Source organism: Thalassophryne amazonica, chromosome 4 (genome assembly GCF_902500255.1).
Source record: "Thalassophryne amazonica chromosome 4, fThaAma1.1, whole genome shotgun sequence".
In the NCBI taxonomy this organism is placed as follows: Eukaryota; Metazoa; Chordata; class Actinopteri; order Batrachoidiformes; family Batrachoididae; genus Thalassophryne; species Thalassophryne amazonica.
Window position 1 is genome coordinate 32,019,101 of NC_047106.1, and position 60,948 is coordinate 32,080,048.

Here is a 60,948-nt window from a genome sequence, read left to right on the forward strand (position 1 = left end):
AAAGAACTAGATTGCGAGTACAAGAGGCTGAAATGGGCTTCTTTAGGAGGGTGGCTGGTGTCTCCCTTAGAGACAGGATGAGACGTTCAGTCATCTGTGGGGAGCTTGGAGTAGAGTCATTGCTACTTCTCGTTGAAAGCAGCTGGCTGAGGTGGTTCGGGCATCTGGTAAGGATGCCTCCTGGGCGCCTCCCTAGGGAGGTGTTCCGGGCACGTCCATCTGGGAGGAGACCCCGGGGAAGACCTAGGACTAGGTGGAGAGATTATATCTCCACACTGGCCTGGGAACGCCTCGGGATCCCCCAGTCTGAGGTGATGTGGCACAGGAAAGGGAAGTCTGGGGTCCCCTGCTGGAGCTGTTGCCCCCACGACCCAAACCCGGAAAAGCTATTGAAGATGAATGAATGAAATATAATTTGCTGTTATAGCGTTAAAATCACCAGGATGCTGTTGACACAGTTTTGGTGGAAACTTTCTTCATAGGTTCCTGCAATGTGACTGACTTTATTGTATATTTGAGGCTACACAGCACTGTGGAAAATGTTTGTGCTCCCTTGAGCATTTACACATTTAAATTTTTTTTGCCTAACAATTTTTTTTATATATATATATAATTCTTTACAATAAAATCTCCATAATTATGTCCTTTAAACTCAGTGAAAATAAATATCTACAATATAATTTAAATTAAAATAAGTTGAAGAACAATACCAAAGCCAAAACAGTGACTTAGCATAACAACAAAATCATCACTTTTATAGCCAGTTTTCTTTTGACAAGTTGGGGTATGGATACTTGAACACTTTCAAGTCACTAAATGTTTTGGCCTTCACTTACATCACCTGTTAATAAATACAAATATTTTGGTGCTATGCGGTCATTCTGTTGAGTGCTTGTGCAAGAAGTAGGCTAGTGAGGGAAGCCACCAAGACACCCGGTTTCTGTGTTTGAGATTGGATACCTCACCAGTCACAGGTTCACGGTGGAAGGAAACAGATGGATTTTCACGAGAAAACTGATCAAGTCTCGACTTGAGTCTCCCATCTGCTGTGTGGAAAATAGTACATGAAATTTCAGGTCTTCTTTGGATGATGAACCTGGTTACAGCAGGATGAATATGTTAGTTTAAATGAGTCAACACCCCCGAGTCACACTAACTGTCAGAATGCTCGTAGCACGGGCCGGGGCGGAGGATTAGCAGCAATCTTCCATTCCAGCTTATTAATTAATCAAAAACCCAGACAGAGCTTTAATTCATTTGAAAGCTTGTCTCTTAGTCTTGTCCATCCAAATTGGAAGTCCCAAAAACCAGTTTTATTTGTTATTATCTATCGTCCACCTGGTCGTTACTGTGAGTTTCTCTGTGAATTTTCAGACCTTTTGTCTGAATAAGTGCTTAGCTCAGATAAGATAATTATAGTGGGCGATTTTAACATCCACACAGATGCTGAGAATGACAGCCTCAACACTGCATTTAATCTATTATTAGACTCTATTGGCTTTGCTCAAAAAGTAAATGAGTCCACCCACCACTTTAATCATATCTTAGATCTTGTTCTGACTTATGGTATGGAAATAGAAGACTTAACAGTATCCCTGAAAACTCCCTTCTGTCTGATCATTTCTTAATAACATTTACATTTACTCTGATGGACTACCCAGCAGTGGGGAATAAGTTTCATTACACTAGAAGTCTTTCAGAAAACGCTGTAACTAGGTTAAGGATATGATTCCTTCTTTATGTTCTCTAATGCCATATACCAACACAGTGCAGAGTAGCTACCTAAACTCTGTAAGGGAGATAGAGTATCTCGTCAATAGTTTTACATCCTCATTGAAGACAACTTTGGATGCTGTAGCTCCTCTGAAAAAGAGAGCTTTAAATCAGAAGTGTCTGACTCCGTGGTATAACTCACAAACTCGTAGCTTAAAGCAGATACCCGTAAGTTGGAGAGGAATGGCTGTCTCACTAATTTAGAAGATCTTCACTTAGCCTGGAAAAGAGTCTGTTGCTCTATAAAAAAGCCCTCCGTAAAGCTAGGACATCTTTCTACTCATCACTAATTGAAGAAAATAAGAACAACCCCAGGTTTCTTTTCAGCACTGTAGCCAGGCTGACAAGAGTCAGAGCTCTATTGAGCTGAGTATTCCATTAACTTTAACTAGTAATGACTTCATGACTTTCTTTGCTAACAAAATTTTAACTATTAGAGAAAAAAATTACTCATAACCATCCCAAAGACGTATCGTTATCTTTGGCTGCTTTCAGTGATGCCGGTATTTGGTTAGACTCTTTCTCTCCGATTGTTCTGTCTGAGTTATTTTCATTAGTTACTTCATCCAAACCATCAACATGTTTATTAGACCCCATTCCTACCAGGCTGCTCAAGGAAGCCCTACCATTATTTAATGCTTCGATCTTAAATATGATCAATCTATCTTTGTTAGTGGCTATGTACCACAGGCTTTTAAGGTGGCAGTAATTAAACCATTACTTAAAAAGCCATCACTTGACCCAGCTATCTTAGCTAATTATAGGCCAATCTCCAACCTTCCTTTTCTCTCAAAAATTCTTGAAAGGGTAGTTGTAAAACAGCTAACTGATCATCTGCAGAGGAATGGTCTATTTGAAGAGTTTCAGTCAGGTTTTAGAATTCATCATAGTACAGAAACAGCATTAGTGAAGGTTACAAATGATCTTCTTATGGCCTCGGACAGTGGACTCATCTCTGTGCTTGTTCTGTTAGACCCTCAGTGCTGCTTTTGATACTGTTGACCATAAAATTTTATTACAGAGATTAGAGCATGCCATAGGTATTAAAGGCACTGCGCTGCGGTGGTTTGAATCATATTTGTCTAATAGATTACAATTTGTTCATGTAAATGGGGATCTTCTTCACAGGACTAAAGTTAATTATGGAGTTCCACAAGGTTCTGTGCTAGGACCAATTTTATTCACTTATACATGCTTCCCTTAGGCAGTATTATTAGACGGTATTGCTTAAATTTTCATTGTTACGCAGATGATACCCAGCTTTATCTATCCATGAAGCCAGAGGACACACACCAATTAGCTAAACTGCAGGATTGTCTTACAGACATAAAGACATGGATGACCTCTAATTTCCTGCTTTTAACTCAGATAAAACTGAAGTTATTGTACTTGGCCCCACAAATCTTAGAAACATGGTGTCCTAACCATATCCTTACTCTGGATGGCATTACCCTGACCTCTAGTAATACTATGAGAAATCTTGTAGTCATTTTTGATCAGGATATGTCATCAAAAGCGGCATATTAAACAAATATGTAGGACTGCTTTTTGCATTTACGCCATATCTCTAAAATCAGAAAGGTCAGACTGCAGGCTTACTTGTAGTTCCTAGGGTTTGTAAGAGGAGAAGGGGAGGCAGAGCCTTCAGCTTCAGGCGCCTCTCCTGTGGAACCAGCTCCCAATTCAGATCAGGGAGACAGACAACCCTCTCTACTTTTAAGATTAGGCTTAAAACTTTCCTTTTTGCTAAAGCTTATAGTGAGGGCTGGTATCAGGTGACCCTGAACCATCCTTAGTTATGCTGCTATAGACGTAGACTGCTGGGGGGTTCCCATGATGCACTGTTTCTTTCTCTTTTTGCTCTGTATGCACCACTCTGCATTTAATCATTAGTGATCGATCTCTGCTCCCCTCCACAGCATGTCTTTTTCTGGTTCTCCTCCCTCAGGCCCCAACCAGTCCCACAGAAGACTGCCCCTCCCTGAGCCTGGTTCTGCTGGAGGTTCTTCCTGTTAAAGGGAGTTTTCCTTCCCACTGTAGCCAAGTGCTTGCTCACTAGGGGGTCGTTTTAACCGTTGGGGTTTTACATAATTATTGTATGGCCTTGCCTTACAATATAAAGCGCCTTGGGGCAACTGTTTGTTGTGATTTGGCGCTATATAAAAAAATTGATTGATTATTGACTGCTTCCTCTATGGAGAAACGTTTACATTTATGTTGTGTAAATGTTTAACTGAACTTTATAAAATGCAGGAACAGATGATGATTTAAGATATTTTAAGCTGAAAACAGAAATGCCGATATTTGATAATCAGCCCTCCCAATACTCCCATGTTAAGAAATTACTGTCAAGCCTCAAGTTGTGTTCACGTTAACCTTGTATGGCCTTGCCTTACAATATAAGTGCCTTGGGGCAACTGTTTGTTGTGATTTGGCGCTATATAAAAAAATTGATTGATTGATTGAATATCCTTGTAGTTCCAACTCCACTATGAGGTGTGTAACTGATAATAGAACAGGCCGCGGCTGCGTGACTGTACAAGCCCCCCAGTCACAGCCACTGAAGCCTGTAACTCCTCCAGGTTTACCGTACACTTCCATGTGTTTTGTATTTTAATAATAAGTCCACAAGGAGATTTTCAATGACTTGGTGAGCTGGAAATGATACTGTGCTCTCTGAAGAAAACTGGCTGTCTGGCTGTATACGGGTGTTACTGTTTTGGCTTTGATTTTATTATTTTTACATTCGTGGAATGTTGACATTTGACACTTTGTATAAAAATTTCCATGATTAGTATTCCCTTTAAATTCAAAGATGCTGGATTCTTTAATTTGTCATTTTTAAAAATGAAATTAGAACGTGTAAAAGCTTGTGGGGGCACAAACTTTCCGACAGCAGTGTAATAATGTGTCACTGTGATAATTTCCCACAGAAACGATGTCTGTATCATCAAATACCTCACCTGGTCTTCTGCTTCAGTTTACCCTTCTCCCACCTGGTTTCATCAAATAAAACCAACATTTCATTCATCTGTTTTTATTTATTTTTGTGTGGCCAACATTCATATATTTAAATGTGACAGTTTTACCGTAAAGTGATATAATGATGGGCACTGAAAATACAACACATTAAATAATGTTTTGATGTCAGTTTACACACCAGTACAGTAGAATTGGTAATGAAACGGACAGACTGATCGGTTGTCTCTCACATTTGGAAATAATTTTCCAATAATTCTGTCTGTATATTGCACGTGGCAACACACAGATAGAGGGAGGCCATTATTCATGTTCTAATTTGACTTTTTGAGTTTTTGTTGGCTTTCAGTATAAAATGTTCTGAAAATGCAGGAATAATCAAAAACTATTATTCTGACTTTTTGCACTGTAATAAGACAATGCAACAAAAGATTAACAAACACTTTTACCAAATTTTAGGTGGGATTTGGCTTTTGTGAGACTTTTAATAAAAACAGGATTTGGATGTTTATGCTTTGAAATGGTTTTTAATCAGAGATGGTGTCTGTGTGGAAGCGGGTCGAGGCTCCCTGCTACTTTATAGGGTGGGGTCATGTGACATCTGAGCAGTATCTATGTGTGTGCGTGCATGCGTACGGTGCGCTCAGACTGACGTTTGTCTCGTCTCTCCTCACAGCTACGGCAGATGCAGGAGATGCTGAAGAAGTTCCAGGACAAAATGCACACACACAACGAATCTTATTAACGAAGGACACCACAGGACCACCCACCCTGTGTCCGCGGGGGACAGACGGGAATCTTTTCTTTTACTGTAGAACTTTGACCAAACCAGGAGTCCACGTCTGCATCAGTGTGTTCCACGTGGATCAGACGGTAAGATGGATCAGACGTTGATACCACTGCAGGAAACATCAGGCTCCAGTCATCTGATTTTTCTTTCCTAAATAATCCAAAAACAAAAAACTGGCAGATGTATCGGCTACGGGATGAGATTTGGTTCAAAAATATATTTAACTTATTTTTTTGTGTATTTACTGGTAGCTTAAAAACATACACAGAAAATGTTTGAACTGTGAGGCAATCGTTAATGAAAAATGATTGTCAGGATAGAAACGCAAACCACAATCTGTAGTTGGAAAAATGAATTTGAAATTGATTGATTGTGGCTTAAACTTGATTTAAATTTTATTTGCTACCAAAGAACTTTTTTTAGTGCTTTTGTTTGGAAACAAATACTCTTCCACAGAGCTGTACCTCATTCATGATTCTGGCTTGATTTTCATAAAATTGTGGGATGAGAAATTCAAAAAAATCCAAGTTGAAAATTACAAAAAATGTGAATGCCTACATCCTTGTGGACCTGGCTGTACGTGCTGCAATCTAAAGAACAAAGTAATTATTTCAACGATATTTTAATAATCGAGCATATAGTTATTGTACAGATCAATGTCAGTCTTCAATAAGGTCTTATAAGATGATGGGCTTGAGCGTTTTAAGGTTAAACTTGAAGATAATGTAGGTTTGGTAACTGATGAATTTGAAGTCATTCTTTTCTGTCACCGTGGGTTCAGTGTATTAGCAGCATGATAGCTGGGTTTGTTTTTTCACTCGTCTGAGTGAATATTATTTCCAACGTTATTTCTCTCCTGGTTACCTCTTTCAGGACAAATTTTTCCTTTACAACCGTTTTTTTTTTATTATTATCTCTGTAGATCGGCAAACTTATATACTGTAATTTCATTTTATGTCTGATGGTTTTGGATTTATTTAATGACACACGAGTGCAGTGATCGTCATGGAGCTGTTGGATGTTTTCTGTCTTCAGGGAAGGTTTTGTTTTACTTTTATATATCCATGTTTGTTTGTGATGCCAACTACGCATTAGTCTTATCCACCACTAAATGATCACTAATTTTAAAAACACGAGGCTGTTGCTGTTTGCAAAAGCAGCTTACTTTCGAGGTGTTTCGGTGATTTATCGACGTCATTCTGACGCCTGCAGATGATTTACATTCTGACTCTTTTTGACGCTTTGCATAAGCAAAGGCAGAGTGTATTTATTTTTTTGTGTGTGTTGTTTGGGTTGCTCAGGATTTAGATCATGAGGTTACTCGAGGGCAGATGTGGAGTGCCATTCCTGTTGGAAAACTTGAGGCCAGTTGGTTTTATTTTGGTTGTCATCACTTTAAGTAGGGGATTAATCTCATAAGACAATGGCAAAATGTATTTATCTTTCATTTCCTATTTCCTTCCTGTGAATTTTGTATTAACACAAGGAATATTTTTTTAACATGAGGAAAAATGATCACAATAATTGAATTTATATTCTTTCACCTTTTGTTTTTTTAAATAGAAATTTCGGTTACTGCCATGTTGTTTGGGTTTTTTTTTGGTGGGGGGGGGGGTTAAAAGTTACATTCCTCCTTAAAACATGTCAGGCATTATATTTCTTAATTTGTTTTATATGAAATTTGTCTTATTTTGCTTTCGGAGTATATTTATGTAATAAAATTATAAATTAAATGTTAATGGAGAGGACGTAATGTACAAATTCCCATTGTAATAAAAGAATTTCTCCATTAAACATTGAATTTTGTGATTCTGGGAAAGGTTAACGTGAACACAACTTGATGGCTTGACAGTAATTTCTTAACATGGGAGTATTGGGGGGGCTGATTATCAAATATCGGCATTTCTGATTTTCAGCTTAAAAATATCTTAAATCATCATCTGTTCCTGCATTTTATAAAGTTCAGTTAAACATTTACACAACATAAAATGTAAACGTTTCTCCATAGAGGAAGCAGTCAATCAATCAATCAATTTTTTTATATAGCGCCAAATCACAACAAACAGTTGCCCCAAGGCGCTTTATATTGTAAGGCAAGGCCATACAATAATTATGTAAAACCCCAACGGTAAAAACGACCCCCTGTGAGCAAGCACTTGGCTACAGTGGGAAGGAAAAACTCCCTTTTAACAGGAAGAAAACCTCCAGCAGAACCAGGCTCAGGGAGGGGCAGTCTTCTGCTGGGACTGGTTGGGGCTGAGGGAGAGAACCAGGAAAAAGACATGCTGTGAAGGGGAGCAGAGATCGATCACTAATGATTAAATGCAGAGTGGTGCATACAGAGCAAAAAGAGAAAGAAACAGTGCATCATGGGAACCCCCCAGCAGTCTACGTCTATAGCAGCATAACTAAGGGATGGTTCAGGGTCACCTGATCCAGCCCTAACTATAAGCTTTAGCAAAAAGGAAAGTTTTAAGCCTAATCTTAAAAGTAGAGAGGGTGTCTGTCTCCCTGATCTGAATTGGGAGCTGGTTCCACAGGAGAGGAGCCTGAAAGCTGAAGGCTCTGCCTCCCATTCTACTCTTACAAACCCTAGGAACTACAAGTTAGCCTGCAGTCTGAGAGCGAAGCGCTCTATTGGGGTGATATGGTACTACGAGGTCCCTAAGATAAGATGGGACCTGATTATTCAAAACCTTATAAGTAAGAAGAAGAATTTTAAATTCTATTCTAGAATTAACAGGAAGCCAATGAAGAGAGGCCAATATGGGTGAGATATGCTCTCTCCTTCTAGTCCCCGTCAGTACTCTAGCTGCAGCATTTTGAATTAACTGAAGGCTTTTTAGGGAACTTTTAGGACAACCTGATAATAATGAATTACAATAGTCCAGCCTAGAGGAAATAAATGCATGAATTAGTTTTTCAGCATCACTCTGAGACAAGACCTTTCTGATTTTAGAGATATTGCGTAAATGCAAAAAAGCAGTCCTACATATTTGTTTAATATGCACTTTGAATGACATATCCTGATCAAAAATGACTCCAAGATTTCTCACAGTATTACTAGAGGTCAGGGTAATGCCATCCAGAGTAAGGATCTGGTTAGACACCATGTTTCTAAGATTTGTGGGGCCAAGTACAATAACTTCAGTTTTATCTGAGTTTAAAAGCAGGAAATTAGAGGTCATCCATGTCTATGTCTATGTAAGACAATCCTGCAGTTTAGCTAATTGGTGTGTGTCCTCTGGCTTCATGGATAGATAAAGCTGGGTATCATCTGTGTAACAATGAAAATTTAAGCAATACCGTCTAAATAATACTGCCTAAGGGAAGCATGTATAAAGTGAATAAAATTGGTCCTAGCACAGAACCTTGTGGAACTCCATAATTAACTTTAGTCTGTGAAGAAGATTCCCCATTTACATGAACAAATTGTAATCTATTAGACAAATATGATTCAAACCACCGCAGCGCAGTGCCTTTAATACCTATGGCATGCTCTAATCTCTGTAATAAAATTTTATGGTCAACAGTATCAAAAGCAGCACTGAGGTCTAACAGAACAAGCACAGAGATGAGTCCACTGTCCGAGGCCATAAGAAGATCATTTGTAACCTTCACTAATGCTGTTTCTGTACTAATGCTGAATTCTAAAACCTGACTGAAACTCTTCAAATAGACCATTCCTCTGCAGATGATCAGTTAGCTGTTTTACAACTACCCTTTCAAGAATTTTGAGAGAAAAGGAAGGTTGGAGATTGGCCTATAATTAGCTAAGATAGCTGGGTCAAGTGATGGCTTTTTAAGTAATGGTTTAATTACTGCCACCTTACAAGCCTGTGGTACATAGCCAACTAACAAAGATAGATTGATCATATTTAAGATCGAAGCATTAAATAATGGTAGGGCTTCCTTGAGCAGCCTGGTAGGAATGGGGGTCTAATAAACATGTTGATGGTTTGGATGAAGTAACTAATGAAAATAACTCAGACAGAACAATCTGAGAGAAAGAGTCTAACCAAATACCGGCATCACTGAAAGCAGCCAAAGATAACGATACGTCTTTGGGATGGTTATGAGTAATTTTTTCTCTAATAGTTAAAATTTTGTTAGCAAAGAAAGTCATGAAGTCATTACTAGTTAAAGTTAATGGAATACTCAGCTCAATAGAGCTCTGACTCTTTGTCAGCCTGGCTACAGTGCTGAAAAGAAACCTGGGGTTGTTCTTATTTTCTTCAATTAGTGATGAGTAGAAAGATGTCCTAGCTTTACGGAGGGCTTTTTAATAGAGCAACAGACTCTTTTTCCAGGCTAAGTGAAGATCTTCTAAATTAGTGAGACGCCATTTCCTCTCCAACTTACGGGTTATGCTGCTTTAAGCTACGAGTTTGTGAGTTATACCACGGAGTCAGACACTTCTGATTTAAAGCTCTCTCTTTCAGAGGAGCTACAGCATCCAAAGTTGTCTTCAATGAGGATGTAAAACTATTGACGAGATACTCTATCTCCCTTACAGAGTTTAGGTAGCTACTCTGCACTGTGTTGGTATATGGCATTAGAGAACATAAAGAAGGAATCATATCCTTAAAACCTAGTTACAGCGCTTTCTGAAAGACTTCTAGTGTAATGAAACTTATTCCCCACTGCTGGGTAGTCCATCAGAGTAAATGTAAATGTTATTAAGAAATGATCAGACAGAAGGGAGTTTTCAGGGAATACTGTTAAGTCTTCTATTTCCATACCATAAGTCAGAACAAGATCTAAGATATGATTAAAGTGGTGGGTGGACTCATTTACTTTTTGAGCAAAGCCAATAGAGTCTAATAATAGATTAAATGCAGTGTTGAGGCTGTCATTCTCAGCATCTGTGTGGATGTTAAAATCGCCCACTATAATTATCTTATCTGAGCTAAGCACTAAGTCAGACAAAAGGTCTGAAAATTCACAGAGAAACTCACAGTACCGACCAGGTGGACGATAGATAATAAAAATAAAACTGTTTTTTTGGGACTTCCAATTTGGATGGACAAGACTAAGAGACAAGCTTTCAAATGAATTAAAGCTCTGTCTGGGTTTTTGATAATTAATAAGCTGGAATGGAAGATTGCTGCTAATCCTCTGCCCCGGCCCGTGCTACGAGCATTCTGACAGTTAGTGTGACTCGGGGGTGTTGACTCATTTAAACTAACATATTCATCCTGCTGTAACCAGGTTTCTGTTAGGCAGAATAAATCAATTGTGATCAATTATTATATCATTTACCAACAGGGACTTAGAAGAGAGAGACCTAATGTTTAATAGACCACATTTAACTGTTTTAGTCTGTGGTGCAGTTGAAGGTGCTATATTATTTTTTCTTTTTGAATTTTTATGCTTAAATAGATTTTTGCTGGTTATTGGTAGTCTGGGAGCAGGCACCGTCTCTACGGGGATGGGGTAATGAGGGGATGGCAGGGGGAGAGAAGCTGCAGAGAGGTAACTTCAGAACTCAGTTGTACGAATGGAGGAACAGGTGTTTTCCCAAATCAGAGTCACATTTTGGGAGGGAAAACTCTTCATCACCTTGGTCGATGGCCCTGTAGCTGATCCCGGATCAGAAAGCTACAGAAGGATTTATTAGATAAAAGGAGGAAGAAACGTGTGCATACATAGTTACTTTGATCACATTGTTTATTTGATTTTAAATGGCTGAACTTCTGATGTGCTAAAAACAGGTTATTGCACAAATCAATACATTTGGATTAAATTAGAAGGCAGCGTGTTGCTGTTACAGCAAAAGCACCGTTAAACTGCAGGGACGATGACAAATTATACAAACTAAACTTCACAGTGCATCCAAAAAAAAGGGGGGGGGGGGGTTAATAACACTGTGTGACTTAATTCCAACCAGAAACCTTCAACAATCCACTGCCAAATTTATTTTTCACTTGGGCAACTGACAATCCTGTTTGGGAAAAATAAAAACATTTATATATATATATATATATATATATAAATAAAATCAGAGTCATAGCAGGCAAACATACTGTGCAAGTCTTTGGCACCCTAGTGTTTCTGTAAAAATATAGATTTTTTTTTTTTCCCCCCTCCCATATCATTCTAACTCCATTTTCCAAATGTGTGTTTTTTTTTATGCATGATTTCACAAAAACAACAAATGGTATATAATCAGTGACTGATCAACATGGTAAAATCATAGATACTATTCAAAACATAAAATACTTTGTAGCCAAGCCTTTGGCACAGTACGTTTTCCATGTGATTCCATCATGTTCACATTCTAAAACCTTCAGAACATCTTTTAGTGTTTAATGTGGCGTTCAAAGTAAATGCTCTTAATGCGTAAAATTCTTTCATTTGCTAACATTATCACAACCACATTTAAAGGTTATTTCCATCCTCGAGTGTTGAACTTTTGACACGGCTACAGGAAGTTTGAGTGACATCACTGTTCCAGCCTGCAGTACACAGAGTAGACAGCTGAGATAACTGCAGGACAGTGATTTTACTGGACCGCCACACAGACTTTGGTCTGTGCACGCCTGCCTGTTGTCTTCTTAAATCACACTTGACCGGTCGTCATTTCAGAACATGCAAGTTTTCAGTTTCAGGAATGTTCGGTTGTGACCGCTGCAGTGCTTCTGAGCAACACGGATCACTGAGGTGTTCACAGCTGCTCGGCTGTCTCCCTGTAGGCCTTCTGATGTGGTGCCTGTGACGCTACCTGCTGTGCAGACATGATGATGTCCTTGGCTGCGGCAGCGGCGCTCAGGCCAGCTTCAGGGTGCTGATGGGGAAGGAGGGCATGGTCACCATGGTGACAGGATTGAGAATTGTCTGTCCCACCAGCTGAGGGTGGTGGGTCACCATTTGGGCACCCACAGTCGCCTGCTTGCCAATGATGGCGGCGCCTTGCTGGGCAGGCGTGGTGCCGTTCACATGGGCGTGGTTGAGGGTGTGTGCGATGTGACCCACCACACTCGGCTGGGTGACGGCCACCGACTGCGGGTAGAGAGCGGGGAGGTGCTGACTCAGGTGAGCCACTGGGTGCACGGTGATGTGTCCGATGGGCTGGTGGGCAGGGCCCAAGTGGACAGAGCTGGCTGTGGTGGAGGGGGCGAGGTGGGCGACATGTTTGGGACCTCCTGGCTGCATGACGTGATTGACAGCTTGGATAACTGAAGCATGGGACACTGAAGCGCGGGCGATAACAGTCGGATGCAGGCTGGGCGTGGTCACTATTTGCTTATGGGCAGTCAGTAATGCTGGACTGGGGGTGGGGAGCGTGGGGTGTTATGGGGGGGGGCGGGGCTGCACGATTTGATGCTGGCTGTGAAAGAGTCATGGGCAGGTTTTGGAGCTTTGGGGCTCGGTGCTGGAATGAGATGTGCTGTGTGATGAACGAGGCAGCGGGGGCAGTTGACGGGGTCGTGACCTGAGCAGGTGCTGCAGTCTTGATCTGGTCATGTTTCATGTTGGGAGGAACCGCGGTTAAGGCATTTGGCACTCTGGGCACAGTGTCCTCATCCAGGTCATCGTCCATGGTGTCTTCACCACAACAAGCACGACCATCATGGCCACGAGTACCGTGGCACAGAGGAAGCGTCTGAGGGTGACGACTGTCTCCACGCCCCGCTTTGTTTTCCTGTGGTGGTTAGGGAGCAGTCGGATTCAGGTTCAGAGTCCAGTTTTCCGCAGGGCAGAAGTGTGGAATTTGATTTGTCCTTTCCCGTCAGTCCCACCAGGCCCAAGAGTCCTTGGGGTCTGTTTGACCCTTACGAGAACACTGAGGTAACTCCAGGGTCCATCCAAGAAATCCAGAGAAGACTCTCAGACAGCTCTGTGGTTTTATTTAGATTTCACGCCTGTGTTAATTTGCTGAGACTGAGATTGATATTTAGGGAGTGGACTACTTTGAGGATTTAAATAAATAATCTGACTTTGGGTGGTCTCTGTTGTTTGGATACAATTCATGCTCTGTAATGGTAGTGTTGGTTTTTGGTGTCATTTCGCTGCCAAAAGTGAGGAAATCTTGCGCTGTGTGAATGGCGTAATGTTTTACGGTGATTGTTTTAATGTATGTTTTTAGGACCAGGACAAGGAATATGTTGGTTTTGCAACTCTGCCAAATCAGGTCCATCGCAAATCTGTCAAGAAGGGATTTGACTTCACACTCATGGTGGCAGGTAAATATCATCTCAGCCTTGTAATGAAACCTCATCAGGGAACTCCCTGATGAGGTTTCATTACAAGTTGTTAACCTTCATCTTGTTATTCTGTGTTTGCAGGAGAATCTGGCCTGGGAAAGTCCACGCTGGTCAACAGCCTTTTTCTCACAGATCTTTATAAAGACAGAAAACTGCTCAATGCTGAAGGTACTAAAGTCTCCACTTGAAGCTGAGACTGTTTCATCAGTCTCTCACCCATCACTCTTCTTCATCTGTTTCCATCAGGCCATCTTGTTGTTTGTTTGTTTCCATTTTTCTTCTTTTTAAAATCGTTTCCTTTCTTCTTCAATATTATCTTCTTCTCACTTCCTCGTCTCTTTTAAATTGTTCTCTTAATCCCATTATTGTCTCTTCCTTGTTGTTCTTCTCTTTCTATGCTCCTCCCTTGATTTTTCTTTCTCCCTTCTTTGTCCTGTTTCTTTAATATTCTCTCCTGTTCGTCTCTCCTTCTCATTCTTTCTCTGGTTTTTCATCTTGTTCCTTTTGTTTCTTCTTCATTATCATTGTTCTTATTCTCTCGCCTACTGTTCTCTTGTTGTTCATCTCTCCTTTCTTTTTGTCTCCTTTTTTTCTCCAGAGCGAATCACTCAAACAGTAGAAATCACTAAGCACACTGTGGACATCGAGGAGAAAGGTGTCAAACTGAAGCTCACCATCGTGGACACTCCCGGCTTTGGGGATGCCGTGAACAACACTGAGTGGTGCGTGTCGCGGCCTGACCAGCTCTATAACCCGATTTGACTGTCAGCTCAGCTGGGCTACAGCGTGCATCGCTTCAGAGCCTGATTGTGTGTTTGTGCGTTTGTTTTTGTGCTGTAGCTGGAAGCCGGTGGCAGACTACATTGACCAGCAGTTCGAGCAGTATTTCAGAGACGAGAGCGGCCTCAACCGCAAGAACATCCAGGACAACAGAGTACACTGTTGCCTCTATTTCATCTCACCCTTCGGTCATGGGTATGACAGAACTGCAGCGCTCTTCTACACTCTGTGTGTGGTGTGTGTGTGTGTGTGGTGGGTGTGTGTGTGTGTGTGTGTGTGTGTGTGTGTGTGTGTGTGTGTGTGTGTGTGTGTGTGTGTGGTGTGTGTGTGTGTGTGTGTGTGTGTGTCATGCTTCTCACTATTTTTATTATTACACGTGATGTCTGTGTTTGTATCAGATGGCCAGTGAAGACAAACACGAGTTTATCATCACGTTCATGTCTCATAAAAAGATACTGTGGCAGCATAAGTATTTATATCCGGAAGAAAGTCACGTACAGCCAACAAATTATTGTAGAACAGGTGCAAAATATTCGGACAGTGTTTCTATAGGGCAGCGCAGTCCCGCTTGGGGGCGGGTGCTAAAGAAGTAAAATATGATGTAATTTCTCTTCTTTCGGGGTACAAACCACGGCATTTTCAATGGGTTTTGGTCAAATTACATGCAAACAAAGTGAAAAGTCAAGTCCGAAGCACGGCGAGGCTGTTTTGCAGGCGACAGAATGGAGCTACTCTGGTTAGCTGTGTAGGCTAACATTTACCAACACGACGTCTCCCACCTCCTCGCCTTTTCTTCTCCACCGAGAACCCCAAAAAAATAAACTTTTCGCGACTGCTTCAGTGATTGCAGCCAAAAACAAAACTGTACACCATTTATCCGTGTGAACTTATGCTGTATATATATATTCAGTGGAGGTCCCCGTAAGTGATCAAATCCCGCGATATCACAGAGGGTTCAAACGAGACTATGGTCTCCTATGATTGTCATTTGGCCTCGGGGACACACCACAGTAGGGGTGAAATTCAGTGGAGGGCACAGTTCCGCTAATCCGCTAACTGCTAATTATCGAAGATAATGTTTTCATTATCGGATTAGCTTTTCTGATAACTTTGAAAACTGTCATCGAATAAATTATCTTCTGATAAGTTTTGGTCAGAATTTTTAGACCGCTAACATATTTTGCACACATGATAAACAAAGCTTAACAGTTACAACGTTTATGAAGTCTAAAATCAGTTGTGTACCTACCTGTTAAATGTTTTATAGTAGGTGTGCAGTTTTATCCTCTGCAACCAAAGGAAAGCTGGTCACAGAAAAGAAAAAAGCTCATTTATTTTGACCCCATACTGATACACTGGCAATATCACCAAAGTCATCCAGAGGCATACAGTTTTAACTTATGGTTAAAATTTAACCAAACTAATTTCGGACAAGTTATTTAAATTAACGTCACATCTTAAGTTTTATAAAGCGAAAATATCAGATATATGTTTTAGTTTTAAAGTAATGCACTAATTTTGAAGGTTTAGTGTGGACATGCTGTGCCCAGTGCATTATGGGTACTGTCATTACATTCATGACAGAAGAAATGCATTTGAGATGCTCTGATCAGGCTCCACACGGACAACAGCATTAAACTCTTGGTATATTGTGCCCCCGGGCGCCTAATGGCGACTTCTGCTCCTACTGGCAATTAGGATGGGTTAAATGCAGTAGACATATTTCATTGTGCAGGGGAACATGTTCTTCTGTGCATATGACAATAAACTTCCTTTTGAATCCTCCTAAAACTCTCATGAATGTATTCTCTGGTTTTATAGATGTTGTTATTGGTGTTTGTTTTATGTAAAAATGCCAGAAGAAGCCAGGTTGCTGCTTCATTATTTTCAATTGGAATCACTGCAGTCGATTCTGTTGTGCTCTTTAGAAGCCTGCTTATGTCAAACACTGTCTGTCGTCTTTGTTTCCAGAGTAATATATAAGATGTCTGAAATTCAGGTTGTGTTATTAAATTCCACGCATCTTAAACGTAGCAGACACGGATTATCTGGAATTTTGTTTTGGCAAGTTTTCACGGTTCTACTGCCATCTACTGGCCAGTAATGTTCATGGCAATATTCACCCTAAGTACTGAGTGTTTGGGGCACCAGTAGATGGCAGTGTTCTATTTATTTTGACACATATCAGACGGTTATCTAATTACAACTTGGCTTTTTTTTCAAAAGCCTTTTTTTTTTATGAATAAAAAAAATGGCATGTTTTACAAAAGCTCATTTGTATGTAAATACCAACACACACCTCACATTAATGTGTTTTACATAGAATTAATGAGTCAACCAATCAGTGTTAGCGGAGGCACATTTTACCCATAATCCCTTTGGGTATGGGTTTGTTACAAAACTTCAGAATTAGTGCATTATTTAAAATTAAAAGATATATGTTATATTTTAACTTTGTACAAATGGCAGAATTGACATTAATGGAGTTATACTATCAGTATTAATTTTATTTATAACTCAAAACCATAAGTCAGCACTGCTTTATTTTCCAAGACCTCTACCTCTTGGTGACGCTGAGAGTTGAGCTTTGCTGCTCCTCTCAACTGCTTCTCTGCTGCAAGCTATGTAGTAAGCAGGAGCTTCCAGCAGTCAACACTTCAAAGACAGAAGTACTGACTCATTGTTGCACCTGTGGTCACCTTTGATGCTGCCAGAAGCGATTGTGGTGTTAAAACTCAAAATCAGCTTGGTTAGCAGTTGCAAGTGTACAGGAGACAATACTGGAAGTTATCGGTTATCTGTAGCTTCCAATACATTTTTGGGTGGTTTATCGTTTAGCTTATAAAGATAACTTTTCAGTTAGCTGATTATCTGTTATCAAAGCTAACTTTTTGGTTAGCTCTGCCCACCACTGATGAATTAAACAATCGAGATGTATTTGTAGCATCAACTTTTAGCTTTACTTAGAGAGTTTTCACAAAAAAATATAGCATTACAGATTTTTGGTCTGTGCATTTTCAGACCCCATAAGTAATTGGACAAATGAAATAATTATTGTTTATACAAATTGTCATTTTTACAGCCAGTTTTCTTAAACAAGTCAGGGGTATGATACATGAACCACTTCCAAGGTACTGAATATGTCTTGGATTTCATTTAAGTTAGTTATTAAGAAAACAAACAGGCATGATACTATCTGGTAAATCTCCCTGCAGCTGGCAATTCTCAAAATCTGAGTGATCATGCAAGAAGGAGGCTAGTGAGGGAAACCACCAAGTCATCAACAACAACTCTAAAGAACAACTCTAACCCTCTCTACTTTTAAGATTTGGCTTAAAACTTTCCTTTTGCTAAAGCTTATAGTTAGGGCTGGATCAGGTGACCCCAACCATCCCTTAGTTATGCTGCTATAGACTTAGACTGCTGGGGGGTTCTTATGATGCACTGAGTGTTTCTTTCTCTTTTGCTGTGTATGCACCACTCTGCATTTAATCATTAGTGATTGATCTCTGCTGTCTTCCACAGCATGTCTTTTTCCTGATTCTCTCCCCTCAGCCCCAACCAGTCCCAGCAGAAGACTGCCCCTCCCTGAGCCTGGTTCTGCTGGAGGTTTCTTCCTGCTAAAAGGGAGTTTTTCCTTCCCACTGTCGCCAAGTGCTTGCTCATAGGGGGTCGTTTGACCGTTGGGGTTTTCTGTAATTATTGTATGGCTTTTGCCTTACAATATAAAGCGCCTTGGGGCAACTGTTGTTGTGATTTGGCGCTATATAAATAAAATTGATTTGATTTGATTAAAGAGCTTCAGTGAAAGCTTCTGTGGGTGTGATTGGAGAAACTGGGTCTGTTGCATCACCAGTTATATAGCTTCATGGTGGAGTGGAACAGAAAGGTTTTCATACAAGAAAATCAAGACTCCTGTGTGCTTTCTGGCAAACTACAGCCGAAATGCCTTGTTTATTTGGGAAGAAAATGCTTCTCTGTGCCACTCTACTTTGAAACGGTTTCTCCAAAAATAGACAGAGAAGCTTGTAACTCCTTCAGAGTTGTCTGGTTGGCTTGATGGCTTCCCTCACTTGTCTCCTTGCACTGTCCGCCTACTCCAGACAGATTTACCATACTGGGTATAGAAGTCCAAACCGTATTCAGTGGCTTGAGAATGTTCATGTATCCATCCTATGACCTGCTGAAAGTAAACTGGCTGTAAAAGCGATGGCTTGTATTAAAAACAATGCTTTCTTTTGTCCAAGTACTTATGAGAACTGTATAAAAACAAAAAGAGGCTGTATTTCATACATGGTTAATGTGATAGTTTTCTTAAACTGTGTAAATTAAACCAAACCATCTACACTACAGACACATCTTGATTAATTTAAACTCCTTGGTTAGACATACAAAGGCACAATTATGTAAAGTGTCCACTGTCCAAATACTGTGGACCTGCTCATATGTGTACTATCAGTAATTCAGCAGCTGTTGGGAGGCCACCATTTCTCAGTCATCTCGGGGTAAGTGTGGCTGTGGTGCAGTGTGGATGCTGCAGTCAGCTGTTTGTGCGGATACTCAGCAAGGTCACTGAGCTCACTAACCGAGAAATAAACCATCAGGTTCAACTAATGCCTGCAGTGCAGTTTCCAGTCACAACAACGGACAAATGTCTCCCTCTGCTGACCAGCTGCAGTCTTGGCGGTGCAGCCGCTGTTAACTGCACCACAGTTTCCTGTGCGTTTTGGTATTAGCCCCTCCTACTTCAGATGTAAGGAAACAAGAGTTGAGGGGAAACTGTTTAATCTGGTTGTGGCACATCTGTTTAACAGACATCTGATCTGTTCTGCAGGGTCTGTAGTTGGCATGTAAACACACTCATGATGCAGTGTCCTCCCCTCTGAGGTTCATGCTCAGATGCTAAATACTATAAGAGCATTTGTCTAAAGTTTGGAGGGGGAGCAATTGAAAATGCACATATTTACATAAAATTAAATGGTTCAAATTTTGCCAAAGGAGACCTGGGCAATTAAAGTTTCTAATTCACCTAACCTACATGTTGCAAACACATGGAAAACATGCAAACTCCACACAGAAAGACCTCAGGTGGGAATCAATCCCATGACCTTCTTGCTGTGAGGCAACAGTGCTAACCGCTAAACCACCGTGCTGATATATATTTTGCACACTGGGAGTGAGAGAAGCAGCCAAGTGCATGTTGGTCCCCAACTAAACATTTGTGGTTTTTGGCATTTAAAATGTCTTTGGAGTTTTGTTGCGGACTCCTTCTTGTGATGTGATGCAGAGTGTCACACGGTGGATGTTTGTTTCTCTGTGTGTTTAGGCTTCGGCCTTTGGATGTAGAATTCATGAGAGCGCTGCATGAAAAGGTCAACATCGTCCCTGTTCTGGCCAAAGCGGACACACTGAACTCCCAGTGAGGTCAGGAAGAAGAAACTCAAGGTACAGCTGATTGTTTATCTTTATTTATTTGTCATCTCACTGATTATGGGTTTTGGGAAATTGGGAAACAAAGATGGTGTCCAGCGTGTATTCACTCTGTGTTCTTGGTGTGTTGCGTGTAGATCAGAGATGAGATTGAAAAGTACGGCATAAAGATCTACCAGTTCCCCGACTGTGACTCGGACGAGGACGAGACTTTAAGCAGCAGGATCTTGAGCTAAAAGTGAATCAGAGCTGCAAAGATTTTTTTTTTTTTATCTTGCTACTCTACAATTTAATTTTGACTCTATAAGCTACAGAACTGTTTTTATTGACATGCACAGAGGAAAGTGAACAGTGGAACAAGAAACATTAAACAAGTTATGAGAAAATCTGACTTTTATAAGGGCTAATGGTTGAATGTTTATTCCACAAAATCAACTTTTAATTTTTGCTTTTGTGTGGTAAAAATGTCTTACACACTCAAGACAGTTTAGTTGTTCTCGTCTTGATAATTTGAGTTAAGATGATCCAATAATGTTGAGTATTTATTATAGATGTATAGTGATGTTTTAAAAAGTTGTTTTCATTGTACTGAGTGTTCAAATTACCCTTCTGTAGTTAAACATGGTGAAGAAAGAGATGGATGAAAGAAAAAAATATAGAAAATGAGTTCAGATATGAGGGGAGCTGTTGGAGAGAAAAATATGTTGTTTAAATCATTAAATTAACATTGTTCTCATTCTGCCACAAACCTACAGAGAAATGAGAAAAGATAAGATGTAATCCCCTTCAGATTTTTAACATTTAAATCATAAAAAAACATTTTCTTCTGCAGTAATACTGTATAATTTTTTTTCTTAGTATTCAGATTTTAAAAAATAAAATAAAATTAGGGTTGCCTGGAGACAATTTATGATTTCGACCCATTGAGATTAAAATGCAGTGTTTGCGCTGTTCCAACCCAAACACAGCTAGACAGCCAGTGAGCTGTTTGAGAACCATTCAAGATCAAATCTGCACATTTAACACAAAGGATTTGCTGGATATTGGCTGGATGGGTAAACCAGCACATGCACAGGAGCCTGGCACGTGCACTTCTTCCTACATGTCTGCAAATTCTCACAGCAATAATTCATTACATATATTTGCCATGTGATTTTCCCCAAAGTAAATAATTCATCAGTATTAAAATTAGCTGTAATTTTGCACTATGCCACAGAAATAAAGGTAGCTAATATTAAGAAGAAGAAGAAGAATTATAGTTTCAACATGAAGTAAATTTTAAAATCGAAGGGGGACTACACCTTTAAATGATCACATGCACATCTTCACTGTACCTTAAAAACTGTCTGTCCTTCATCCTTACCAGCCTGAGATGCTTTTAAAGCATTTTAGTTTTATCATTCTTAGTCTCTTTTTCACTCTTTTAATTTTTATCACTCTTTGTCTTGTCCCCACAAGGAGTGCATTCCCTTTGCAGTTATTGGCAGCAACATAGTGGTGGAGGCCAAAGGGAAACGGGTTTCGAGGCCGTCTGTACCCCTGGGGTATTGTAGAAGGTGGGCAGCAGCTTTACATCTTCATGCCGTGCTTTAAACATTTAATGGAGGAGTTCACTGGCGGACTTCTGTTAAGTTGTATGGGAACTATTTAAATAAATGGACTGTAGTTCCATCATGGTTTTCCATGTAATGCAGGCACTCAACGTGCTTTATAGTGATGCCTCACATTCTCACTCTCTCTCACACACACACACTGTCAGTGTGCTGCCATGCACGGCACTCAACTGCACACAAATGGCAACTTGGGGATTAACAACGTTCCCCAAGTGACCTTTGTGATTTTTCCAGTGTTACGAGGAATCAAACCAAGGATCCTCTTATTACAAGTCCACTGCTGGTACTTGATACTGAAGACTCTACAGTCTGCATCATGAGATCCATGCATGGCGGTAAACTAACGAACTGGACTTCTAAGACATAAATTGGAACATTAGATAAATATAACTGGTTCTAAAAAGTGAACTCGTCCTTTAATTGTATTTGTAGAACCAGAGGAGCTCAACAATACTAGCAAAGGTATAAACTCTGTGAGATGGCTCCTATACTAAAACGTGTTGTTGACTGTTTGCAAATCAGCCATCGCTGCTTTGTTTTTACGTTTCACGGCCGGTGTTGCGCATGCGTCATTAGCCGCGGTTCAGGGATTATCACCTTGTTTCTGCTTCAAACTGCACTCCAGTCATCATCTATCTCAGTGACAGATATCTGAAGCTTTTGTACAACAATCATTTCCACATAAATTCAGCATTTTTTTCATCATAAAGACTTAGGAACCGATCAGAGCGCCACAACTACACAGGCTGCTAGCTGTTCCTTTCAGTGAGTTTCTCCTTGTTTCTGCTTAAAACAGCCTTGTTTTTGCTTAAAACTGACTTTAGAATGATTTAAGATGTTTTACCTTGTTATCTGATGGTTAATAATCCCATTAATCCATTTGATCGCTTTGAGTGAAGAGACTCTTAGATGAGCGGCTCAGGCGGGGCGGGCCAATTTTTAGGGGTGGACGTTCGGTCTGCAACACCGGCTTTGTGGTGTGACGAGTTCCAGAAGAATGCTGTCCTTTTCCTGTATTTCTGACCTTCACCTTCATGTTGTGATTTGCAGTTGAGAACTCGGCGCACTGCGACTTCGTGAAGCTGCGGAACATGCTCGTTCGCACGCACATGCAAGATCTGAAGGATGTGACCCGAGAGACTCACTACGAAAACTACAGAGCGCAGTGCATCCAGAGCATGACCCGTATGGTGGTGAAGGAGCGCAACCGCAAGTATGCTAGCACCAAAAGAAAGCCAACACCTTCTTCACCTTTAGGGCTGTTCTTCTTCTATTGTTCCTGAGAAATTGATGTCAATGAGGAAAATTGGCTTGTCACCAGGATTACTTAAAAATGGATCTAGAGGTAGAAGCTGAATGTTGACAGGCAGAAGAATTTCTAGTGGATCGGTCTATGTCCCGCAAGTGTGCAAATTTTCAAACGCTGCATGTATTTCACAAAAAAAATTAACCATAATCCAAACCCTTGTCCTTTTTTAGAAGTGTTGAGCATCCGACACGTTTCTATTTGTCATCCTGGGTAGATTTTATAAAGCCATTTACCGCAACATCATCAAAGCACGGCTATTTGAGGTGTCCTTGGGGTAGATGATTGGTATTTGTCTTGATTAGCCAAAATGTAACTGCGACCGACCCATAAAATGGGCCTTATATGCTGAAAACGTTACACGGCTCCATCCTGTGAGTTTCTGCCATCGTTGTAGGACAGCAATCCAACACCAGGTTGGATATACATGGATCATTTGGGAATTCTCACCAACTGTTGTCAGTTCTCATCTCATGAAATAATGTGAGAACCTCAGAGGTTTTGGGTTTGGATGGATTATCAGTTCCGATAATCCGTTGAACCCTGTTTTTGAGGTAAACTGGCCGGAATGCATCTTTTGGGTTAATGTTGTGGTTTGGCAGAAGATGAATTTTACTGAGTTTATCATATCAGGTGATTCTAAATGGTCTTTTTTCAGGAAATGGAGAAATTCCTGTAGGTCGACTTTGGTCATTAGCCAACAGCCTAAAGACTCTGAGAAGCTTCCAGCGACTTTTTTTGACGTTTTTTTTGTTTGTTTTTTTTTTGTTTTTTTTTTTCTCTCCAGTAAGCTAACCAGGGAGAGCGGCACAGACTTCCCCATCCCCGCAGCGTCTAGCGTGGCAGACAGCGACACAGAGAAGCTCATCCGAGAGAAAGATGAGGAGGTACGGCCCGCTGGCCTCGAACCGGAACATGAACCTGAACACGCCGAGTCCTCAGACCGTCAGCTGAACCCAGATCAGAGGGACAGCAAAAAACCTCCAGAATTTCTTTAGCTTGTTTTTTTGTCACATTTTATGAGTTCATAGATTTGAACCTTTCCTCTCTTTCCCTGAAAAGTCTTGTGGATCTTTGAACTATGGGTAGGACAAGAACCCGGTAGCATAAGGAAAAAAGAAACGCTTGTGTTTAGAAACAGCTGGTTCAGGAACTGCACATGTAGGAAATGCAAACTTGTATACATGAAGCCTCAGAGATGAACGTCCACAACTCAGCTGGACAGTTCAGAGCTTCACAGCTTTGTACTTGTTTGCTTCATGATTCCATGTAAATTATTGGTGGCAGCTTTTGGAAATGAGAGAAAGCTCATTTCAAAGCTACATGTAACGTCAACCACACCTGCTCCCGATTTTTATCATGCATGTAATAATTTTTTTTTTAACTGCAAAAAGGCCAGACTTGTCCAGCAGGTGGCAGCATTCAGCAGGTCTATGAGATTACATTTGCAAAACAAAGTTGCTTTTTTGTTTGATCTGAAAAGTTAATCAAATTCTATCATTATTTGCCATTTTAATTAGGTGTTTTACAAGATGACTATTTATTTATGTATTTATTTATTCATTCATTCATATATTTATTTGTGTTAAACTGGATGGGATGGACTTGTTCATTCCCTTTATAAATGGAGTTGGGACAAAATGATGGAACCTTCACCCTCACCACACACACACCACACATATATATATATATATTATATATATATATATATATATATGAAGGAGTTCAAGTACCTCGGGGTTTTGTTCACGAGTGAGGGGACGATGGAGCGTGAGATTAGCCGGAGAATCGGCGCAGCAGGGGCGGTGTTGCATTCGCTCTACCATACTGTTGTGACGAAAAGGGAGCTGAGCCAAAAGGCAAAGCTTTCGATCTACAGGTCAATCTTCGTTCCTACGCTCACCTATGGTCATGAGGGTTGGGTCATGACCGAAAGAACTAGATTGCGAGTACAAGAGGCTGAAATGGGCTTCTTTAGGAGGGTGGCTGGTGTCTCCCTTAGAGACAGGATGAGACGTTCAGTCATCTGTGGGGAGCTTGGAGTAGAGTCATTGCTACTTCTCGTTGAAAGCAGCTGGCTGAGGTGGTTCGGGCATCTGGTAAGGATGCCTCCTGGGCGCCTCCCTAGGGAGGTGTTCCGGGCACGTCCATCTGGGAGGAGACCCCGGGGAAGACCTAGGACTAGGTGGAGAGATTATATCTCCACACTGGCCTGGGAACGCCTCGGGATCCCCCAGTCTGAGGTGATGTGGCACAGGAAAGGGAAGTCTGGGGTCCCCTGCTGGAGCTGTTGCCCCCACGACCCAAACCCGGAAAGCTATTGAAGATGAATGAATGAAATATAATTTGCTGTTATAGCGTTAAAATCACCAGGATGCTGTTGACACAGTTTTGGTGGAAACTTTCTTCATAGGTTCCTGCAATGTGACTGACTTTATTGTATATTTGAGGCTACACAGCACTGTGGAAAATGTTTGTGCTCCCTTGAGCATTTACACATTTAAATTTTTTTTGCCTAACAATTTTTTTTTTATATATATATAATTCTTTACAATAAAATCTCCATAATTATGTCCTTTAAACTCAGTGAAAATAAATATCTACAATATAATTTAAATTAAAATAAGTTGAAGAACAATACCAAAGCCAAAACAGTGACTTAGCATAACAACAAAATCATCACTTTTATAGCCAGTTTTCTTTTGACAAGTTGGGGTATGGATACTTGAACACTTTCAAGTCACTAAATGTTTTGGCCTTCACTTACATCACCTGTTAATAAATACAAATATTTTGGTGCTATGCGGTCATTCTGTTGAGTGCTTGTGCAAGAAGTAGGCTAGTGAGGGAAGCCACCAAGACACCCGGTTTCTGTGTTTGAGATTGGATACCTCACCAGTCACAGGTTCACGGTGGAAGGAAACAGATGGATTTTCACGAGAAAACTGATCAAGTCTCGACTTGAGTCTCCCATCTGCTGTGTGGAAAATAGTACATGAAATTTCAGGTCTTCTTTGGATGATGAACCTGGTTACAGCAGGATGAATATGTTAGTTTAAATGAGTCAACACCCCCGAGTCACACTAACTGTCAGAATGCTCGTAGCACGGGCCGGGGCGGAGGATTAGCAGCAATCTTCCATTCCAGCTTATTAATTAATCAAAAACCCAGACAGAGCTTTAATTCATTTGAAAGCTTGTCTCTTAGTCTTGTCCATCCAAATTGGAAGTCCCAAAAACCAGTTTTATTTGTTATTATCTATCGTCCACCTGGTCGTTACTGTGAGTTTCTCTGTGAATTTTCAGACCTTTTGTCTGAATAAGTGCTTAGCTCAGATAAGATAATTATAGTGGGCGATTTTAACATCCACACAGATGCTGAGAATGACAGCCTCAACACTGCATTTAATCTATTATTAGACTCTATTGGCTTTGCTCAAAAAGTAAATGAGTCCACCCACCACTTTAATCATATCTTAGATCTTGTTCTGACTTATGGTATGGAAATAGAAGACTTAACAGTATTCCCTGAAAACTCCCTTCTGTCTGATCATTTCTTAATAACATTTACATTTACTCTGATGGACTACCCAGCAGTGGGGAATAAGTTTCATTACACTAGAAGTCTTTCAGAAAACGCTGTAACTAGGTTTAAGGATATGATTCCTTCTTTATGTTCTCTAATGCCATATACCAACACAGTGCAGAGTAGCTACCTAAACTCTGTAAGGGAGATAGAGTATCTCGTCAATAGTTTTACATCCTCATTGAAGACAACTTTGGATGCTGTAGCTCCTCTGAAAAAGAGAGCTTTAAATCAGAAGTGTCTGACTCTGTGGTATAACTCACAAACTCGTAGCTTAAAGCAGATAACCCGTAAGTTGGAGAGGAAATGGCGTCTCACTAATTTAGAAGATCTTCACTTAGCCTGGAAAAAGAGTCTGTTGCTCTATAAAAAAGCCCTCCGTAAAGCTAGGACATCTTTCTACTCATCACTAATTGAAGAAAATAAGAACAACCCCAGGTTTTCTTTTCAGCACTGTAGCCAGGCTGACAGAGTCAGAGCTCTATTGAGCTGAGTATTCCATTAACTTTAACTAGTAATGACTTCATGACTTTCTTTGCTAACAAAATTTTAACTATTAGAGAAAAAATTACTCATAACCATCCCAAAGACGTATCGTTATCTTTGGCTGCTTTCAGTGATGCCGGTATTTGGTTAGACTCTTTCTCTCCGATTGTTCTGTCTGAGTTATTTTCATTAGTTACTTCATCCAAACCATCAACATGTTTATTAGACCCCATTCCTACCAGGCTGCTCAAGGAAGCCCTACCATTATTTAATGCTTCGATCTTAAATATGATCAATCTATCTTTGTTAGTTGGCTATGTACCACAGGCTTTTAAGGTGGCAGTAATTAAACCATTACTTAAAAAGCCATCACTTGACCCAGCTATCTTAGCTAATTATAGGCCAATCTCCAACCTTCCTTTTCTCTCAAAAATTCTTGAAAGGGTAGTTGTAAAACAGCTAACTGATCATCTGCAGAGGAATGGTCTATTTGAAGAGTTTCAGTCAGGTTTTTAGAATTCATCATAGTACAGAAACAGCATTAGTGAAGGTTACAAATGATCTTCTTATGGCCTCGGACAGTGGACTCATCTCTGTGCTTGTTCTGTTAGACCTCAGTGCTGCTTTTGATACTGTTGACCATAAAATTTTATTACAGAGATTAGAGCATGCCATAGGTATTAAAGGCACTGCGCTGCGGTGGTTTGAATCATATTTGTCTAATAGATTACAATTTGTTCATGTAAATGGGGAATCTTCTTCACAGACTAAAGTTAATTATGGAGTTCCACAAGGTTCTGTGCTAGGACCAATTTTATTCACTTTATACATGCTTCCCTTAGGCAGTATTATTAGACGGTATTGCTTAAATTTTCATTGTTACGCAGATGATACCCAGCTTTATCTATCCATGAAGCCAGAGGACACACACCAATTAGCTAAACTGCAGGATTGTCTTACAGACATAAAGACATGGATGACCTCTAATTTCCTGCTTTTAAACTCAGATAAAACTGAAGTTATTGTACTTGGCCCCACAAATCTTAGAAACATGGTGTCTAACCAGATCCTTACTCTGGATGGCATTACCCTGACCTCTAGTAATACTATGAGAAATCTTGGAGTCATTTTTGATCAGGATATGTCATTCAAAGCGCATATTAAACAAATATGTAGGACTGCTTTTTGCATTTACGCAATATCTCTAAAATCAGAAAGGTCAGACTGCAGGCTTACTTTAGTTCCTAGGGTTTGTAAGAGTAGAATGGGAGGCAGAGCCTTCAGCTTTCAGGCTCCTCTCCTGTGGAACCAGCTCCCAATTCAGATCAGGGAGACAGACACCCTCTCTACTTTTAAGATTAGGCTTAAAACTTTCCTTTTGCTAAAGCTTATAGTGAGGGCTGGATCAGGTGACCCTGAACCATCCCTTAGTTATGCTGCTATAGACGTAGACTGCTGGGGGGTTCCCATGATGCACTGTTTCTTTCTCTTTTTGCTCTGTATGCACCACTCTGCATTTAATCATTAGTGATCGATCTCTGCTCCCCTCCACAGCATGTCTTTTTCCTGGTTCTCTCCCTCAGCCCCAACCAGTCCCAGCAGAAGACTGCCCCTCCCTGAGCCTGGTTCTGCTGGAGGTTTCTTCCTGTTAAAAGGGAGTTTTTCCTTCCCACTGTAGCCAAGTGCTTGCTCACAGGGGGTCGTTTTTACCGTTGGGGTTTTACATAATTATTGTATGGCCTTGCCTTACAATATAAAGCGCCTTGGGGCAACTGTTTGTTGTGATTTGGCGCTATATAAAAAAATTGATTGATTGATTGACTGCTTCCTCTATGGAGAAACGTTTACATTTTATGTTGTGTAAATGTTTAACTGAACTTTATAAAATGCAGGAACAGATGATGATTTAAGATATTTTTAAGCTGAAAATCAGAAATGCCGATATTTGATAATCAGCCCCCCCAATACTCCCATGTTAAGAAATTACTGTCAAGCCATCAAGTTGTGTTCACGTTAACCTTTGTATGGCCTTGCCTTACAATATAAAGTGCCTTGGGGCAACTGTTTGTTGTGATTTGGCGCTATATAAAAAAATTGATTGATTGATTGAATATCCTTGTCAGTTCCACTCCACTATGAAGGTGTGTAACTGATAATAGAACAGGCCGAGGCTGCGTGATGTACAAGCCCCCCAGTCACAGCCACTGAAGCCTGTAACTCCTCCAGGTTTACCGTACACTTCCATGTGTTTTGTATTTCATAATAAGTCCACAAGGAGATTTTCAATGACTTGGTGAGCTGGAAATGATACTGTGCTCTCTGAAGAAAACTGGCTGTCTGGCTGTAATAACGGGTGTTACTGTTTTGGCTTTGATTTTTATTATTTTTACATTCGTGGAATGTTTGACATTTGACACTTTGTATAAAAATTTCCATGATTAGTATTCCCTTTAAATTCAAAGATGCCTGGATTCTTTAATTTGTCATTTTTAAAAATGAAATTAGAACGTGTAAAAGCTTGTGGGGGCACAAACTTTCCGACAGCAGTGTAATAATGTGTCACTGTGATAATTTCCCACAGAAACGATGTCTGTATCATCAAATACCTCACCTGGTCTTCTGCTTCAGTTTACCCTTCTCCCACCTGGTTTCATCAAATAAAACCAACATTTCATTCATCTGTTTTTTATTTATTTTTGTGTGGCCAACATTAATATATTTAAATGTGACAGTTTTACCGTAAAGTGATATAATGATGGGCACTGAAAATACAACACATTAAATAATGTTTTGATGTCAGTTTACACACCAGTACAGTAGAATTGGTAATGAAACGGACAGACTGATCGGTTGTCTCTCACATTTGGAAATAATTTTCCAATAATTCTGTCTGTATATTGCACGTGGCAACACACAGATAGAGGGAGGCCATTATTCATGTTCTAATTTGACTTTTTGAGTTTTTGTTGGCTTTCAGTATAAAATGTTCTGAAAATGCAGGAATAATCAAAAACTATTATTCTGACTTTTTGCACTGTAATAATACAATGCAACAAAAGTTTAACAAACACTTTTACCAAATTTTAGGTGGGATTTGGCTTTTGTGAGACTTTTTAATAAAAACAGGATTTGGATGTTTATGCTTTGAAATGGTTTTTAATCAGAGATGGTGTCTGTGTGGAAGCGGGTCGAGGCTCCCTGCTACTTTATAGGGTGGGGTCATGTGACATCTGAGCAGTATCTATGTGTGTGCGTGCATGCGTACGGTGCGCTCAGACTGACGTTTGTCTCGTCTCTCCTCACAGCTACGGCAGATGCAGGAGATGCTGAAGAAGTTCCAGGACAAAATGCACACACACAACGAATCTTATTAACGAAGGACACCACAGGACCACCCACCCTGTGTCCGCGGGGGACAGACGGGAATCTTTTCTTTTACTGTAGAACTTTGACCAAACCAGGAGTCCACGTCTGCATCAGTGTGTTCCACGTGGATCAGACGGTAAGATGGATCAGACGTTTGATACCACTGCAGGAAACATCAGGCTCCAGTCATCTGATTTTTCTTTCCTAAATAATCCAAAAACAAAAAACTGGCAGATGTATCGGCTACGGGATGAGATTTGGTTCAAAAATATATTTAACTTATTTTTTTGTGTATTTACTGGTAGCTTAAAAACATACACAGAAAATGTTTGAACTGTGAGGCAATCGTTAATGAAAAATGATTGTCAGGATAGAAACGCAAACCACAATCTGTAGTTGGAAAAATGAATTTGAAATTGATTGATTGTGGCTTAAACTTGATTTAAATTTTATTTGCTACCAAAGAACTTTTTTTAGTGCTTTTGTTTGGAAACAAATACTCTCCACAGAGCTGTACCTCATTCATGATTCTGGCTTGATTTTCATAAAATTGTGGGATGAGAAATTCAAAAAAAATCCAAGTTGAAAATTACAAAAAATGTGAATGCCTACATCCTTGTGGACCTGGCTGTACGTGCTGCAATCTAAAGAACAAAGTAATTATTTCAACGATATTTTAATAATCGAGCATATAGTTATTGTACAGATCAATGTCAGTCTTCAATAAGGTCTTATAAGATGATGGGCTTGAGCGTTTTAAGGTTAAACTTGAAGATAATGTAGGTTTGGTAACTGATGAATTTGAAGTCATTCTTTTCTGTCACCGTGGGTTCAGTGTATTAGCAGCATGATAGCTGGGTTTGTTTTTTCACTCGTCTGAGTGAATATTATTTCCAACGTTATTTCTCTCCTGGTTACCTCTTTCAGGACAAATTTTTCCTTTACAACCGTTTTTTTTTATTATTATCTCTGTAGATCGGCAAACTTATATACTGTAATTTCATTTTATGTCTGATGGTTTTGGATTTATTTAATGACACACGAGTGCAGTGATCGTCATGGAGCTGTTGGATGTTTTCTGTCTTCAGGGAAGGTTTGTTTTACTTTTATATATCCATGTTTGTTTGTGATGCCAACTACGCATTAGTCTTATCCACCACTAAATGATCACTAATTTTAAAAACACGAGGCTGTTGCTGTTTGCAAAAGCAGCTTACTTTCGAGGTGTTTCGGTGATTTATCGACGTCATTCTGACGCCTGCAGATGATTTACATTCTGACTCTTTTTGACGCTTTGCATAAGCAAAGGCAGAGTGTATTTATTTTTTTGTGTGTGTTGTTTGGGTTGCTCAGGATTTAGATCATGAGGTTACTCGAGGGCAGATGTGGAGTGCCATTCCTGTTGGAAAACTTGAGGCCAGTTGGTTTTATTTTGGTTGTCATCACTTTAAGTAGGGGATTAATCTCATAAGACAATGGCAAAATGTATTTATCTTTCATTTCCTATTTCCTTCCTGTGAATTTTGTATTAACACAAGGAATATTTTTTTAACATGAGGAAAAATGATCACAATAATTGAATTTATATTCTTTCACCTTTTGTTTTTTTTAAATAGAAATTTCGGTTACTGCCATGTTGTTTGGGTTTTTTTTTTGGTGGGGGGGGGGTTAAAAGTTACAATTCCTCCTTAAAACATGTCAGGCATTATATTTCTTAATTTGTTTTATATGAAATTTGTCTTATTTTGCTTTCGGAGTATATTTATGTAATAAAATTATAAATTAAATGTTAATGGAGAGGACGTAATGTACAAATTCCCATTGTAATAAAAGAATTTCTCCATTAAACATTGAATTTTGTGATTCTGGGAAAGGTTAACGTGAACACAACTTGATGGCTTGACAGTAATTTCTTAACATGGGAGTATTGGGGGGGCTGATTATCAAATATCGGCATTTCTGATTTTCAGCTTAAAAATATCTTAAATCATCATCTGTTCCTGCATTTTATAAAGTTCAGTTAAACATTTACACAACATAAAATGTAAACGTTTCTCCATAGAGGAAGCAGTCAATCAATCAATCAATTTTTTTATATAGCGCCAAATCACAACAAACAGTTGCCCCAAGGCGCTTTATATTGTAAGGCAAGGCCATACAATAATTATGTAAAACCCCAACGGTAAAAACGACCCCCTGTGAGCAAGCACTTGGCTACAGTGGGAAGGAAAAACTCCCTTTTAACAGGAAGAAACCTCCAGCAGAACCAGGCTCAGGGAGGGGCAGTCTTCTGCTGGGACTGGTTGGGGCTGAGGGAGAGAACCAGGAAAAGACATGCTGTGAAGGGGAGCAGAGATCGATCACTAATGATTAAATGCAGAGTGGTGCATACAGAGCAAAAAGAGAAAGAAACAGTGCATCATGGGAACCCCCCAGCAGTCTACGTCTATAGCAGCATAACTAAGGGATGGTTCAGGGTCACCTGATCCAGCCCTAACTATAAGCTTTAGCAAAAAGGAAAGTTTTAAGCCTAATCTTAAAGTAGAGAGGGTGTCTGTCTCCCTGATCTGAATTGGGAAGCTGGTTCCACAGGAGAGGAGCCTGAAAGCTGAAGGCTCTGCCTCCCATTCTACTCTTACAAACCCTAGGAACTACAAGTTAGCCTGCAGTCTGAGAGCGAAGCGCTCTATTGGGGTGATATGGTACTACGAGGTCCCTAAGATAAGATGGGACCTGATTATTCAAAACCTTATAAGTAAGAAGAAGAATTTTAAATTCTATTCTAGAATTAACAGGAAGCCAATGAAGAGAGGCCAATATGGGTGAGATATGCTCTCTCCTTCTAGTCCCCGTCAGTACTCTAGCTGCAGCATTTTGAATTAACTGAAGGCTTTTTAGGGAACTTTTAGGACAACCTGATAATAATGAATTACAATAGTCCAGCCTAGAGGAAATAAATGCATGAATTAGTTTTTCAGCATCACTCTGAGACAAGACCTTTCTGATTTTAGAGATATTGCGTAAATGCAAAAAAGCAGTCCTACATATTTGTTTAATATGCACTTTGAATGACATATCCTGATCAAAAATGACTCCAAGATTTCTCACAGTATTACTAGAGGTCAGGGTAATGCCATCCAGAGTAAGGATCTGGTTAGACACCATGTTTCTAAGATTTGTGGGGCCAAGTACAATAACTTCAGTTTTATCTGAGTTTAAAAGCAGGAAATTAGAGGTCATCCATGTCTATGTCTATGTAAGACAATCCTGCAGTTTAGCTAATTGGTGTGTGTCCTCTGGCTTCATGGATAGATAAAGCTGGGTATCATCTGTGTAACAATGAAAATTTAAGCAATACCGTCTAATAATACTGCCTAAGGGAAGCATGTATAAAGTGAATAAAATTGGTCCTAGCACAGAACCTTGTGGAACTCCATAATTAACTTTAGTCTGTGAAGAAGATTCCCCATTTACATGAACAAATTGTAATCTATTAGACAAATATGATTCAAACCACCGCAGCGCAGTGCCTTTAATACCTATGGCATGCTCTAATCTCTGTAATAAAATTTTATGGTCAACAGTATCAAAAGCAGCACTGAGGTCTAACAGAACAAGCACAGAGATGAGTCCACTGTCCGAGGCCATAAGAAGATCATTTGTAACCTTCACTAATGCTGTTTCTGTACTATGATGAATTCTAAAACCTGACTGAAACTCTTCAAATAGACCATTCCTCTGCAGATGATCAGTTAGCTGTTTTACAACTACCCTTTCAAGAATTTTTGAGAGAAAAGGAAGGTTGGAGATTGGCCTATAATTAGCTAAGATAGCTGGGTCAAGTGATGGCTTTTTAAGTAATGGTTTAATTACTGCCACCTTAAAAGCCTGTGGTACATAGCCAACTAACAAAGATAGATTGATCATATTTAAGATCGAAGCATTAAATAATGGTAGGGCTTCCTTGAGCAGCCTGGTAGGAATGGGGTCTAATAAACATGTTGATGGTTTGGATGAAGTAACTAATGAAAATAACTCAGACAGAACAATCTGAGAGAAAGAGTCTAACCAAATACCGGCATCACTGAAAGCAGCCAAAGATAACGATACGTCTTTGGGATGGTTATGAGTAATTTTTTCTCTAATAGTTAAAATTTTGTTAGCAAAGAAAGTCATGAAGTCATTACTAGTTAAAGTTAATGGAATACTCAGCTCAATAGAGCTCTGACTCTTTGTCAGCCTGGCTACAGTGCTGAAAAGAAACCTGGGGTTGTTCTTATTTTCTTCAATTAGTGATGAGTAGAAAGATGTCCTAGCTTTACGGAGGGCTTTTTTATAGAGCAACAGACTCTTTTTCCAGGCTAAGTGAAGATCTTCTAAATTAGTGAGACGCCATTTCCTCTCCAACTTACGGGTTATCTGCTTTAAGCTACGAGTTTGTGAGTTATACCACGGAGTCAGACACTTCTGATTTAAAGCTCTCTCTTTCAGAGGAGCTACAGCATCCAAAGTTGTCTTCAATGAGGATGTAAAACTATTGACGAGATACTCTATCTCCCTTACAGAGTTTAGGTAGCTACTCTGCACTGTGTTGGTATATGGCATTAGAGAACATAAAGAAGGAATCATATCCTTAAACCTAGTTACAGCGCTTTCTGAAAGACTTCTAGTGTAATGAAACTTATTCCCCACTGCTGGGTAGTCCATCAGAGTAAATGTAAATGTTATTAAGAAATGATCAGACAGAAGGGAGTTTTCAGGGAATACTGTTAAGTCTTCTATTTCCATACCATAAGTCAGAACAAGATCTAAGATATGATTAAAGTGGTGGGTGGACTCATTTACTTTTTGAGCAAAGCCAATAGAGTCTAATAATAGATTAAATGCAGTGTTGAGGCTGTCATTCTCAGCATCTGTGTGGATGTTAAAATCGCCCACTATAATTATCTTATCTGAGCTAAGCACTAAGTCAGACAAAAGGTCTGAAAATTCACAGAGAAACTCACAGTAACGACCAGGTGGACGATAGATAATAACAAATAAAACTGTTTTTTGGGACTTCCAATTTGGATGGACAAGACTAAGAGACAAGCTTTCAAATGAATTAAAGCTCTGTCTGGGTTTTTGATTAATTAATAAGCTGGAATGGAAGATTGCTGCTAATCCTCTGCCCCGGCCCGTGCTACGAGCATTCTGACAGTTAGTGTGACTCGGGGGTGTTGACTCATTTAAACTAACATATTCATCCTGCTGTAACCAGGTTTCTGTTAGGCAGAATAAATCAATATGTTGATCAATTATTATATCATTTACCAACAGGGACTTAGAAGAGAGAGACCTAATGTTTAATAGACCACATTTAACTGTTTTAGTCTGTGGTGCAGTTGAAGGTGCTATATTATTTTTTCTTTTTGAATTTTTATGCTTAAATAGATTTTTGCTGGTTATTGGTAGTCTGGGAGCAGGCACCGTCTCTACGGGGATGGGGTAATGAGGGGATGGCAGGGGGAGAGAAGCTGCAGAGAGGTAACTTCAGAACTCAGTTGTACGAATGGAGGAACAGGTGTTTTCCCAAATCAGAGTCACATTTTGGGAGGGAAAACTCTTCATCACCTTGGTCGATGGCCCTGTAGCTGATCCCGGATCAGAAAGCTACAGAAGGATTTATTAGATAAAAGGAGGAAGAAACGTGTGCATACATAGTTACTTTGATCACATTGTTTATTTGATTTTAAATGGCTGAACTTCTGATGTGCTAAAAACAGGTTATTGCACAAATCAATACATTTGGATTAAATTAGAAGAAGGCAGCGTGTTGCTGTTACAGCAAAAGCACCGTTAAACTGCAGGGACGATGACAAATTATACAAACTAAACTTCACAGTGCATCCAAAAAAAGGGGGGGGGGGGGGTTAATAACACTGTGTGACTTAATTCCAACCAGAAACCTTCAACAATCCACTGCCAAATTTATTTTTCACTTGGGCAACTGACAATCCTGTTTGGGAAAAATAAAAACATTTATATATATATATATATATATATATAAATAAAATCAGAGTCATAGCAGGCAAACATACTGTGCAAGTCTTTGGCACCCTAGTGTTTCTGTAAAAATATAGATTTTTTTTTTTTCCCCCCTCCCATATCATTCTAACTCCATTTTCCAAATGTGTGTTTTTTTTTATGCATGATTTCACAAAAACAACAAATGGTATATAATCAGTGACTGATCAACATGGTAAAATCATAGATACTATTCAAAACATAAAATACTTTGTAGCCAAGCCTTTGGCACAGTACGTTTTCCATGTGATTCCATCATGTTCACATTCTAAAACCTTCAGAACATCTTTTAGTGTTTAATGTGGCGTTCAAAGTAAATGCTCTTAATGCGTAAAATTCTTTCATTTGCTAACATTATCACAACCACATTTAAAGGTTATTTCCATCCTCGAGTGTTGAACTTTTGACACGGCTACAGGAAGTTTGAGTGACATCACTGTTCCAGCCTGCAGTACACAGAGTAGACAGCTGAAGATAACTGCAGGACAGTGATTTTACTGGACCGCCACACAGACTTTGGTCTGTGCACGCCTGCCTGTTGTCTTCTTAAATCACACTTGACCGGTCGTCATTTCAGAACATGCAAGTTTTCAGTTTCAGGAATGTTCGGTTGTGACCGCTGCAGTGCTTCTGAGCAACACGGATCACTGAGGTGTTCACAGCTGCTCGGCTGTCTCCCTGTAGGCCTTCTGATGTGGTGCCTGTGACGCTACCTGCTGTGCAGACATGATGATGTCCTTGGCTGCGGCAGCGGCGCTCAGGCCAGCTTCAGGGTGCTGATGGGGAAGGAGGGCATGGTCACCATGGTGACAGGATTGAGAATTGTCTGTCCCACCAGCTGAGGGTGGTGGGTCACCATTTGGGCACCCACAGTCGCCTGCTTGCCAATGATGGCGGCGCCTTGCTGGGCAGGCGTGGTGCCGTTCACATGGGCGTGGTTGAGGGTGTGTGCGATGTGACCCACCACACTCGGCTGGGTGACGGCCACCGACTGCGGGTAGAGAGCGGGGAGGTGCTGACTCAGGTGAGCCACTGGGTGCACGGTGATGTGTCCGATGGGCTGGTGGGCAGGGCCCAAGTGGACAGAGCTGGCTGTGGTGGAGGGGGCGAGGTGGGCGACATGTTTGGGACCTCCTGGCTGCATGACGTGATTGACAGCTTGGATAACTGAAGCATGGGACACTGAAGCGCGGGCGATAACAGTCGGATGCAGGCTGGGCGTGGTCACTATTTGCTTATGGGCAGTCAGTAATGCTGGACTGGGGGTGGGGAGCGTGCTGGGTGTTATGGGTGGGGGCGGGGCTGCACGATTTGATGCTGGCTGTGAAAGAGTCATGGGCAGGTTTTGGAGCTTTGGGGCTCGGTGCTGGAATGAGATGTGCTGTGTGATGAACGAGGCAGCGGGGGCAGTTGACGGGGTCGTGACCTGAGCAGGTGCTGCAGTCTTGATCTGGTCATGTTTCATGTTGGGAGGAACCGCGGTTAAGGCATTTGGCACTCTGGGCACAGTGTCCTCATCCAGGTCATCGTCCATGGTGTCTTCACCTTCTGCAAAAACCAACACATGAGGATCAAGGTCATGCCATGACATCACTGTGCCTGCCAAAACTGATCCAGGTTCAGATCATAAGACCTTCAAGGTGCAGGCTGAGTGAGTCCTGATGGACGGCCTACCTGAGGCGGTGGAGGTCGAGGCCTGGTCCTCCTCGGGCTGGACTGTCTCGCGTAGCAGGCGGTCGATCTCGATGGCGTCCATCCACTGGCTCAGGTCCTTCTTCAGATCTTCTAAGCGTTGCTTTGTGGCAATCTTCTCTCTGGCCAGTCGCTCCATGTCGTGCTCGTACTCCTTCTCTTTCCTCTTTAATGTCTGCAAGGAGACAAAAAAATCGACTTTTTTTTTCTTTTTCCATCTTCAGTCAAACTTACGAATGGGTTCAAACGTTTCCGCAATGATCCAAAGTATTCGTGCAGTGCACCCAGTATTAGAAGTCACAGTTTATCTCAGTGTTATATCCACCATCATTTACGAACTAAAAAGCTGCTGCTTTTTTCACACACTTTGAACCCTGTGGCTTAAACAACTGAAATACATCCATTAATGCATTCAACCGGCAGAATAAAATACACGTAGTAAATATAAATTACCTGTTAGTTTCAGTGGGATTTTTCTGAATAAATAATCCACATAAAGCGTCCATTTTTTTTAATCCAAAAAACAGTGTCTAAACGTGAAGAAAAGTCCCTCTGTACACAGCTGCGCCGTGAGAGCTCCTCTCCTCCACCGAATCTTGCTGATTAAATTATACAGTCAACCACCACAAAGAAATAAAATAATGTTAAAATTAGTCTGTTTTTTTGTGTCGAGCGGACGACTCACTGTCACATCCAAAGTGAACCTGAACTACACTACCCACAATGCTGCCTGCGTTGACTGGCTAACCACGTTTTGCACTTATTGATGACGTCATCAGCAAGCGAAAGGCAGCCAGTCTGCTACAAACACACAACAGACGATTGATTTTGGGGCCAAAGGTAAAGGTCAAAATTACTGAACTGTATTTTGTAAAAGCCCTCTGCAAAAAAGCGTCACTTGCTAATGGTAACATTATCAACTTTTGCCCAGGATGCCGCAGGTTAGTACAGACTATGAGCTTGTCTAATAAACTAGTGCATTTTTACTAATTTTAAAGCTAAACTTTATAGAATGTTCCTCAGCTTCGAAAAAACCTAGGCATGTGACCTGTATAATGCAGTGAGTGATCAGATGGCTAAATGAGTCTGCCCCCTTCCAGTTTAACACAGTGACTCAAAGAAATGCCATCATCTTGCATAGAATGAGGATAATAAATTTAAAATCTGGGGAATTTAGATGTACCAGATCTGCACCCTGCTTGAAGGTTTGTCAGTGTTGGTTTGTTAGTGGGAGAGAGACCGATAGTCTCCGATCGTCTCACACAAATTTACTAAATCACAGCAATAAACAGTTGAGTTTCAAATAACAGTCACGAGTGTCCAACTCTGCAGAAAGGATTTTGTGTGACTGCAGCTGAAGCAGACACGTCTTCCTTCTCTCTCCATCAATATGTGGTTTTGAAGTTATATGCAGCATGAAATGGTATGGTATGATTTTATTTCTCAGGGACAGTGCACAATAATACATTGACCTAAAAAAAAAAAAACAGGAAAGATGCATTGTGCCAGGTTATAGCAAAAATACTAATTTCCACCTGTAGTCCCTATTCAATCTAATTTGTAGTCCCAAATTACATTGAAACTGAATTTCAATTCCAAATTACAAGTCTGCTGGCCACCAAGAAAAGTCTTTAAGACAAAGAAGAATTGATCAGTACAGAATTCAAAATTAAAAAGGTCCATTTTCAGTGGCCACCTCAGTCACGTAAACACATACAATCTCAAATCGGAGCCTGTTAAGTAAATTTGAAGATCCTGCTGTAAACTGTGTATAATTTTCCATCCTGTGTTCTGCTCATTTGTAGTCTTTTGGTAATTACTACAACTGGAATGTGTAATGCTGCTCTTATTCTCATCCACAGAAGGAAAACTGAGGTCATTGCTCAAGTGTGAAATTGTATTTCTAAACCAACTATGTGTTTGCTGGCAAAAAAAAAAAAAATTGGCGCAATGGAGCACGTGCAAGAAAACCTCCAACACAAAATGTTCGACAACTCAACCAGAAAGTGTCGAGAGAAAAATAAGAGAAACGGGGGGGGGGGGGGGGGGGTGTTTTCAGGTGGTGACCCAGCTTCTCTTAACTCATCAGCTGTCACAAGACAAAACTTTAAAAAGAAAAAAGTTCTAAACTTTAAGGACATTAAAACAAACCTCAGAAACAGAAATGCCAGTTTATTCCTAATGCACATAAATAAAACATGACAGATTTGAAGTTAAAAATGTAATATTACAAAATATGGCTGAGATTATTCATGGATTCATGAAGAAAAAAAATTCTGCTAGTTAAAAAAAAAAAATACAAAATGCCAAATGTGGTGCTCTACATTTTGGTATTTATTTTAACAAATTTACGAGCTTATAGATTTAAAGACATTTATTTTGAAATAGTTTCAAACTACACCAGTAGTAAAATGTTTTAAAACTAGATGTAGTTTAGCTGAATTAAAGTTTTCAGACTGCTTTAACTTTGCAGCTACGTCTTATTTTTGTAGACTGTTATAAAACAGCAGTGTGGTGGAGTGAAATCTGGGTAGATATGGGATTGCCTGGTCATGTGATTTTTGGCTGTTTGGATATTGTCCATTATTTAAAAAGTATTGCCATTTTATAGACTAAATTATTAATCGATAAATCATTTTAAAAGTTTGAGAGGAACATTATTATTTGAGAAATTGAAGAGCTGGACTGTTAAAAGTCATTGTGTTTCCGTCAGGGGTGTTAATATTTGGAATAATTGTCCTGATAATATTAAAACACTTGGTACATAGGTTGATTTTACAAAAAAATATATTTACCTGTTATAGTTTGAAGGATTAGGTTTACCATTTTTGTCATTGTTCACTATTACTTGTTTGGTTGTTTTGAAATTTCAGTGATTAAGTTAAATTGTTCATACACTTTTTTTGTATAGTTGTCATGAGCATATATACGAGGTCTGATTAAAAAAAAAAAAAGTCCTTTTTATTTTTTTCAAAAAATAAATGGATTTGATTCATATGTTTTTACGTCAGACAAGCTTGAACCCTCGTGCGCATGCGTGAGTTTTGTCATGCCTGTCGGTGATGTCATTCGCCTGTGGGTAGGCTTTGAGTGAGGTGTGGACTCCCCCTCCCGTCGGAATCTCTTTGTCTGAGAAGCTGCAGGGAGATGGCGCGCGGTGCTTTATCAAATTTTTTCAGGACCTGTGAGGGATATCCGTGTGGACACTATTCGAGAAATTCAGCTGGTTTTCGGTGAAAAGTTTAACGGCTGATGAGAGATTGTGGAGTTTTTTTCGCTTTAAGGACAGCCTACAAAGCGGATCGGCGCAGCGCAGTCGGAGGTGGCGTCTGTCTGGCTGTTTCGAGCTGAAAACATCCTAATTTAAGGCTCTGTTCACCCAGGTCGTCGTCAGAGAACAGAAGTGTCAGAAGAGGTCGGCATCAGGAGTTTACCCAGACATTCTACTGTTAAAGGAGATTTTGTAATGAAAGAACGTGCGGACGAATTTGCCGAGTCGGGTCCGTGACGATGCCCCAAATCCGTTCGCGCCGCCACAGGAAAAACACCTCAGTGTTGAAAACCATTTGTAAAATTCAGGCGGCTTTTGATGGCTTTCAACAAGTGAGTATCTGAGAAATTGTTTAACAGCTGGGCATGTTCCAACTTGTCCGTTAAGGTTTCCAACACGGAGGTGTTTTTCCTGTGGCGACCCCCCATGGTCAGGTCCGGCCCGACATGCGAATCTGCCCGCACGTTCTTTCATTACAAAATCTCCTTTAACAGTGGAATGTCTGGATAAACTCCTGATCCCGAATTCTTCTGAAAGCTCTCTGTTATCTCACGATGTCTTGGGTCCACAGAGCCTGAAATTAGGAAGTTTCAGCTTGAAACAGCGAGACGACGACGCCTCGGAGCACAGATCGCCGTCAGGCGCTGTGGGCTGTCCTTAAAGCGACACTAACAGACCAAAATCTCTCATCAGCCGTTAAAATTTTCACCGAAAACCAGCTGAATTTATCGAATGGTGTCCACTCAGTTGTGCCTTAGTTTTTGAAAAAATTTTTATCAAACAAAGCAGCAGTCTCTGAGCCATTCCTAAACAATGAAAAAAATCGACGAGAGGGTGGGCGACTCCTCACTCAAAGACTGCCCACAGGGGAATGACGTAACCGACAGGCATGAAAAAACTCTCGCATGCCCACGAGGGTTCAAGCATGTCTGATGTAATCACACGTGATTCAAATCCATATAGTTTTTGAAAAAAAAATGTCTGTTACTTTTCTCACAGACCTCATATATTTATATATGTATACATTCTTTATTTTTAATGGTATAAGGGAGGGTGCTTATAAGCTTTGCTTCTGCCCTCACCCTTTCAGCCACACGGGTTCTCTGTACATTGTTCCTTTTATGTTTTCTTATTATCTTTATTGTTGCCCATCTGTGTGCAGGATAAATAAATTAATTCATTCCAAAATGACAGATTTGAGCGCAGGTGTGAATGTGTTTGTTTATATGATGTACGCCCTCTCACCCAGTGACCACAGGGATGCCTTCCCCCCCCCCAAAAAAAAAACCCTAAACTGCAAAAAACTGGTTTTGCAAATAGACTGAATGGATGTCAGTTCCAGCCTGGTCACATGTGTGTTCAGCATTTGTTGACACATTCGCGTTGCATGAGGAAATGCGCCCCTTTAAAGTCTGTTATGAGCAGCCCGGCGCCGTATAAAATGCAGCCTGCACTTCCTGTTTGTGTCGATACGTGTGTATGAGCGAAATGGTTGTGTGTGTGTGTGTGTGTGTGAGCAGCAGGTCACGTGTCCTGAAACAGAAAAGCGGGACAAAAGGCGGACCGTGTTTAAATTCGGCACCTGTTTCCAGTCCTAATCCAGGATTAGAGCCGCACGAGCCAAGCGGTCTGACCCTGCCCACTTTACTGCCTCGGGGGTTGGGAGGGGGGGGTCACTCACTTCAGTAATACAAACACAGGAAGTTCCTGTGCAAATAACAAAACATCAGTCATTCAATAGTTTGCAGTGCTCTCGTGTGGAACACTGAGTGATGACACCGTCACGCCCCGAAGATCCTGCAGGTGGAGACAAACCGGATTAAATGCCAGCAAGCAGAGAGGTTTATGCTTTACAGCACATCACTGAGTGGGAACCAGGAAGAGCATTAAGCGCTTTCAGGGGCCATGTGATGCCGGTGTGAAGTGTGTAATTGGCACCGTTAAACTCATAAGTGAGGACGACACCAAAACCATCGTTGAAGACCTGCACTTCCGTAACTCGCGCTGGAGTAACGAGCCGTCAGCACCAATGCGTACGTTTGTATTTTGGCATCATTTTTAGAGTCACATTCTGAATGCAGACTGAACCCACAGATGTGTGTAATGTGCACAGCATTAAAGTGGTTTAGTTCCTATCTAATGAACAACATTTTCGGTCATGATAGGTGACTTGTCCTCCTCTGTTGCAACCTTGTCTTGTGGAGTACCCCAGGGTTCCATTTTGGGCCCCATTTTGTTTTGTCTTTATATGTTACCACTGGGCTTCATTATGGAGAGACATAACGTCTTTTCATTGCTATGCAGATGACCTGCAGATTTATCTGCCAGTGTCTTCAAATACAAATGACGCTATCAGACGTTTGTCAGACTGCATGACTGATATAAATCTGTGGCTACAGCTAAATTTTCTCCATTTGAACGAGGACAAAACTGATTACATTTTGTTTGGTGACCCTGCTCTTCTAGGTTCTGGTTTGTTGTCTGCGTCTTTGAAACCTATAGTAAGAAATCTTGGGGTGGTATTTGACAATTCTTTTAGATTTGACAAACAAATTGACAGCGTGGTAAAAACAAGTTTTTATCAGTTGTGTCTTTTATCCAAGGTTAAACCATTTTTAAACCACACTGACCTTGAAAAAACTATCCCCGCTTTTATCAGCTCTAGAATTGACTATTGTAATGCCCTTTATGTTGGAGTTCCTCAGACATCTCTGAGTCGTCTCCAGCTGGTGCAAAATGCTGCAGCCCAATTTTTAACAAACATATCAAGACGTCAGCACATCACCCCAGTTCTTTTTAATTTGCACTGGCTTCCAGTCTCTTTTAGAGTTGATTTTAAAATTTTGATGTTTGTCTTTAAAGCCCTTAATGGCCTGGCCCCTCCTTATTTGACTGAGCTTTTGCATCCTCGTGTCTCAAACAGGTCTTTGAGGTCTGTAAATCAGCTTTTACTGGAGGTGCCCAGGTCCAGGTCTAAACGCTGGGGTGAGCGGGCCTTCTCTGTTGCTGGGCCCAAACTTTGGAATAAATTGCCCCCTGAAATGAGAATCATCTCTGACTTGGAGCTTTTTAAGTCCAGGCTCAAGACGTATTTGTTCAGGCTGGCTTTTAACACTCAGTAGCATGATGGTGCTTTATTTTATGTTAAATGTTTTTATGCATATTTTATTTAATTGTTTTTGTAATGGTTTTACTGCTGGATATTTGTTTTTACCATGTTTTGTTTTTAAATTTTGTTGTAAAGCACTTTGGTCACTTTGAGTGTTGTAAAGGGCTCTAGAAATAAACTTGATTGATTGATGTGCAATTGTTTTGTTTTTAATTTTAAAAAATCTTAAAGGAGTGAGAACCCCCTCCACCATCATGTTCTCAACAAGTGATGCACTGAAAGAGTTGTCATGGAAACAGGTGAAAAGCTGTGAAGGCCTCGTCACCTACGAGACTGCACACCTTTGACGTCCTCCTTGAAAACCTTTTCAGGAATGATTCAAAAACTTTGATTTGGATTTGCTGAATGTCCGTCAAGCTTTTGCAGGTTACATCAATCCGTTATGTATGTCGTTGTAGCCGTCTGGCTAACGTATAAAATACTGCACAAAGACAATCAAAGCATTCTTGAGTCATGGGAGGCAGAAAAAGATGAATCTCCAAATAGATGCACCAAGCTGACTAACTGGGATGGAGTCAAGTTGTCTGGTACATGATCCATACGGCATCCAAGTACGTTTGGCTCCCAAAGTCCAGTGCAGTGAACTAGTATGAGTACTGCATACTGCGCCCAGGCGCACTTGTGTCGGCCGTCTGATTTGGGTACTGTATGGATCTGTGCTGGAGCACAGATCTCTGACCTCACAACGATTATTCCATTTAACAGTTACTACTAATGTTAGTCTTGAAACCATTCAAGAACATTTGGGTTAACAAAAAAAGGGGGTCTGAGTTCTCATTTTACTGATAAATGCAAATCGTGGCCATCAAGCAAAACTGCAAAATACTTCCTCCTCAGCTGCTGCCCCCATAAAAATCTTATCACTCAGAAATGATCACACTCAGCCTACAAAAGACAATTAAGGCCCCAAAGACTCCAAGTAAGGCGAAGAGTCAGTAATACTTCATTACGGAGTGCTCTTTTTCAAAATAAAAGCTGCATTGTGTTGACTCGTCTACATTTTTTTCTGTACAGGTTCGACACGGTTACCAGCAGATTCACATAGAAAACGCAGGTCAAAGTGTTTTTCTTTTCTTTTTATGCTCGTCAGAAAATAATGTGCAAAATACTTCTGGACTCAAAAGAACCTAAAAATATGCAAAAGTAAAACAGTCACTTTTTTTTTGTTCCAAAATTAAGTGTGCACATGTATTCCATTCTCCCCGGCTCCTTCTTATGGTGCAGCCATATGTGAGAGGCTCCACAATCTGTGACTCATCAGGACAGCATGAGAAGAGCTGAGCTGACAACCAACACCGTGCACGTTTCTGTGACCGAGGGCTGATATTCACTGCGTAAGCCTGGAAAACAAGAGTGCAGCTGGTAGATCACTCCAGCCTCATTCATGCCCACAGGTTGTTTTCTCTGCACACTTCACCCCAGCCTCCAAACCTGCAGAGGAATGAGGCTGCACCCGCCCGGGCCTGGTTTGTGTGCGACAGCGTGGATGAGCACATGCAGGGGCAGGCTGCATGTGTGGAAGGTAAACACAGCTTCAGCGCCGTCATCAGCAATGCGAGTGCAGAGCACGTGGCTCCATGAAGAACAAGAAGGGGGGTGGTAGGTAGCGGGGGACTGGAAAGGAGAAGAAAAAAAATATATAAAAGCAACACACACGGTACACATTCTGACTCACTTCTGCAGCAGCTGGGAGCAGACTGCACCAGGCAGGTGTCTCTTAAAGGGCAAGCAGACGTCAGGCCACGTTGCAGACGTGCACGCTCAGCCTGGCCGGCTGATCGGATGTCTGCACAGGTCTTGTGACAGTGGAGACCACAAACACTCATCTGTGCCACATTAAAGCTGTGCAACTTCACATGATGCCTGTTTGCAACAATAAAGGGTTAGTGTGCGGGGGGGGGGTGAAACACCTACTTCTGCAAATTAGAACTCACGTTAGAGTTTAAAATTTTTGTGACAAGGAACCGATCCAAGCGAGTGTTAGACGTGAACACGCTGTTTTACAGTCTGATTTGATGAGGCGTCTTCGCGTCAACAAATCTTTAAATGGAGTTGGACTACTGTACTTTGACCCCCCCCCCCCCCGACACACACGCACACACAAAATTCACAAGTCATATGAATGAGACAAAGCACTATGGTCGCCAGCAATAATTTTAAAAAATTGCTACTAAAAATATAGAAATAAAATACTCATCTTCAACCGTTTATCCAGGTTCGGGTCGTGGGGGCAACAGCTCCAGTAGGGTACCCCAGACTTCCTTTTCCCGTGCCACATTAATCACCTCTGACTGGGGGACCCTGAGGCGTTCAAAGGCCAGTGTGGAGATATAATCTCTCCACCTAGTTCTGGGACTTCCCCGGGGTCTCCTCCTAGATGGACGTGCCTGGAACACCTCCCTTGGGAGGCGCCCAGGAGGCATCCTTACCAGATGCCTGAACCACCTCAACTGGCTCCTTTCAACGCAAAGGAGCAACAGCTCCACTCTGAGCTCCCCACGGATGACCAAGCATCTCACCATCTCTCTCTAAGAGACACCAGCCACCCTCCTGAGGAAGCCCATTTCGGCCACTTGTACCCGCGATCTATTCTTTCGGTCATGACCCAACCCTCGTGATCATAGGTGAGAGTAGGAACGAAGACTGACCAGTAGATGGAGAGCTTCACCTTTTGGCTCAACTTCCTTTTTGTTTACAACAGTACGGTAGACTGAATGCAACACCGCCTCTGCTGCGCCGATTCTCTGGCCAATCTCACGCTCCATCGTCCCCTCACTCATGAGCAAGACCCCGAGGTACTTGAACTCCTTCACTTGGGAAAAGACCTCATTCCCTACCCAGAGTAGGCAATCCATCGGTTTCCTGCTGAGAACCATGGCCTCAGATTTAGAGATGCTGATCCTCATCCCAGCATTTTTTCCCCCTCATGGGGGAAAAAAAAAAAAAAAAACATAACCTACATTCAGTAGCAACATCGGATCACACGGGGGCTTCTCCTGACTTGTGCAACAAATGCGAGGAAGCACACGGCAACAACCAATCAGAGTAAAAGACAGCATGATGTCAGCTGGCTGCTTGCTCAATCAAAATAAACCAAGATGGAGGAACATACTCCAAAACCACTTATTTCTGTATAAATATAAGTTTCTCATATTTTGTAAACGTTAGTGAGAAATAAGCACTTCGAAATCCTAAAAATGCCATTTTTTAAACCAGATAAAACCTCTGAAGTGATTTACAAGACGGAAACACGCATCACACAAGTGCATCAGCTCAAAGGTAATCACAAAACCTTGCACATGTGCACACACGTTTCCTCCTGCAGATGGCGCTAGAAGGAACAAAAATTGCTATGGAATCCCCCTCCCCCAGGGAAATATACCCTTTTCATTAAAATGAGCCCTAATTTTGCAACACGTTACAACAAACCAATATTATAATGCTTGGATTTCAGCAGAAAAAAAAAAAAGTCAGTTTTGTGAAATTTGAAACGTCGTACAGCTTCAATGGAAGCAACAATCAACTTCTGGGAGCAGATCCATTAAAACCCACAGATTCTTCCTTTTATAGCAGATGATATTTCCAGCAAGTTTCATAATATCCCGCCTGTTGGTGTGACAATTCCCACCAAACAACAAAAGCAAGCCAACACAAAGCCTCCCTGGCACACAATGTTGTACACGACTACACAGCTGTAATGTTCACATTTGTCTTTGGTCCTGACTTGGAAGGAGCCGCCGCTGTGTCCACAATCACAAGTCAATTTGTAAGAGGAAGCTGTCTGACAAGGTGAACATAGTTAAGACATTCACACATCCAGAACCAGAGGGGGTCAGATGGTGGAACACATTGCAACCTAGCATGCGGGAAGGCACCCTGCAGAAACAGGTTCAGTGAGCTCTGAGGGGAAATGAAGCATGAGCAGAGTAAAGCGAGCCTCGTGTTTGTTCCCTCCCTGCTGCTGCCAGCCGAGCACGGTGGAACGCCTCGTCCGGCCTGTTGCAGCAGCAGCACTGGGCGGGGGCCCAGCACGAGGGGGGTGACGTCAAGCAGCTCTGGCTAGCCATGTGCTTCCTGCTCATGTGGCCTTCAGTGGGGAGCAGAGGGAAGGAACACTCATGAGTCAGGACTTACTGTATTATTTTACAGCTTTCGGAAAAAAAAACACACTCTCACGGACTCGGATTAAAAATTATTTGGAACACAACTAAAGCAAACGCCTGTGAATTTATGTACACAATTTCAAATTTAGAATGCAAGTCCAAATTAACAGTGCACATGTAGAATATAAATAGTGTGGGACTGACAGGGGAGGGGCTTAAAATCTATCAGAAACCCTGCTTCCAGCTCACGAGACAACGCACTCAGCCTGACCGACGACCACGTGACAAACACACACGAGCAAACTGTTCTGACCTGCACTGGAACTGTGAATAGAAATAGAAAAACATTAAAGGCTCAGCAATTTCATGACGGTACAGTTTAGCGCTCTGTTGTCAACATAAATGAGGAGTAATTTTCATACTCAGCAGTCAACTGAAGTTGTTAAAAGTTGGGTCAGTTTTTTTTTCCTTTCATATTGTGGAAAACTGTTTTGTGACCTTTCACAAATAAATTTACAGGTGTGCTTTCATATGAGAGACTTCGAAGTCACACAATTCTATCAGCGCATTTGGAAATCTTCAGAACGATACGTCATACGACACACTCATGCCGCCTGTCTCTTCAGCCTTTACATCGGCGCTGCCCCCCTCCCTGAACAGAGGGAGTGCAGTTAACACCAGGCCCTTCACAATCAAAGGCTTCATGTTATGAAAAACTGTTTTCCTTCACTTATCAGTATAAGAATGGTTTGGGTTTTATGTTAAACATCCTTTAAGTGCCAAATCCTTAAAGTAATAATGTTTATGTTGGTTATGTTTTCACCCCTATTTGTTTGTTTGTTCGTCTGTTTGTGAACAGCCTGTAACGCACAATTTTTCAAAATATCGTTATGAAATGTTTAGAGGATTCGTATCCTGATAGGCAAGAATTGATTCAATTTTCAAAGTCAAAGGTCAAAGTGAGGAAAAATCTAGGAAAATTAAAAAAAAAAAAATCCCTGTCCTTTAACACTGAAGAAATTTTGAAAAGCTCATGTAAAAAAAGACAATTTCTTTCATATTTGAGCATTACGTAGGATGGTAACCTTATTGTCTAAAAAAAAGTTTGATCCACATCTGATCCAGATTACAGATTTTGTGGCCATTTAAATTTAACATTGAAAACCCCCATTTAATGTATATTTTACATTTTATCTTAATCAAACATGCCTCAATCACTCTCATATTTGAAAGTGAGGTGCAGACTGGCACTCACCATCACCTGACAAAGTTTGATCCACATCTGATCCGAATTGTGGCTTTTGTGGACATTTGAATTTAACATTGGAAAACCCCATTTAACGTACATTTTGGATCATATCACAATCAAAAGTGCCTCAATCACTCATTTGTGACAATGAGGCACAAACTGGCACTCACAATGAATAGACCAAGTTTGATCCTCATCTGATCCATATTGAAGATATCTGATTTTAACATTGAAAAGCCCTTTTGATCTATATTTTGTATTATATTTTAGCTTATGACAACCCACTTCGAACAGGACTTTGACACAGCAATTTTTTTCCAAGGTAAAGATTTGTGGAATTGGAACCTAGTGTTGGCAGAGGTTTGTGCTTTATGAGCGTGGTGCTCTAGTTTGTCTTATTTTTGCAGAGATTTACAATCAGCCATATTTCCAGTTGCACCGTAAGCTTTAAAAATTCATGTTGGCCAGGGTGCATTCTGTGCAAACACACGTAGGAGAGGAGAGACAGATATTCATGTTTGCAACACGCAGAGGGGGGTATGTCCAGCAGCCCCACCTTACTAATGCTACCCTATTGAAAAGAGTTACATGACCTCTTAAAATACAGAGCAAATGGACTGCATTTATATAGCACTTTTCCAACTGCATCAGAAGCTCAAAGTGCTTTACAATGATGCATCACATCCCCATTCACACTCCAACATCAGGATGCTGCCATGCAAGGCGCTCACTAGACAGTGGGAGCAATATGGGGATTCAGGACTTTGCCCAATGGTCCTTAGTGATTTTCCGGTCTGGCTGGGTTTCGAACAGAGGATCCTCTGGTCTGAAGCCCAACGCTTAACCAGTAGAACATCACCTCCCCACATCACCTCACATCCAAATTCAGCGCAGCTGTTAACTGGTGGAAAACAGACACACATCAGTCCGTCAGGTCAGCTCCACACACTGAACATTGTGATGCTTTAAATCAATCAATCAATTTTATTTATATAGCGCCAAATCACAACAAACAGTTGCCCCAAGGCGCTTTATATTGTAAGGCAAGGCCATACAATAATTACGTAAAAACCACATCACATCACATGAAGGCAGCAGAGGGAGGGAGATTTGGTGGCGAGCTGTGCACCCACGCTGTCCTAGTTTCCCCTCAGCATCCACACCCACCCAGCAACGAGCAGTCTGCTGCTCCTCACTATCAAACCAGCAGCACTCTGTCCTCTTACTTCATTAAGGAACACAAACAGCTGCAACGTAGCCGTAAGCTGCTATTCAGGCTGATTCATGCACACAAAATAAGTGCAAACCAGGAGTGATTTCTTTGAGGTTTGGGCTCCATGCAGATCGTTGTGATATGTTTTCTAAAGAACACTGTAATAAATGTGTGGCTATTTCTTATGTAAGCCTGACACCAAATTCCATAAACAGTGAGAATTAGAGGAGCACTCAAAGTGCATTATGTGAAGGTGGTGCAGGATACGTATGAGGACAGTGTAACAGTGGTTAGATGTTATGCAGGAAAGGTGGATGTGGGATTACATCAAGGATTGGCTCAGAGTCCTTTCTTGTTTGCAACAGTGATGGACAGATTGAAGGACGAGATCAGACAGACGTCTCCATGGACTACGATGTTTGCAGATGGCACTGTGATCTAAAGTGAGAGTAGAGAGCGGGCTGTGATAAGCCTGGAAAGGTGGAGGGGTAGAGATTTGGATGTGTTATGGGAGGACATACAAGTGGTTTGCTGTGACCAAAGTACAGGGTGAACACAAAAACACTCCTTGGTTTCAAATAATTATAATATCAAAAGTCACGTGAACAATTTTACAATTTTGAAGAAGAATTTGAAAAAGAGAAAAAAAACTTGAGTTTCTGCAACTGTTGATAACAAAATTGTAAAATTATTCATGTGACTTTTGATATTATACATATTTGAAACCAAGGAGTGTTTTTGTGTTCACCTTGTATACGCAAAAGACAAGATGAAATGGAGAAGGATGATCTGCTGTGATGACCCCTAACGAGAGCATCCAAAAGACAAAGAGAAGAATTTGCTTACATAGATGATTCTCTATATTGTGCTGTCCCACTAACAGAAATACATGTTGTTTTAACAGTTACTGTAAGCGCCAACATGGTGTAGACAGTATTTAACTGATACAGTGAACAAGCTGCAACTTTTATAATGACATAATTGACATAATAATGACAGTATTTGACTACATGTGGACAGACAAAGTTAAAGTTTGAGATAACATTCCGTGTCAAAATACTGGTACATGGGACAGAGTCAAGAATATTAAAAAAAAAAAAAAAAGGCAGAAAAGGATCTCATGTCGGATGTTAGCTCTACCAAAGACTGATCACATTTATCACCAACAATCACATGTCAGAAACCATCAGCTCACCTGAATGTATCTCAGAGCACTTCTAAGCACACTCAGATTGGAGGTCTTCTTGTCATCTATGTTGGGAAGGTTCTTTTTCAGAGTCTCGAAACACTCCTTTAAGTGTGCTCGTCTGACACACACACACACACACACACACACACACACACACACACACACACACACACACACACACACACACACACACACACACACACACACACACAGATAGAGAGAATGGACAACTTAAGGACTTATGACCATGCAAATAGTAGCTGCACACTCCACCTCACGTTATTGGTTTTATAAATGAAGGTTGAACATAACAGACAATTATGAAAAATTCCTGAACACACTAATAGGCATTCTTTACTATAAAAAGAAAAACATTCACTTATTACTCTAAAGTGACAGCAAGTTAGAGGTTGAACTTACCTGTTTTGCTCAAGCTTGTTGTGCACTTCTCTTGTACCTGCCCTGTAAGAGACACATGAACAACTCAGTGCTTAAAAAAGGAAAATATCACAAGAATATGAAATAAAAACGCAGACTACTATCTTTAATATGCATAAGTGTTTTGATACAGCCCCTGTTTTACAACGCGTTAGCATAGCATCTTGTTTCTAGTCTGCTGAAATTCTTCTGTGCCTGAATGTTTTAGGTCAACACTGAAGAAGTGACATAGATACACAACAAAAGAAAGAAAAAACAAAAAAAAAAAGAATGATTTAATGTGTTAAACCAGGCCTACCCTCCAGGACGCTTCTTATTGTCCAGACAATTTCCGTCATCGGTGCTGCTCCCCCGGCTGATGGGATCGTTCTGCTGGAGCAGAGCAGACGGTGGAACTAAGGCGTGGTGCTGCGGAGGTGAGACAATGGAACCGTGATAGCACTGGACCAGCTGCTGGTGCAGTTTTGTGTTGTTAGTGGGCAGGACGAGCTGTGGGTGGTGGTGATTGTGCAGCAGCTGTGTGTGCTCGGCAGCCAGCACAGAGGTGGGCTGGTCCGGTTTGGGCTGAGGAGAGGGTGGCAGAACAGTCACACTTTGCTCCTGAAAGGACTGAGGGTCTCGGCACGGGGAGGCAATCTGTGGAGGAGCTGGAGGAGACAGCGTGGTGGCCGAGGGAGTGGGTAAGCCTGCATGATTCTGGGTGACCACGGGGATGACATCAACGGGCATGGACAGGGGAGGCAAAGTGGGAGGAATAGGTTCTGTGTGACACTCTGTGCAGAGTTCCTCTGCTTTAATGACATTATTTGTATGGACTGGCGAGTTCACTTCAGAGCGCTTTTGCTCTGTCAGCTGTTCCAGATGCAGCCGCTCCTTTAACTCATCTTCTGTGGAAGAAACAAATGATCATAAACACCAGTTTTCACCCACACAAACATCAGTCTGCAGTAATTATAAAATAAACCTTCATTTTGAAACACGACTTCATTAATGTGTCCTTGTAGAACTGTAACACTGTGCAAAAGGAGAATACCAACAACTCTGACAGAAGAGTGGACAAAACACTAATCACTCACTCATCTTCAACCGGAGGGAGCTGGAGCCAAACCCAGCTGTCATATGGCGTGAGCCGGGGTACACCCTGGACAAGACCCCATATAAACAGACAAGCACACTCGCACCTACGGATAATTTAAGGTTTCCAATCCACCTGGGAGGAAGCCGGAGCACCTGGAGGGAACCCACGCAAACACGGGGAGAACATGCAAAGTCCACACAGAAAGACCACATGTGGGAATCGATCCCATGACCTTCTTGCTGAGGCAGCAGCGCTAACCACTAATCCACCGTGCTGTCCAAAACGCTGATCGTTCTTTCATAATTCCAACAATCCAGAACATAATAAAATAATAATTTAGACAAAAGCACCAAAGACTAAACAACAACAAAAATAAAGCAAATAAGAAACCAATGGAGGCAAAAGGACACAGCTACAATGTGTTGGAAAAAGCGTGTGAATATTGTGAAGAGTAAAATAATAATACATTTGAGAACGATGTGAAGTCACCCAACCACCGCATCAGTGCGAGCGCCAATTAGTAAGTAACCCAAAGTAATGTTAAATTAATGTAACGTCAATCATCTTTAAACCTTTAAATCTCACAACCCACTGGTTTTAAAAGCGATTTCTCACACACAGACACACACACCACTTTTCAGAGCCACAACCTGCAAAACAGACATTTTCAGGCGTCCACTTTCTGACAGTCCTTGAAATAACCGTGTGCACTGAATGCTTTCGTTGAATAAATTAACAAAATATAAGCTTAACGACACTGAAATTTAATCACTTCTACAGGTCTCATTTAAAATGTCACCAAAAAATACATCATAAATAATACATTAGCTCAACCAAGTTTAACTGTATCAATTCTTCACTCCTCTGCTCAGTTGTGAAGCCTCGAATGACTCTACTGAGGCAGACGGTCACATGACCGAACACGAGCGAATCTGACTGATCTGCAGGGCTGTAGGAGACAGACAGAGAGACGGGGGGGGATATTGGTAACACTTGTGGAAACTTGGAAAAAATGCTTGGAAAATACATGGGTATAAAAAAACGTTTACATAAGCTAAATTTTCTTATAAATTCAAGGGTTTTTTTCTGATTTATGACATTGTAACTTGGCATGTTGCACTGCCGAAAAAATATTTTCGAGTTTTCCGTTCATGAACAGACAAGCCACAAAAGGTGCAGGACTCACAGGAAACAGGCCCACAGAGTAAAATGTAACACGGTGGGGGGGGGACACAAACTGTTAGAGTTCAGAGGTCAAACATTTTTGTTTTCTGAACAGTAAACTGCAATGAACAAGCTGACTAAATTTAACCAAAAAGATTAAGTATCTTTAGAAAAGCACTTTGCAACTTGATTTTTTTTGGATGCTAAAGAACAGGGCTGAGGATACTGACAGCAGCCGTCACTGCGTGCATCACAGACAAACACACAAACGTGTTCTCTTTCAGTGCACGTCCTGCCAGGTGACAAGCCGCCCTGAAAGCTGCATTAGTTATGTTGTCTTGATTTTGGTGTCAAATTATTCCCAACATACAAAATGTTTTCCTTTCTTCACTGAAGCTCCATAAATTGAAGGGAAAAAAAAAAAATACTGTAGGTACTCAACTCCACAGTGGAACACTTTCACTGATCTCTTAGAATACAGTGGGGGGGGGGGTCCATTATTGTGTCCACAAAGGACGTAATAAAATCATCAGCATTTATTTATTTATTTGTCTGTCTGTTAGCAGGATTATGTCAAAACTACTGCATCTAAAGTTTCACCAGATAGATATTGGTCTGTGGAAAACTCATGGTTTACCATTTTTATGATTAAGTCCAAACTTCTGGACGGATCTGGACATAATCCATGTCACTCTTGGTCCTGAGGCTAAGGACAGACATAAAATTTTGGAGGTGATCTGGATCATGATCCCGATTCCTTTTCACCATTTACAGTTGCAAGGACTATGTCAAAACTACTCGACAGATCTTTTCAACAACAGTTGAATTATAGTGGTCTCATAGGCAAAGGAATACTGTGCTGGTTCTGCACCACAAACTTTTCCTCGTCAACCCTTCGCAGACATCTGGAATCTCAGATTGCTCTTGTTTATTTATTTATTTTTTAGCATTTTCAGGAAGAAGAAAAAAAAAGTTTTGAAAACTTGGGACAGGTTACTGATATCTGAGGAGGAGGTGAAGTTTGTCAGTCTTGGTCATTAGCATGTTAACATTTCAGGTTCTGTCAAATCCTTGCACTAGAATGTATGTAAATTTGTATCTTGCAAATAATTTGACACCAAACTTTAAAAAATGTGCATTTTAGATGAAGTCCACAGCACTATGGAAATTATTTTTTGTTGTTTGTTTTTTAATGCCCCATAAAATATTAGGATTAGAACACAGATTTTGCAATGTCAGATACAAGCAGCATGTGATCAACTGGGCGGTGCCAACCAGCACAATGTACAATGGTCACATCCCTGCATCACTTAACATTTCGAGGCGGTTTGGATTTCTCCTGTGGAGGGTTTTCTCACAGCTTTGAACATCTGTTGAACTTCACACATGCCTGCTCGAACAGTTTCTCCCATCACTTCTGTTTATTTAAAATAATAATAATTTTAACAAGTGTGTCTTGCTACATATGCTGCCTTATGACAGAGTGAATCTCCTGGAGCTGCACCAGCGCACATCAACTTCAGGATTTCACTCTCCGACATGAAAATCTGTCAAAATACTTAGAAGAGAGGAACAAAAAACGAGGGTTTTCTGCAGACATTATATAACTGCAGTAGCGCATAGAGAAACACTGGCCTACTTTCCTCCACAAGATGACCTGATCTACAGTAGCGGGGAGGGAGGAGGGCGGGGGAGGACTCGGTTCTCCTAATGCAGCAAGGAGACGGTGGGAGGAAAAGAGGAGAAGCGGGAGCTCTCACACCAAAGCTGCTTATGGATGCAACACACAGACAGGTGACTAATTAAAGGAAAATGTTGAATAAATTAGTAAAATAAACAAATAAATAAAACAGATGTCTCTTTCACCCAACTGAACACCTAAGGGAGATTTGTTATGATGGGGGGGGGTAATAAGACATTAAAAGTACAATATTGCATTTGTATCCACATGTCCTCATCAAGTGTTGCATCATCACCAACTACATGTGGAAACACAGCAATCACGCTGTAATTACGCATGTTATACGTAAACAACTATCACATAATTTTTATTGCATGTGTGAGAGATAGGGGTGTGTGTGTGTGTGGTGGGGGGGGGGGGGGATAAAATTTTAATTAAAAATTGATTCACGTCAGAAATGCAATTCTTATTCCAAGACTTCGTGCTATATTCATGAATTAACTTGGCTCGTTGTTAACATGGAGGAGTAAATGCAAAAAGTTCAACCCTCACTGCCAACGTTGAAGATTAGATTAGACAGAACAACTATTAATCCCTTGGGAAGACTCCCTCAGGGAAATTGAGGTTCCAGCAGCATTATATAGCAGCACACAGGGTAAGAAACACACAGAGCATCAAAAGTGAAAGTAAAAAAGAAAAACAGTTTGCAAATATAAATACCAGACACACTGATCAATATTGGTTTACTGGCTACTACTGTTCTTCTCCTTCCCCTCCTCTGTCTTCCTGTTGCTCCTCCTCCCCCTGAGTGAGGAGTTGTACAGTCTGATGGTTTGAGGGACAAAGGAGTTTTTCAGTCTATTGGTCCTACACTTGGGAAGGAGCAGTCTGTGGCTCAAGAGACTCCTCTGGTTGTTGATGACGGTGTGCAGACGGTGACTGGCATCGTCCATAATGTCCAGCAGTTTGTCCAGTGTTCTCTTCTCTGCCACCGTCACCAGAGAGTCCAGCTTTATGCCAACCACACAGCCAGCCCGCCCGATTAGTTTGCGCAGCATGGATGTGTCCTTCCTTGGATGTGCTGCTCACCCCAGCACACCATGGTGTAGAAGAGGACACTGGCTACCACGGACTGGTAGAACACCCACAGGAGCTTCCTGCAGATGTTAAAAGCAGGTGTTTGTGTGCACTTTGGATCCTACAATGTCCCAGTGTCCTAACATTTCCTCCTACCTCTCGAGACATCCTACCGAGGCTTTGTGCGCATGTGCACAATACAAAAACGTCCTTTTTCAGCGGTGAGTATTGTTTTCCACTTTATTAAAATTAATACTTGATTTGAATTTATAGTGTCATGCAACAACAAAGTCTTATTGTTCTTGGCTTGTTTTTTGATTGATATTCTCTACATTACCACATTTAGCTTTGTGGACCCCAAGTATTTGGTGTTACCAATAAAGTTCTGTTTAGATTAATCCTGCATTCCAGTTTTGCAGGTTTTACGTCATTTGAAACAGCAGCTACTGGCTAAATGACCAAATTTATAAGTACTGTAAGCCACTCGACAGACAGTCTGTAAATTCAGTGTACAGTAGAATGTTTCAAGAAAGCAGGATGGAGGTTCACCGAATAAGGAGCTTGATATGACCAACTTTATATTCAAGCAGTGCAAAATGAAGGTCAAGCATTTCGGAAACACAACAAATGCTTGGATGCATTTAGCAAGTCATCACCCTGAGTTGAAAGAAGTGGAGCAGCTGCAGTCGCCCAGCGCACACTGCATCATTTTAACAAATTTCCAGCCAATTCTGGATGTGCAAAAAAGAAAAAACCTAAATCCATTGCCTGTTTCACTTCAAAAGACCTAATCCCATACAGCATCGCAGAAAGTGAAGGATTCAGATTTGTAATGCAGACAATTGAGCCAAGGTATGTCAAACTGTCACACACCTTTCTTAGGACACTGCAGCACAAGACTAGATCCTGAAATTAGCATGTACTGAATTGATTGAGAATCAAAAATCCATTTTTGAATAGAATCGTGACTCCAAAAACTGAAACGTGAGGTACTGAAAGACAGAGATGGATTAGAATTTAGTTCCAGTCAGTTTGTTTACCCAAAATGTAGCTCACTATAAAAAGGTAAAGTCCCTTCGGCTGCTCCCTTGTTTGCACTTGGGGTCGCCACAGCAAATCCAAGGTGGATCTGCTTGTTGAATTGGCACAAGTTTTACACCAGATGCCCTTCCTGACACAACTCCACATTACATGGAGAAATGTGGCAGGGGTGGGATTTGAACCCGGAACCTTCTGAACTGAAACCAAGCGCATTAACCACTTGGCCACCACCCCTGCAGTTATCTCACTATAAAAGGTCCATACACAAATTTAAGAACGGCACCAGCAATAAATTTTCCAAGGTATTCCAAAATGCAAGAATGCTTTAATAATTAAACCATGCAATTGTAAAGTTTTGAAAAATAAATGTTTGCACTCATTTTGATATTTCCTTTTCAACAATCGGTAGAAAAGGGATTTCTATTGGACACTATGTGTCTTTAAAACAGACATCAGAGCTGGAGACACTGACACAACGCACCGTAAAAAAAAAAAAAATCAGGTCTGAAACAACTTGTTTTTGTGCCTTCCACTTTAAATGGAAAGAAGCCGTTGCTTGCCACGCCCCACTTTCCAAAGAAAGAAGGAGGAACAGCAGTGCAATCGCTAAGCAGTCATCTTCTTTTTCACACGCTGGAAAAGAATTACGCTGCCTTTGTTGCACAGAGTTCAAGTTGGTTTTAGTGGGTGTGTCTCAGAGCAAATGTGGACTTACAAGTCATTTCAGGTCTCAAGGGGAGCATGCACTGGCAGAATTTTGGGTCACTGAGGTTGAACCAACCAACCACATCTAACTGTACAAGGCAGATTTATATATTTAAAAAAAATTGCACATTATGTCTCGGCGGTGACGGCTGAAACCTACAGAATGTCACAACAGGAAGAGCGAAGCTTTTTTATTTTTTTCCTCTTGACGACTGAGTGATTAATCTCGCTCATAAACAATCTTCAGCAGGGCTTGCCCAGCAAGCACGTGGTGAAGTGGGCGGTCCTAACCAGAGCTGATCCGTAACGTGGGCGTAGGTAGGTTTGACGTCATCAACAGACACTCAGCGCCAGTGAGTTTCAGAAGATACACAAATAGACATTAAAAAAACATGTAGTAACAGGATATTAAAAAAAAAAAAAAAACTTTTTGTGGCAGAGTTTACTAAGAAACGTATCTGAAGATGGAATTTTAAAAAGTAGCGTTATTTGATCAAGCTGAACTCAGCATTCCCAGCGCCGCCGCCCTTTATCTGACATTTAATTAACATATTTTATGTTTCGACAGAGATAATCAGTTATATACCGAAAAGTGTGGCTTCGTAGAACTTTATTCAACACGTCAAAAAACGTGTACGCAGTAGGTTTCATTACTGCCTCAATTCTGGTCAAAACGAATTTGAAAGTAAAACCTTACATGCCACTGAATAATTACAACTAATTAAACGCACCACTGATATTTAAATATTATTCTCATGGGGACGAAAATAAGTCAGCGTTAAACCATATGTTTAGATGTGACTCAGCAAATAAATTCTGACGATTTTACACAAGTAACACCGTTTAAACAAATTCATTCCCAAAGTAAATGTACAAAAAAAAATAAAGAACTTACCATGTGTCTTCTGTTGTTGCTGGGCTTGTAATTCCAAAAACTTGGCAGCTTCCAGAAGTGTTTCGATGCTCATTTCTGTGCAGTGCGAACAGATCGGATGTGACGGGAAGACGGGGCGCGCGCGCCTGTGAGTGCTGCAGGGAGAGGTTCAGTGTGGAGGAGGAAAAAAAAAAAAAAAAAAAAAGAAACCGGACACCCCCCAGAGCGCGAGCTCCACCGTCTGACGTCGAACACTTACAAACAAGATGGCGAATGGTGGCAAATAGTAAAGAGGAACAGATCACTGATCTATAAAAGGCCTGGATAGAGCACCGGCCGAGGAAGGCCGCCATGTTACCACTCCCTTCTTGGACCATTCTTTTCAGTGTTTACGTAGACTTGGACTATTCTTCTTGGAGTGAGCGATGTGTTTGCTGGCAAAGAAATTGATCTTTGTGGAATCAATGGATGCAACTCATGAGGACTCGGAGTGTCTGAGTTTGGCTCAAGACCAAGATCCAGGCTTCAGCAATTAGTAACTTTGAGGAAAAAACAAGAGCTCAGATTCTGAAAAGTGCTTTGAAATACTGTTAACCCCCAAACCAGCAGAGACCACTGATGTG

General features: G+C 40.9%; 3 protein-coding genes and 1 pseudogene across 7 annotated transcripts in view; 2 read left to right on the plus strand and 2 right to left on the minus strand.

The window, feature by feature from the left end:
• Positions 1–5,580, plus strand: part of LOC117509599 (septin-4-like) — a 276,086-nt gene extending 270,506 nt beyond the window's left edge. For all 4 annotated transcript variants that reach the window (XM_034169341.1, XM_034169340.1, XM_034169342.1 and 1 more), the window contains one exon: positions 5,429–5,580. In XM_034169341.1, coding sequence (XP_034025232.1) covers positions 5,429–5,497 — 69 coding nt within the window. In that variant the 3' untranslated portion in view covers positions 5,498–5,580. The remainder of the gene's footprint in view (positions 1–5,428) is intronic.
• A 6,693-nt stretch (positions 5,581–12,273) lies between these two features.
• On the minus strand, positions 12,274–13,091 carry LOC117509600 (max-binding protein MNT-like). Its single transcript, XM_034169343.1, has one exon. The coding sequence runs from the start codon at positions 12,695–12,697 to the stop codon at positions 12,311–12,313; it is 387 nt and encodes a 128-aa protein (XP_034025234.1). The 5' UTR covers positions 12,698–13,091; the 3' UTR covers positions 12,274–12,310.
• On the plus strand, positions 12,866–30,688 carry LOC117508893 (annotated as a pseudogene).
• A 5,330-nt stretch (positions 30,689–36,018) lies between these two features.
• Positions 36,019–60,521, minus strand: LOC117509602 (max-binding protein MNT-like). Of its 2 annotated transcripts, none has more exons than XM_034169345.1 (6): positions 60,347–60,521; positions 53,004–53,589; positions 52,688–52,729; positions 52,274–52,385; positions 38,056–38,248; positions 36,019–37,929 (listed from the first exon to the last, which is right to left on the minus strand). In XM_034169345.1, the coding sequence occupies exons 1-6, from the start codon at positions 60,417–60,419 to the stop codon at positions 37,139–37,141; spliced, it is 1,797 nt and encodes a 598-aa protein (XP_034025236.1). In that variant the 5' UTR covers positions 60,420–60,521; the 3' UTR covers positions 36,019–37,138. The 2 variants fall into 2 exon arrangements, with proteins under 2 accessions (XP_034025236.1, XP_034025235.1); XM_034169344.1 differs by having other exon boundaries at positions 53,004–53,592.
• Between the last annotated feature and the right edge of the window lie 427 nt (positions 60,522–60,948).

Bases quoted from the DNA above. Each gene is read 5' to 3' on its own strand.
- LOC117509600 (XM_034169343.1), bottom strand. From the start codon at position 12,697: ATGCAGCCAGGAGGTCCCAAACATGTCGCCCACCTCGCCCCCTCCACC.
- LOC117509602 (XM_034169344.1), bottom strand. From the start codon at position 60,419: ATGAGCATCGAAACACTTCTGGAAGCTGCCAAGTTTTTGGAATTACAA. The intron at 52,386-52,687 runs GTAAGTTCAACC...TGTGTGTGTCAG, and splicing joins AACAAGCTTGAGCAAAACAG to ACGAGCACACTTAAAGGAGT. The intron at 38,249-52,273 runs GTGAGCTGATGG...GTCTCCTTGCAG, and splicing joins GTGCTCTGAGATACATTCAG to ACATTAAAGAGGAAAGAGAA.